This window comes from Marmota monax, unplaced genomic scaffold (assembly GCF_021218885.2).
Source record: "Marmota monax isolate L192 unplaced genomic scaffold, Marmota_monax_Labrador192_F-V1.1 WCK01_AAM20220418_F8-fsc00022, whole genome shotgun sequence".
In the NCBI taxonomy this organism is placed as follows: Eukaryota; Metazoa; Chordata; class Mammalia; order Rodentia; family Sciuridae; genus Marmota; species Marmota monax.
In genome coordinates, this window is record NW_026695215.1 from 4561848 (window position 1) to 4633936 (window position 72089).

General features: G+C 44.6%; 1 protein-coding gene across 1 annotated transcript; it reads left to right on the forward strand.

The window, feature by feature from the left end:
• Positions 1 to 18907: 18907 nt before the first annotated feature.
• On the forward strand, positions 18908 to 46818 carry LOC124084462 (vomeronasal type-2 receptor 1-like). The gene is given in 6 exon segments (XM_046431772.1): positions 18908 to 19149; positions 23971 to 24262; positions 26441 to 27313; positions 31242 to 31469; positions 44600 to 44723; positions 45836 to 46818. Coding segments are annotated over 6 exon segments (2742 nt in total).
• The last annotated feature ends 25271 nt before the right edge of the window (positions 46819 to 72089 follow it).

The following is a 72089-nucleotide window of genomic DNA, read 5'->3' on the forward strand; positions in this document are numbered from 1 at the left end:
GGACAGTGTCCTCCTTTGTTCCCTGTGTAGGGACAGCGTTCATGTCTCCATTGTGGGGGGAGGTTCTACGACTGGGGTTTAATGGAGGAGGCCCCCCTAACATTCCTCCTTTGCTTTGAAAGAGTTACTCCCCAAATTTCAAAGAGCTTTATTAGAAATAAATAAATAAATAAAGCTTTATTAGAGCTTTATTTATTATTGATTTATTAGGTGGGATCATGTCCACACTCCTCCCACGTAGACTCTGCAAAGCCTAAGAAATGGGCAGCGGTGACTCGGAGACAGGGACCCTGCAGGGGAACAGCTCCACTCTGGCTGGAAACGCTAGAAAATCTCATCAATTTAACTCCACAGAGACTAGTCTGATGTTTGCTCTGCGCCCCTTTCCTCACAGATGTTGGAAATTAGTACAATAAATAAAACTTGGTAAAGTCTGGAGAGCTGGTGGTAAATATTTATAAAGGCAACTATCTTCGGGGCATCTTAGAATATGTATCATTTATACATTTAGCTAAATTAAACACATATTTATTATTTATACCGCCAAGTTCTGAGAGGAAAAAGGAGCTGACGCCTTCTAGTGTGGGTCACCAAGAACAAATCTGGACTATTCTGAATGAATGAACTGAAAGAAAGGAATATTAGTACAGTTTGCCCTACTGAATACATCTCACTTAGTTAAGTAAATTTCTCCATCATGGTGGCATCTAAAGAGCTGCATTAGGTTCAAGCGAGTTGTGTGGTAACATTTTGTCATTCATCTTGTTGTTGAGAGAGAACATGACTGAGCCAGGCAAATTTCTTAGCTTGTTTCATTGAATTGTGTTTTAACAACCTCGAATAAATTAACCTAGCCAGATTCCCAAGTGAAGTTACCTTTCTTTGGTAGAACCTGGTGTTCCTCCCCAACACAGGTACTCAAAGGCCATCTCAGGACTGGAGCCAGAGCAGGCTGCCCGAGCGGGGAAGGCTGTGGAAGGCAAAGAGCTTTAGTGGAGAATTCTGGTTATGCTGTGTCACGCTGATACACCACACTACTGTGATGGTTTTCCCATGAGGTGTCCCCAGATCTCTAGTATTGGTGCAGGAGTGTTCAGGGGTGACATGGCTGGACTGTGAGAGCTGTCACCTCACCATTTCATCCTGGTTTGAATGGCCTGGCAGGTGGTAACTGTAGGTAGCCCGGGTGTGGCTGCAGGACGGGGGTCACTGGGGGTGTGCCTTGGGGTTTGTATTTGTCCCTAGCACCTTCCTCCCTTCTGTCTCTGCTTCCTGGATACAGGGAGCTGGGCGGCTGTCCTCTGCCACGCCCTTCCTCCATGACACTCTGCCTCGCCTCAGGCCCTGAGCTCAGGGTCACCAACCATGCACTGGACCTCTGAAATCATGGGCTCAAAATGAACATTTCTCCTCTAAGTTGTTCTGGTCAGGTGTTTTGGTCACAGAGAAGGAAAGGGGACTAACACAATGGCACAATATTAGAAGGCACTTCTGGCAAGTTGAGCAGTCTCCTGTTTCTCCTAAGAAAACAACTGGCGGATATCAAAACATCATGGGGTATTCCATAAGTGCGCGCGCCCGCTCATTAAAACAAAACAGGAAAACAAACTGACCAGCATGAACCCTAGGCACTGGCAATCCATATGACTCTTTTTTTTTTTTTTAACTAGGGAATTGAACTCAGGGGCATGTGACCATTGAGTCACATCCCCAGCCCTTTTTAGTTTTTGAGACGGGGTTTTGCCAAGTTGCTGAGGTTAGCTTCAAATTTGCGATCCTCCTGTCTCAGCTTCCCGAGCCACTGGGATTACAGGTATGCGCCTTGGTGCCCGGCTTTCCTTTGAGTCTTGAGTAAATGTCAGTCAACAACTTCTTTTTTAAAAAAAAATGTTTTAAAAAATTGCAGATGGACGCAATGCCTTTATTTTTTATTGGTACTGAGGATGGAACCCAGTGCCTCACAAGTGCTAGGCAAGCACTCTACCTCTGAGCCCCAGCCCCAGCCCTGGTCACACATTCTTTATTGGAAATCCCCAATGGAGTAGGGGAGGTACTGCGAATGCCCCTTATCTTTTGTTCTTAAAGACAGGTGGGCTTCTGGGATGTCTGCACCTCCCATGGGCAGGTCACTGAATAGAACGGTCATCTAATCCCCTAAGGAACTTTGAGAGCCAAGGACATGGCTTAACTTCTCTGGGTCCAGGTTCTTCCTGAATGAAGTGTAAGCCACAGTGTTGTGTCCTATATGTAGGTTTGGCGAGGGTTGATGGACGTTGAGACAGAATGGAATATGTGACTATTATTCTTATAGTGAATGCTGTTATCATTGCTGCTACTTATTATTATCAGTTGGTATGCTTTGAACTCGCTGCTGGGGACTGATATAGATACATAGGCACGTGTGACGTCTGTGTGGTTTATGACAGGCCACATCATTCTCTTCCAACATAAACACACACAGCATTCTCCTGCATATTGCCTCATTTTCTAATTATTTTACTTAGTTCCATTGATCCTCAACATCTAAATGAACATTTTTGGCAAGTACGGAGTCTTCTGGCACATACATACATCTGTTCCTGTAGCTGAGGCTCAATACAATAAGTACAGTATGTGGGAAGTTTGTACAAATGGGAACTAGAGATTAGCAGCGCTCATTTCCAACCAATGTATGAGATGGAAAAGTTATTGGAAACATTGCTGAACAAATTGTACAGAGAAAGCTGCAAGCATATAAATTAGAAATTAAGAAATCCAACAATCCATGCAAGCTTTTCAAATTTTCAAATCTTTCTCCTGTATTTTCTTATTGTTTCCTTTATTGCTTAAGCTTCTTTTATTGCCTTTTCTCCCTTATTACAGTACAGCACAGCCTCAGGCTCACTGCAAATAAAGAATCAAAACAAAAAGAATACGGAAAAGAATACTCATTATCTTATCTACTTTGATAACTCGGTTGGTAGCTTTCTAGATCATTTTTATGCATCAAAAGATCAAATCACACTATACCTTTAAACTTACCAGAAATTTCTTCCTGTGGACACCCAGGTTCTTTCCCACTTGTTGTTTTTGGATATCCAGGTTGTTTCCAACAAGCCCCTTTAGTTGGATATTAGGTTATTTCCAACTTATTACTATTTTTTTAAAACTTTTGCTGCTGTAACAGAGGACCATAGATCTAGTGCCTTAAAACATCACAAATTTATTCTCAGACCGTTCTGTAGATGAGAATTCTGAAATCAGCTTCCTTGGGCTGTCAAGAGTGCATTCCCGTGGAGACTCTGAGAGGAGACGCCATCTCCCTGCCTTGTGGCTCTGAGAGGCTGTCTGCAGGCCAGCTGGTACTCGGTTTGCCTGGTCTCCCTTAAGCAGGACACCCTCTGTTTGCCTCTCATAGGGATCTGTTGTGATCGTGTCACTGGGCCCACCTGGATAACCCTGGAGAATCTCCTCTTTTGAAATCCTGATGCTAGTTACACGCTATATGATGCAGCATAGTCCAGGTTCCAGGAATAAAGTCGTGGACATTTTGTGGAGCCTCTTGGGCTACAGCAACTGTTACAAACAGAATAAGCAGGTGCAATGGTTCAGGAAAAATACTAGGAAAGAGAGAAGGAAAATATTCTCTCCAAATCCTGAAAAATTTATAGAGTAAACACTATGGAAAGCAGTATAGAGATTCCTCAGAAAACTTGGAATGGAACCACCATTTAACCCAGCTATCCCACTCCTTGTGGGACATAAAATCAGCATTCTACGGGGACACAGCCACATCAATGTTCATAGCAGCTCAACTTACAATAGCTAAACTATGGAACCAACCTAGATGTCCCTCAATAGATGAATGGATAAAGAAAACATGGTACATACACATAATGGAATGTTACTCAGCCTTAAAGAAGAATGAAATAATGACCTTTGCAGGTAAATGGATGGAGATGGAGAATATCATGCTAAGTGAAATAAGCCAATCCCAAAGAATCAAAGGCTGAGTGTTTTCTCTGCTATGTGGATAGTAATTCACAATAAGTGAATAAGTGGAGGGCGGGTAGGGAAGAGTTCAAGAGAGTGAAGGGAGGGGAGGGGCATGAGGGTAGGAATGATATTAGAATGAATCGGACATTATTACTCTATGTGCATATATGATTACACGACCAGTGTAAGACTACATCATGTACAACCAGGAGAATGAGAAGTTATACTCCATTTATATAGGATGCATCAAAAAGCATTCTTCTGGGGCTGGAGCTGTGGCTCAGAGGTAGAGTGCTTGCTTTGCACTGGGTTCCATCTTCAGCACTACATAAAATAAATAAAGGCATTATGTTCCTGTATAACTAAAAAATATATTTAAAAAAAGCATTCTACTGTCATGCATAACTAATTAGAACAAATTTCAAAATTATAAAAAAGTCTATAGAGGGATTAAAAATATTTAAATAAAACAGTTTTAAAATTGCTCAAATAAATAGTGCCTGAAGTAGGGTCCAGCGGTACTCATTTCCGCCACAGAGTTTTAGCTAGCTTCACCACTTGATTAACATGTTTTCCTTCCAGTAGCCACTGAGGGAGTAAGAGAGTAGAAGGTCAGGTGGGCTGTGGGTCTCGGGCAGGGAGGTGCCCGCTGAGATCTGAAGGACACGGGGCCTGTGGCGTGAGTCAGGGTGAGAGGAGGCCCAGAGGCAAGGGGAGCTTCGTGGGCCTGGGAAGCCAGGGTGGGTTTGTGTGGCTCTGTCAAGCTCTAAGGTGGCTGTGGCGGGGGGGGGGGGTGCTGCAGGGAGGAAGCTGGCTCTTTACTCGGGATGGGCCAAGATGGGCCTTGCAGGACCTACTGTGTCGGACTGGACCTTCAGCAGGAGGCAGAGCTCTTGAGCACCATCTGGGTCTTCAATACATGAACTCAGTTAAGATGGCGTGCTCCTTCTTCACAGATCCAACACAGCTCCAGGATCTCCACTGAGATTGCTCAGCCTGCCCCAATGTTCACACGAAAATGCAAAGGGCTCAGAATTGTTAAGGCAGTTTTCAAAAAAAGGGACAAAATTGGAGGACTTACATTTCCAGATTTCAATGAAGGAGCATAAGGAGAGATGAGCAGTGGATAGAACCTGGCCAACCCTGTACTGAGGCCAGCTGATCTTTCCCAAGGTGCCAAGGTAATTCAATGGGCGGGCGGGGAGTAGTCTTTTTACAGATGGTGCTGGGACAGTTGGTTATTTATAAGCAAACAAATCTACACCCCAAATGAAGCCAGAAAACAAGGGCTAAGACCTTATATCATATACAAACAGATCATAAACCTAAATGTGAGTGGTAAAATTTTAAAGCATTCACAAAATGTATTGCTTTCTTTGAGACATTTCATTTAGCCATTAGGGAAATGCAAATCAAAACCACAATGAGACACCTCTTTACGGTCTTAGAATGGCTGCCGTAAAGAAAGGCAATAATAACCAGACTTGGCGAGGGCGTGGGGAAGTTGGAACACTCACACATGGCTCTTGGGAACATAAAATGGTGCAGATATCAGGAAGCAGTCTGGCAGCTTCTCAAAATGTGAAACATACAAGTGAAACAAGTCATCTCCGAAAGACAAATGCCACATGTTCCCACTCATTTGTGGAAACCAGTAAGTCAACGCTGCAGAAGTATGGAATGGAAGGGTGGTGCAAGAGATGTGGGGGGAGTAGAATTCAATACGTGACCTAGGAACAGAGCAGAGGAATCACTCCTGGCTCTTCAGCACACTGGAGTAAGTTTGGCAAAACAACCTATGGGATATTTCAAAATGACTAGCAAAGAAGAGAATGAAATTTCCCATACATAAAAATGAGTGATGGCTGAAGATTTGGAAACACTTATTACCCTAATTTGGTCCACCCATTTTGTATATGTGTATGGAATTACCATAAGTACCCTATAAAGTTGGACACATCAAAAAAAAATTTTAAATGTTAAGCATAGAGTTATCATGTGACCTAGCTGTTCAGCTCCTGGATATCTACTCAAGAGAACTGAAAACAAGTCCACACTATGACTTGACTAAGAATGTTCATAGCTGCATGGCTCATAATAGCCAAAGAGTGGAAACAAGCCAAACACCCATGAGCTGATGAATGGATACACAGAATGTGGTGTGTCTATACAGTGGAATATTATTTGGCAAGACAAAGGAATCAGTAAAAAGGAAGAATGTATTAATATAGGCTTAAACATGGATGAACCTTGAAAACATTATGCTAAATGAGAGAAGCCAGTAAAGATGATGACATAGTGTATGATTTCATTTATATAACTGTGCAGAGTAGTGAGATCTTTAGTGACAGGAAAGTAGACTAGCGGTTATTCAGGGCTGGGGATAGTGGTGGGGGGAAATGGGGAGTGATTGCTCCCCTTAAATGGGTTAGGTTTCTCTTAGGGTGATGGGAAAGTTCTAAAATTAGTCCATAGTGTTGGTTGCTCTCAAGTGTACCACAACCATTAAATTCTGCATTTTACATGGGTAAATTTTATGGGGCATAAATTTTAATAAAGTTATTAAAAAATAAGTACTAATATATACTACAGCACGAATAAACTTCAAATCATTATGCTTGTTAAAAAAAAGCCAGACCCCAATACCACATGTTGAGTCTATTTTAAAATTTATTTTTAAAGATATCAACAAAAAATTATGTATGCTTTGAGGCATTCAGAACATCAACAGCTGCAGCTTCCCCCTATCTTCCCATTACCAAATGGCATTCAGTTAATAGAACAGTGATTTCACAGAAGTTGCAAGGGACAACTGGAGGGGAGGGAACTGCGGCACGGGACCACTTGTGCTGAGCATCCAGAGCCTGCCCTTACCCTCCAGGCCCGTTTGCAGCCCGAGCTGGACCTGCAAGGCTAGTGGCCCCTGGAAGACCCAGGACGGGCTGTCTGGAGACAAGTTCATGTGGGTTAGCCACACGGAAAGGACACCGTGCAGCCTGTGGCAGATGGCACCCGGCCTGCATTTCCATTCTTCAGTGTCCAGGGCTCAGCGTTCCACAGACAGGAAAACCCTGCGGGAACCGCTGAGTCCTCTCCCCTCCTCTATCACCGTCTCCCCGCCCCCTCCGGCCTTCCTGCTCCCCCCTCTCCTTCTGGCCTTCATGCCCAGCGGGCTGGCCTCCAGCAGCCCCTGTCCTCACTTCCCTCTGTGCTATCCTTCCACAGTGCTGCCAGGTTCCCTGGGAGCAGCTCCAGGCACAGGCCGGGCTCCGCTTTGATCTGGGGTGACACTGGGGACCGGGAGGATGCAGGAGGCCTCCTGGGGGGACTTCTGAGAATATTTCCACAAATGTACTAAAATAATACTGAATTTACACCTAAAGGAATCTTTGTATGATATGTAAATTATACCTCGGTAAAGTATACATTTTGTTTTAATGACCTGGGCCGGACACCACCAGCATTCCATTGAGGACAGGCTGGAGTTGGAGGCAGCCGGGTTGGAGCTGGAGGCAGCCGGGTTGGAGCTGAGGCAGGCAGGTTGCTCCATTTTGGGGGTAAGATTTAAGTCTGGCCATCTCCCCGTCTGCCAAACCCTATTAACACCCCAGGCTGGGCTCTTTGGGGCCCAGAAGGCAGACGCTCACCTGCTGTAATGAGTCTCTTACTGCAGGGCAGGCCCCTATGTCACCACCTGCCGTGTCAGGTGGGGAGTGCAGGAGTCCCTTTGAGTCAGCTGATTTGGGGGCAGGGACTTAATCAGGGTGCAGAATTGCTTCCCCTGGGAGTAGATGGTCAGAAGAGGTGGGAAGTGTGGTTTCTCCATTGGAGGCCGCTGTTTAGAGCCCTGCGGAGTTGGTGTCTGAGCAGCTCCCACCTTGGCTCCCACCTTGGCTCTAGGGGGTGCTTTTTCCGTTTGACACCTGGCGCTCTTCTGTAACTAGCGGTTAGTATTGATGTGTTAGAGAATCTAAAGCCCCCTTCTTAAGGACCTCACGGTCCCTTATTCTAACTTGAATCTCAGAAGAAAATATACTTAGCAAAACTGGTTTATTTTTATTTTAGCAAGCAAGCCATAGGCCGTTATGTCCCTAAAATCATGCTACAGGAAGCGATTTTTCATCCGTTGGAGACATACATGGAAGCAGCCAGTATCTGTCCCCTAAGTAGACAGCAGTTAAGCACACGTGACTAGGTGTGCCCCTTTCTGTGTGGAGGGACAGCTCTGCGTAGGAAATGAGAAGATGGCATAGACGGGGGCACAGGTTCACCTGCTTGAATGGCGTGTTACTTGGGTTTCAGATGATTAGGAAGCTAAGGGGTTTGAGCTGGAAGCTCTAGCAGCCTTTTAGTTAATCAGATGGTTCTAGAACCTTCTTGGGCTCAGGTGTTTTCTTTTCCTGGCAGGCAAAGACAAGTCTGGACAGAGTGTGTTATTGTTCTTGGAAGGAGCCTGGCCCTCGCCAGGGCCCTCAGAGAGTTGCAAGGATCACACACAGCGGGGGCAGGGCTTCTCCTTGTCAGAGCTCTGTGGGAAGGGTGGTGAGGCTCCGAGTGTTTCCACAGAAACAGTCCCACCCCCACAGGGAGCGGAGCGACTGACCGCTGCTGGCCGTGGCAGCCTCTCAGGAAGTTGTCCCCCATTGCACCTTGGAGAGGCTCGCTCAGCTGTCGCTGACCCTGGGACACAGGCTCTGAGGGAAGCTGCTTAGTTTTAAGCCCCATATGTGATAAGGGGCCTGAAGCTGCAAGAGACCAGAGAGGGCCAGGCAGTGGAGAGGCCAGAGTGGGGACCCAGCCTCTGGGCTTGTCGGGTGCTTTCTCTCTGTAGGGTCTGAGGCAGGACGTGGACTTGGGGTCTACACATAGCACATCCCAGCCATGTGATCTCATGCTTCTTTGTTAGGGAAGTGACCCAAACAGGATCAGTGCATGGAGTGTCACGAGGGCAGGATGAGGGGTTGTGCATTAGTATAAGAGCTTGAGCGCTGTTTTCCCTGCTTAGCCTTACCTTCTGTGAGTCCTACCACACCTGGAGGATGCCATCCGAGTGGCCCTGGTCAGCTGCACTGTTGTTCTGAGGATCGTGGAAGTGGTGGGTACCGGGTGCTGGTGCTGGGCTTTAGATTCTCTAACACATCCAGGAGCCTGGCCAATAGTGAATCCAATTCCTGGCCTACAGGAAAAATAAGGTTTGTGAGAACCAAGCGTCCAGTGTGCAGGGCGAGTTCTCAGTTGTCATTCACGACCTGGTCTATGCTAGCCACCGTCGAGGGTCCCAGGCACTGCACTTCTCCAGATGATTCAGACCAGTTAGCTTGGGTGGTGACCGCACCTTGGCAGATGGCTTGGAAAAGGCTGCCTTCTGGAGAAAGGTAGGAAAGAGTGAGGAACCCCTCTGAATGTCTGGATTTATGGCTCAGGGCAGGGCTCTCAGACTGCAGTGAGTTGCGTCGGGCACGCAGACACCACCATTTTGCTTGGGTGAAGCCACACTCTGAAGCTTATCGAAGAGAGATGAGAAGTTTCTGAGACTCTCATGGTTTGAAAGCGTGAGGCCAGAGCCTGTGAGCCACCCACATGCCAGAATATTCAACAGATGTCACTTGGTTGGGGCCAAGACTGTGTCATCTATGAGCTAACCTAGGAAGGAAGAGCAGGCCGTGGATTGTGTGTGTGAGCCAGGAGTAGGAGCCCATCTTTGGGATCAGATGGAGATTATACTTGACCTGCTATTTGGGCATCCCTAGTGGGGATGTGGTGAAGGAAAGCTTTAGGTGTGGTCCTGCTGGCTGGTGATGCTAATGGTGTGGGAGTGGCACATGAACATGTATGTGTGTGTGTGTGTCGGGGGAAGTTGGCAGTTGAATGAGCAGGTTCGGAAGAATTGTAAAAATAGGAGGGATATTTCTTTTCTTTTTTTTAAAATTTACTTTTTAGTTTTCGGTGGACACAACATCTTTATTCCATTTGTATGTGGTGCTAAGGCTTAAACCCAGCGCCCTGCGCATGCCAGGCGAGCGTGCAACCGCTTGAACCACATCCCCAGCCCAGGAGGGATATTTCTTTTTTTTTTTTTAAATTTTTATTGTTGGTTGTTCAAAACATTACATAGTTCTTGATATATCATATTTCACACTTTGATTCAAGTGGGTTATGAACTCCCATTTTTACCCCGTATACAGATTGCAGAATCACATCAGTTACACATCCATTGATTTACATATTGCCATACTAGTGTCTGTTGTATTCTGCTGCCTTTCCTATCCTCTACTATCCCCCCTCCCCTCCCTTCCCCTCTTCTCTCTCTACCCCCTCTACTGTCATTCATTTCTCCCCCTTGTATTATTTTTCCCTTTCCCCTCACTTCCTCTTGTATGTAATTTTGTATAACCCTGAGGGTCTCCTACCATTTCCATGCAATTTCCCTTCTCTCTCCCTTTCCCTCCCACCTCTCATCCCTGTTTAATGTTAATCTTCTTATCATGCTCTTCGTCCCTACTCTGTTCTTAGTTACTCTCCTTATATCAAAGAAGACATTTGGCATTTGTTTTTTAGGGATTGGCTAGCGTCACTTAGCATAATCTGCTCTAATGCCATCCATTTCCCTGCAAATTCTATGATTTTGTCATTTTTTTAATGCAGAGTAATACTCCATTGTGTATAAATGCCACATTTTTTTTTTATCCATTTGTCTATTGAAGGGCATCTAGGTTGGTTCCACAGTCTTGCTATTGTGAATTGTGCTGCTATGAACATCGATGTAGCAGTGTCCCTGTAGCATGCTCTTTTCAGGTCTTTAGGGAATAGACCAAGCAGGGGAATAGCTGGGTCAAATGGTGGTTCCATTCCCAGCTTTCCAAGAAATCTCCATACTGCTTTCCAAATTGGCTGCACCAATTTGCAGTCCCACCAGCAATGTACAAGTGTACCCTTTTCCCCACATCCTCGCCAGCACTTGTTGTTGTTTGACTTCATAATGGCTGCCAATCTTACTGGAGTGAGATGGTATCTTAGGGTGGTTTTGATTTGCATTTCTCTGACTGCTAGAGATGGTGAGCATTTTTTCATGTACTTGTTGATTGATTGTATGTCCTCCTCTGAGAAGTGTCTGTTCAGGTCCTTGGCCCATTTGTTGATTGGGTTATTTGTTATCTTATTGTCTAATTTTTTGAGTTCTTTGTATACTCTGGATATTAGGGCTCTATCTGAAGTATGAGGAGTAAAGATTTGTTCCCAGGATGTAGGCTCCCTATTTACCTCTCTTATTGTTTCTTTTGCTGAGAAAAAACTTTTTAGTTTGAGTAAGTCCCATTTGTTGATTCTAGTTATTAACTCTTGTGCTATGGGTGTCCTATTGAGGAATTTGGAGCCCGACCCCACAGTATGTAGATCGTACCCAACTTTTTCTTGTATCAGACGCCGTGTCTCTGATTTGATATCAAGCTCCTTGATCCATTTTGAATTAACTTTTGTGCATGGCGAGAGAAAGGGATTCAGTTTCATTTTGTTGCATATGGATGTCCAGTTTTCCCAGCACCATTTGTTGAAGATGCTGTCCTTCCTCCATTTCATGCTTTTAGCCCCTTTATCAAATATAAGATAGTTGTAGTTTTGTGGATTGGTTTCTGTGGCCTCTATTCTGTACCATTGGTCCACCCGCCTGTTTTGGTACCAGTACCATGCTGTTTTTGTTACTATTGCTCTGTAGTATAGTTTGAGGTCTGGTATCGCTATACCGCCTGATTCACACTTCCTGCTTAGCATTGTTTTTGCTATTCTGGGTCTTTTATTTTTCCATATGAATTTTATGATTGCTTTCTCTATTTCTACAAGAAATGCCATTGGGATTTTGATTGGCATTGTATTAAACCTATAGAGAACTTTTGGTAATATTGCCATTTTGATGATGTTAGTTCTGCCTATCCATGAACAGGGTATATTTTTCCATCTTCTAAGATCTTCCTCTATTTCTCTCTTTAGGGTTCTGTAGTTTTCATTGTATAAGTCTTTCACCTCTTTTGTTAGGTTGATTCCCAAGTATTTTATTTTTTTTGAGGATATTGTGAATGGAGTGGTTGTCCTCATTTCCATTTCAGAGGATTTGTCGCTGATATACAGGAATGCCTTTGATTTATGCGTGTTGATTTTATATCCTGCCACTTTGCTGAATTCATTTATTAGCTCTAATAGTTTCTTTGTAGACCCTTTTGGGTCTGCTAGGTATAGAATCATGTCACCTGCAAATAGTGATAATTTAAGTTCTTCTTTTCCTATTTTGATGCCTTTAATTTCTTTCGTCTGTCTAATTGCTCTGGCCAGTGTTTCGAGAACTATGTTGAACAGAAGTGGTGAGAGAGGGCATCCCTGTCTTGTTCCAGATTTTAGAGGGAATGCCTTCAATTTTTCTCCATTCAGAATGATGCTAGCCTGAGGCTTAGCATAGATTGCTTTTACAATATTGAGGTGTGTTCCTGTTATCCCTAGTTTTTCTAGAGTTTTGAACATAAAGGGATGCTGTACTTTGTCGAATGCTTTTTCCGCATCTATCGAGATGATCATATGGTTCTTATTTTTAAGTCTATTGATGTGGTGAATAACATTTATTGATTTCCGTATATTGAACCAGCCTTGCATCCCAGGGATGAATCCTACTTGATCATGGTGCACAATTTTTTTGATATGTTTTTGTATCCGATTCGCCAGAATTTTATTGAGGATTTTTGCATCTAGGTTCATTAGAGATATTGGTCTGTAGTTTTCTTTCTTTGAAGTGTCTTTGTCTGGTTTAGGAATCAGGGTGATGTTGGCCTCATAGAATGAATTTGGAAGTTCTCCCTCTTTTTCTATTTCCTGAAATAGCTTGAAAAGTATTGGTATTAGTTCCTCTTTAAAGGTTTTGTAAAACTCTGCTGTATACCCATCCGGTCCTGGGTTTTTCTTAGTTGGCAGTCTTTTGATGGTTTCTTCTATTTCCTCAATTGATATTGGTCTGTTTAGGTTGTCTATATCCTCCTGACTCAATCTGGGCAGATCATATGACTTAAGAAATTTATCGATGCCTTCACTATCTTCTATTTTATTGGAGTATAAGGATTGAAAATAATTTCTGATTATCTTCTGTATTTCTGAAGTGTCTGTTGTGATATTGCCTTTTTCATCCCGTATGCTAGTAATTTGAGTTCTCTCTCTTCTCTTCGTTAGCACGGCTAAGGGTCTGTCGATTTTATTTATTTTTTCAAAGAACCAACTTTTAGTTTTGTCAATTTTTTCAATTGTTTCTTTTGTTTCAATTTCATTAATTTCAGCTCTGATTTTAATTATTTCTTGCCTTCTACTTCTTTTGCTGTTGTTTTGCTCTTCTTTTTCTAGGATTTTGAGATGAAGTATGAGATCATTTATTTGTTGGTTTTTTCTTTTTTTAAGGAATGAACTCCAAGCAATGAATTTTCCTCTTAGAACTGCTTTCAATGTGTCCCATAGATTCCGATATGTTGTGTCTGTGTCTTCATTTTTTTAATTTCCTCCTTGATGTCTCCTATAACCCATTGATCATTCAGTAACCTATTGTTCATTCTCCAAGTGATGCATGATTTTTCCTTCCTTCTTTAATCATTGATTTTCAGTTCGTTCCATTATGATCAGATAAGGTGCATGGTATTATCTCTACTCCTTTATATTGTCTAAGAGTTGCCCTGTGACATAATATATGATCTATTTTTGAGAAGGATCCATGTGCTGCTGAGAAAAAAGTGTAACTGCTTGATGTTGGGTGGTATATTCTATATATGTCAATTAAGTCTAGGTTATTAATTGTGTTATTGAGTTCTATAGTTTCCTTATTCAACTTTTGTTTGGAAGATCTGTCCAGTGGTGAGAGAGGTGTGTTGAAGTCTCCCATGATTATTGTATGGTGGTCTATTAGACTCTTGAACTTGAGAAGAGTTTGTTTGATGAACATAGCTGCACCATTGTTTGGGGCATATATATTTATGATTGTTATGTCTTGTTGGTGTATGGTTCCCTTGAGCAGTATGTAGTGTCCCTCTTTATCCCTTTTGATTAAGTTTGGCTTGAAATCTATTTTATTTGATATGAGTATGGACACTCCTTCTTGTTTCCGAAGTCCATATGAGTGATATGATTTTTCCCAACCTTTCGCCTTCAGTCTATGTATGTCTTTTCCTATCAAATGCGTCTCCTGTAGGCAGCATATTGTTGGGTCTTGTTTTGTGATCCATTCTACTAGCCTGTGTCTCTTAATTGGTGAGTTTAAGCCATTAACATTTAGGGTTATTATTGAGATATGGGTTGTTCTTCCAGCCATATTTGTTTATTTCTGTTACTAAACATGGTTTGTTTTCCTCTTTGATTATTTTTCCCCCCTTTACTGTCCTACCTCCCACTGTTGGTTTTCATTGTTATTTTCCATTTCCTCTTCCTGTAATGTTTTGCCAAGGATGTTTTGAAGAGATGGTTTTCTAGCTGCAAATTCTTTTAACTTTTGTTTATCGTGGAAGGTTTTAATTTCATCTTCCATCCTGAAGCTTAATTTCGCTGGATACACAATTCTTGGTTGGAACCCATTTTCTTTCAGTGTTTGAAATATGTTATTCCAGGATCTTCTGGCTTTCAGAGTCTGTGTTGAAAGATCAGCTGTTATCCTGATTGGTTTACCCCTAAATGTAATCTGCTTCCTTTCTCTTGTAGCTTTTAAAATTCTCTCCTTATTCTGTATGTTGGGCATCTTCATTATAATGTGTCTAGGTGTGGATCTCTTATGATTTTCCACATTCGGCGTCCTGTAGGCTTCTAGGATTTGGGATTCTGTCTCATTCTTCAAGTCTGGGAAGTTTTCTCGTATTATTTCATTGAATAGATTGCTCATTCCTTTGGTTTGGACCTCTATACCTTCCTGTATCCCAATGACTCTTAAATTTGGTCTCTTAATGTTATCCCATATTTCTTGGATGTTCTGCTCATGGTTTCTTAACAGTCTTGCTGAGCTGTCTATGTTCTTTTCCAGTTGAAATACTTTGTCTTCATTGTCTGATGTTCTATCTTCTAAGTGTTCTACTCTGCTGGTAGTATTCTCCATTGAGTTTTTAAGTTGGTTTATTGCTTCCTGCATTTCTAGGATTTCTGTTTGTTTGTTTTTATAACCTCTATCTCCCTGTATAGTTGATCTTTTGCTTCCTGGATTTGTTTATGTAATTCATTGTCAAAGTGATCTTTCATTGTCTGATTTTGCTGTCTAATGTCTTCCTTGAGACTCCAGATCATCTGAAGCATGTATATCCTGAATTCTTTATCTGACATTCTATCTGCTGCAGCTATTACCTCTTCTAAAGTTGAGTTGACCTACATTGCTTGTGGTCCTTTCTTTCCTTGTCTTTTCATACTGCTTGTGTTTCTTTCTGCTTGGTGAAACTCTTGTGTTTTTGAAATTTTCCCCCTATGTATTTATATTGCTCTTGTATAGTTGAAAAGTCTCCCTTGCAGGGTCGGGCAGCGGCTGTGCTCCTCCTCCAATTGGGGTGATCTGTCTACCATGCTGACGGGCTGCTGGGCGTGTCTGCCGGTCGGTTGGAGGTCTGCCTACCTTGCAGGTGCGGGCGGCGGCTCTGCTCTGCCCCTCCTCCAATTGGTGTGACATGTCTACCACGCCCGTGGCCCCCTGGGCCTGTTCTGCCGGTCGGTTGCAGGTCTGCCTACGTTGCAGGCGTGGGCGGCGGCTCTGCTCTGCCCTTACTCCAATTGGGGTGACGTGTCTACCACGCCGGCGGGTCGCTGGGCTTCTTCCGGGTGCGGGAGGCGGCTCTGCTCTGCCCCTACTCCAATTGGGTGACGTGACTACCACGCCGGCGGGTCGCTGGGCCTGTTCTGGGCGTGGGTGGCGGCTCTGCTCTGCCCCTACTCCAATTGGGGTGACATGTGTACCACGCCGGCAGGTGATCCGCCGGTCTGTCGCAGGTCTGCCTACCTTGCAGGCGCGGGCCTCGGCTCTGCTCTGCCCCTCCTACCACGCCTGCGGTCCTCTGGGCCTGTTCTGCCGGTCGATCGCAGGTCTGCCTACCTTGTGGGCGCGGGTGGCGGCTCTGCTCTGCCCCTACTCCAATTGGGGTGACGTGACTACCACGCCGGCGGGCCGCTGGGCCTGTTCCAGGTGCGGGCGGCGGCTCTGCTCTGCCCCTCTGGCTTGATGACAAAGTGAGAGAGACTCGGGTGTTTGTGACTCACTTTCTTTACCAGGAGACCAACTGTTTCTGTCGCTGCTGATATCGATGAAGTTCTCTCCTCCGCCGCTTTCTGATGACATCAGATCTCTGCCATGTTGGTATCCCATGCGAATGGCAGCATTTCGTTCCCTTTGCCGGGTGACCAAGGCAACGGGTGAGTCCTGACCGGCCCTCACAAGCCCTGTCTCAATCCTGTTGCCACTGCCTATGAAGGCTCAGTTGGTATTTACCTCCACAGTACTCAGCAGGACCCGGACCGAGAAGCAGTTTCCGCGGGTTCTTTAGCCCTGGGCCAGAGCAGTTCCGGGAGCCGGAATTCGGCTGCTCCGGGCTCGGTGTATGTTCTGATAGGAGCAGGCTCCAAGAAGCAGTTTCCGCGGGTTCTTTAGTACTGAGCCTGAGTAATTTGTCTGCGAGATGCAGGCGAATGGCAACCTGAAATTACCTGTTCTATGGCTGAATGAGCTGTGATCAGTCGAAAACGGATGGTGATGTCAGCTCTCCACGATGGTGGCCGCTGGCTTTCTCTGTGGTCTGGCCAGTGTGGAGAACCGAATTGGACCACTTCCTTCCCCCGTCTCAAACCCAGAATTCAGCACTGAGCACGGTGATTGCACAGCTGGCAGAAGCCCGCAGAATCCGCAGCGCTGTATCTTTGCGTTGCTATCTCGTCGTTTCCCAGTGTGCGCCGCAGACTCTAGCCGCGGGGCGATTTGCTGAATAAGCAGCGTGACCCTCCGTGCGGACAAATCTCTCGCGTTTGAGCCCCCGTAGCTGATCCTCGTGCGATGGAAGTCCTTCCTCTAGATTGTGGAGCACCCCAATTTTGCTGGAAATTCCTAACAAGATAGCTTTTAGCCGTTCTAACTCGTCATTCTCCCGCACAGTGACGCGGTACACGGGGGTGATGCACTCCCTTCGCCGCCATCTTCCCTCCCTAGTCCGAGGGATATTTCTTTTCATCAATATTTTCATTCATAAAAGAAGTGTAAGAAATTGTGTTGTAGAATGCATGGGAAAACATAGAAAAGTATAAAGAAGAAAATTAAAACCACACATAATTAAACACCAAGAAGTACTGCATAAGAGTGAAACCAGCATGAGGACTGAAAAGATGGGTTTGCTGAAAGGGTAGGAAAGGGGATGTTTTCCCTTCTTTTTTTTTTTATTTTAAAAAATTAGGTGTTGATAGACCTTTATTTTATTTTGTTGTTTATATGTGGTGCTGAGAATCAAGCCCAGTGCCTTGCGAGGCAAGCACTCTACCGCTGAGCTACAACTCCAGCCCTGCTTTCCCTTTTTTTGATTTCTGGTTTGCAGAGACTTTCCCCAAACCTTTGAATGGAAATACAAAGGTGAAAGAGAGCTATAGAATGCTGGTAAACTTCAGAAACGTAGAATGCAGTCTTTTTTTTTAATATTTATTTTTTTTTTAGTTACAGGTGGACACAGTATTTTATTTTTTATGTGGTGCTGAGGATGGAACCCAGTGCCTCACGCGTGCTAGGTGAGCACTCTCCTCTGAGCCCCAGCCCCAGCCCCTAGAATGCAGTCTTTCTATGTTATCTTCACTCTGCACATATGTTGATCTTTCCCTGATGTTTTTCTAGAACATAGTTTAAACGGCTCCTTTGTATCCCACCTTGTGAATAGAGAGATCATCACTGATTAAAATACCCCCGCCCCGTGTACTTCTAGTTGGTTGTTTTTTGCTATTATAAATAGACTGTAGTCAGTATCCTTACACATCAAGTTTGTGTGGATCTCTATTATCTCCTTGAGATACTTTGGAGTAAAGACCACTTGATCAAAGGGTCTATGTACTTTTTCATGCTCCTGATACTTTTGCTGGATTGTGTTCTGAAAATATTCCATGAGCTTATTCCCCAAGGAGAGATGCTTGAGAAGGAGCAGACCCGGGGACCAGGGGGTGGACTCACAGGAAGTCGACCTGGGGAAAGGGACTGGGCCAAGCCTCAGGGACGGGCTAACAAGACAGGGAAGGGGAGGACTCTTGGGAAAGAACCCCAAGGATACGAGCCAGAACTAGCAGATGAGCTGAGGGCAACACTGGCTCTGGAGGAGCAGGTTAAAGACAGCAGCAGAGAAGTGCCACTGGGCTCTGTGGGCCCTACGACATTTTTTCTAAGGCTTCTGGGTATTCTATCACACATGGGGAAACCGAGGCACAGCACTGATGAGAAATGGCAGGACACAGATCCAGAGTGACATCTTCCATTCCAAATCCCGTGATGCTGCACTCAAGGTTTTCTGTACCCTTCAGGAAAGAGCTGGACTGATGTCACCCCTTTGGGCACTTTGTGATGACGCAGGGCGCCCTTTCTAACCCAAGTGAATGAAGGAGCCATGACCATGAAGGGGACAATCTCTCCAAAATAAATGGATCATTCAAGCCCCAAGGCCACTATCCTGTGATATGTACTGTTCCTAAGCATAATAGGGAGTTTTAGGAGGCTCTTCTTAAAAGGATCCCTTGGCTCCCGGTCCAGATCCATAAATTGCAAGTGATTGTGAGGAGTTGCACCTGAGTGAGGCCTGACAATTATGCAGCAGGTCACAGCAAGCCGAGCCCACTGGGACCTGACACGGCACCGTGCTGCTCCACCAGGGTGCCTGCCCAAAGCCTGCATGATTTCAACACTAGCCGCTTTCCCCAGACTCGCCTTGGTAACATGGCCAGCAGAAAGTGGTGCTTGGTCCTAGGACTCCTTGCATTTTTATGGGCTGGATTGGCCTCTGAAGGCTCAGAAAAGCAAGAGGAAGAGACCTGCAGGTTGCTGGGCAGGTTTGATTTGAACGGATACGTAGATGCCCAGAATCATTCACTTGTTATTGGAGGACTGTTTCCCATCCACGCTAGGACCATCCCACCAAACGAATCTATTTTGGAGCCAGTATCTGCCAAATGTGAAGGGTAAGATGTTCTTTCAGGCCTCTTTTTACATCTGCTACAGGTGGTGGTGGGAGGGCAGGCTTGGGGTGAGTCTGGATCTGCAGCCAGGACTCTCGTTCTGACGTTCTCTGACTCAAGAGAGATACTTCACCCTTCTCAGCCTGTTTCTCCAACGTGGGCATTCTGGGATTGTTTAGAACCTGGAAAAGCTCAGTGTTGAGGGTCTTTTCCCACTTGGTTAGAACCAAGGTAGATTTTGTATGATATGGAACACTGCACCCAGAGGGTGGTCTGTGGGCCTGCAGTGTCAGCTTCCCCGAGAGCCTGTCAGAAATGTAACCAGGTGGTGCATCTAAGGCCTGCTGGATCCGAGTCGGGTTTGGGCAAGACCTCCTGTTGATTGACATGCACATTAAGATTTGAGAAGCACCGATGTGAAGTCTCGCAATGTCAGGCTTCATTTTTAATTGCTATAGTCTAAAACTCTCCTTATGTGAAATGTGCAGTGCAGAATACTGAATTATTTCTGAGCTAATGCTCATGGAGAGCTGGAAGGCTCCTCCCCTACTCACCTTTGTCCTGTCAGGAACCGGGATCCATGTCTAATCATCTTAACTGGCTAGTGGTCCACGCGAGGGAAGCTAAGAGGGGCCTCACACACGCCTGCAACCACATACGTGCACACACACTTCACAGATGCACAGAGGAATGAGTACCCACTATTCCACTGCCATAGCAAGGCAGCTCCTTTTGTCTTTCTATATTCTTTCTTGGTGCATTTTCAAATGCATCTATAGTTCTTAAATGGTTGTGACATAGCACAGACACAGTTCTATTTTGGACACTTGGTGTTGTAGAAGGAGTGTTTCCATGATGCTGTAGGGTAGCTGGGATCGTGAGTGCATGTTGTAAGAATGTTAGCCACCTCTTACACCATGAAACCTTTACGGACCGTGACTCCTTCCCTTTGGTCATCTGTCATGCTGCGTATCTGAGATGTCATCAGAGGGCGGGAAGGGCTGGTCCTGTTGTGGGCAAGAGGAAAGAATTGCAATCAGTCCTGCTTATCTCTTTCTAGACTGAACTGTTTTCCATTCCTGCAGTGACGCAGTGGAAGGCAGAGGAGGGAGGCTTTTTCTTACTGCTACGTTAATAGAGTCAGTTCATTATTTATCACACTCGTTTTCACTTCTTCTATCCTTACTGACAAAAAGTAAGAGTTTGTCATATGTAGGGCACTAATACTTCATGGATGGAGTCACTCTATTCTGCACTCTTCAGTGGAACTTTGGAAGGTGATTTTCCAAGCAAGCCTAGATGGAAAAGCCAGTGCACCTATTTTTAAATACAAATTCATCTCCCCCTTAAAAATATTTTGGCATATCCACTGTGGTTGGAATAGTGGTGAGAAGTAAGTACATTCCATTTTAAAATAATTCCTTCATCAGGGTTATTCTAGGATTTGCTTCATCAGTGCGATCAGGACTTGAGTGGTTATTGCTGGGCCTTACAAGTATTAGAAACATTTCAGAATCAGAGCTTCATGATCCACTTTCACCATAACAGCCACAGTGCTTGCTGTCAGTAGGGGGCTCAGCATTCTCCAGGCTTCTTGGGATTCCTCTGTGCAGGGCAACCTTTCCTGTGCTGGGGGAGGCCTCGTGGGAGGCCTAGTCTGTGTGGCACTCGAAAGCCAGGCTGGGCCAGGCTGGGGATAATCTCATTAGGGCAATGTTAACCTTTACCCATAACTGATTCAAAAATTCACTTTGGGGTTTGGAGAAATCTCATTATAGAATTGAGCTTTGGTTGGCCGTCAGCTAGGTATGTGGGAGAGGAAGACTTTAAAAACGTTGCTCAGAGCAGAGGAAGACAAGGGCATGGAAGAAGGAGGGAAGTGTTGGAATTCCTTGTGGTTGACCTCCATGAGGGCAGGATTCAGAGGGCTTTTCTGTGGTGGGGGGCAATAAAGGTATAGATTATATACTAATACTGTGAATATCATAATAGAAATCAATGAGAAAATATCTCAAATACAACCCTTCCCGCAATTATTCTGGTCTCATTTAAAAAAAAAAATCTCTGTGAATCCTTATCCAAATGTTCATATACTTCATGTGTAGCTTTAATTATAGAAGCAATTTTGCATATGCCTGTTTAACTTAACACTATATTCACCCTGCAATGTGAGTTCCTTAACTAGAGGGTTTTTTTTTTTTTTTTTGTATGTTTGTTTTGTGGTGCTGAGATTGAACCTGGGCCTTCATGTGCTAGGCCAGGGCTCTATTACTGAGCTACATCCCCAGCCTAATTATAGTTTTGTTACTGGAAAATGTTCACACAGTTGGTGTCCTACTGCTCCAGTTCTCCAGTGTTATCAACAGTGCCATGGCGGTCATTCAGGGGAGACAGCATTTTCCCTTGGGAAGGGCTGTGTCTTCAAACATCTTCTCAGGGATGGAATTGCTAGTTCAAAGCAGGTGAATGTTGTTCTAGCTCTTGAAGTGTATCGTATTATTTTAAGGAAGACATGGCTATATTTATTTATTTTTCTTTTTATTTCTATATGACAGTGGAATGCATTACAATTCTTATTACACATATAGAGCACAATTTTTCATATCTCTGATTGTTCACAAAGTATATTCACACTAATTTGTGTCTTCATACCTGTACTTTGGATAATAATGATCATCACATTCCACCATCATTAATAACCCCATGCCCCCTCCCTTCCCCTCTCACCCCTCTTTTCTATCTAGAATTCATCTATTCCTCCCATGCTCCCGCTCCCTATCCCACTATGAATCAACCTCCTTATATCAAAGAAAATATTCAGCATTTGGTTTTTTGAATTGGCTAACTTCACTTAGCATTATCTTCTCTAACTCCCTCTATTTACCTTCAAATGCCATGATTTTATTCTCTTTTATTGCTGAGTAATATTCCATTGTGTATATATACCACATTTTTTTTTTATCCATTCATCTACTGAAGGGCATCTAGGTTGGCTCCACAGTTTGGCTATTGTGAATTGTGCTGCTATAAACACTGATGTGGCTGTGTCCGTGTAGTATGCTGTTTTTAAGTCCTTTGGGTATAGACCGAGGAGAGGGATAGCTGGGTCAAGTGGTGGTTCCATTCCCAATTTTCCAAGAAACCTCCATACTGCTTTCCATATTGGCTGCACCAACTTGCAGTCCCACCAGCAGTGTAGGAGTGTACCTTTCCCCCCATATCCTCACCGACACTTATTGTTGTTTGTCTTCATAATAGCTGTAGAAATTTATTTAGTGGCCCAGGTAAATTTGGAAAGTAGCCTCCTGGATGATGAAACCTCAGTGCTCTGGTTGCTCCCTCTAGCTTCCTCCCCTGTTCCTGCCCTGACCACTCCTGGCTCCCTCCTTCACCCACACCCACCACTCTTCCCATCCCTCCAGTGTTGCATATCCTCTGGTCCCGGCGCCTCAGGTCCCTTCTGCCTGCAGGGTGCATCCCCTATCCACAGGTTACCCTTGAAGTCCAGCATGGCTGGGGACCCCTCCAGGCGGGGCATTGCGCCCACCCCCATCTCCTGGCTTACCATTTTGAGCTACGATTGCTTGGCTCTTTTTTTTTTTTTTTTTTGCGATTACTGTTTCTTTACCTAAATTGCACTTTGTCCATTCTGTTCACTGTCATGTCTAGAGGGTCTAGAGCCAATAACTGGATGGTCAGTGAAAAAGGAAACAAGGCTAAAAACCCAAATAAAGAGAAACATTCCAATCTGCCAACAAGGCAATTTGCTATCAGGTATTTAATTCAAAACTATTTTTTTTTTTTGAGCAGGGGACAGAGGGTTAAATACTATAGCTATCAAAGATATTACGAGAAAGAGTCATCTTGGGGACTTGCTTTCTAACAGGTTAGATCTCAGAATTTGGTTAGAACTCAGAAAAAAGAAAGGGGAATAGAATATATATTTAGTGGAGAAGCAATGAAGAAAAATGGGGTAATAAACTGCAAAAGAAATATTCCCCTTTTAATGTGTGGAAATGGAAGGAGTGTGTCTTGTCTGTGGTGGTGAGCATAGCAAGAAGATGTATTTAATTAAACATCACTCAACATTAGTAATCAAGGCATGGCAGGAAAACTATATGATAGAAGTACATAAAAGCAGGACAAAATATTTTATATTAGTATATCATATATAACATAATTTTAGTAAATTTTATAATTTAAAATTATATCTATAATATATGCTTTATTATATATTATGTAATTATATAATGTATTATATAACTTATAATAAATCAATTTATAAATTTTATAATCTTAGAAATTGCACAGCATATGTTATACACTAATATATTCTTTTATGTATTCCTATCACAAGTACCTTCATATATTTATGTACTTTTTATAATGTTGATAAATGTCAGAAGAAAATAAGATGAGATAAGGAGGAGGACAGGAGAATCATATAGCACCAGGGCTGCCAGTAAGAGGGACACACGTGTCAGGGGTCATGGGTACTTGGTTTGGTGAAGAGAATTATGAACTTAATCATATTTTTATGAACAGAGACAACTGGCAGTTTGAAAAATTTCCAGCATATAAAAGATATATAGGGCAAGAAAATAGCCCAAAGTCACTTCCCAGCCTAAACAGTCAACCATGAATGCAATTTGTATGTGAATCTTTCAAGTTTATAACCATCTGAGAAACACTGACTTTGCTCAGGCAATGGAGATCCTGCTGACTTTGGGCAAAATACCATTATCACCCACTCAACTAAAAGCACCTTTTTCCTCCAAAGATCCCCCACAGACCCATGCCTTACAAAGCCTCTTTCCTTTCCAGGTTCAACTTTCGGGGATTCCGCTGGATGAAAACCATGATCCACACGATCAAGGAGATTAACCAGAGGAAGGATATTTTGCCCAACATCACTCTGGGCTATCAGATCTTTGACTCCTGTTCCACCATCTCTAAGACAATGGAGTCGGCCATGGTGTTCCTCACAGGGCAGGAAGAGAACAAGCCCAACATCAGGACCAGCACTGGGGCGTATCTGGCAGGAATTGTTGGATCAGGGGGGTCATCCTTATCGATCGCTGCTTCAAGAATACTAGGGTTGTATTTCTTACCTCAGGTATTCAGAATATGGTGCTGAGTATTTCAAATAAGTAGAAATGGAGTGTGTGGAAACTGCAGCCCATGACAAGGGGCCTGGGGGCGGCTGGGCCAAGCTGCAGAGCCACTACTGGCCCTCTGTTAGCCAGCGAGTGAGGATAGCTACTTAGAGGTGACCTGACATCTCACCAGGCACAATGCTCTGTGGAATTTCATAGTTGAGCAATTAATGCTGGCCGGTTGATTGTTGGATGCCATAAGATACTTATAATATAGGCATAATATAATATATATAATATACTTATAATAATAATAGCTTATTATTCATGACCCTGTTCATACACCGACATACTGAAATGGGCCTGGGAATTACACAAGATGAGTAGAGTTTTGGCATGCTGGCTTTACAGATTATTTTAAATTCAGAGAGAGTGACACCTTTCAACATAAGAATAGATGACATTAGGAAGGAAGAATGGATTACTAAGAAAATACAAATAGAGCTCTATAATTATTTCTAAGGATGGCTCATTAAAGTATTAATAGTGGGACTTATTAATGTGAATGTTGAGTAAGCATATTTGTGTCCCTGAACTAATGAGAGAATTGGAGATAATTGTAAAAAGAATCATTTATACAGTGTCTCTTATACAGCTGAAAATATAAGTTTAGGGGAAAAGAAAAAATACTAAAGAGCAGAATGACTAGGACTGGTCAGGTGGCTCAGCCAGTAAAATCTCAGCTGCCAGGAGCTGCCTGTCCATCCAACACCAGCTGCAGGCCAAACACAGACCAGAAATTTTTCCCTTAATGTCTTGGAGTAAATCTGGAAAGAACTGAAAAGAAACCTGTTACACTTTCACATTTGTTCTCATTCACTATTTTTTTTTGTATTGGAGATTGAACCCAGGGGTGCTTAATCATGGAGCCACATCCCCAGCCCTTTTAATATTTTGTCTTGAGATGGAGTCTCACTGAGTTGCTTAGGGCAACACAAATTGCTGAGGCTGGCTTTGAACTCTCGATCCTCCTGCCTCAGCCCCCTGCCCAAGCACTGGGATTACAGTCATGCACCACTGCATGGGGCCTTATGCACTAAATTGAACAACACAAAATCTAGATTATCATCATCTGAATTTCACTCATGGAGAAACGAAGACACAGAAGATTTAGGTTACTCAAATCTAAGTCTACCATCTCACACTTATAAATTCCAAGGTCAGAACTGGGAATCAGGTGTCTTCGCTTCTTAAATGAGGTTCTTTCCTACGTTTGGCTTCCATGCTGCTGCCTGTGTGATTCTACAGGAAAATGTGGACTTCAGCCCGTGGAGCAGGGACACGGCAGAGGTGGAGCAGATGAACGTAGCAGCGGTCTGGCCCTTGTGGGGAATCCATAGGGTGGAGGTCTGAGATGAGAAGCAGACGACCCTACTGGTGTGATGGGTTTGTCACATGAAGCAGGATAAGGGAGAATGTGACCTCAGCTCTTAATGGCAGAGTCAGGGAGGTCAAGGGTCAGCTCCTGCAGAAATGCACAGCTCAGGCCTGGCCACCTGGCCTCCATTCCTGAGGGCAACTGATAGGAAACACATGTGAGGATCTCAGGCCAGAGGAGGAAGGAAGTCTGTGTGCATATAGAACGAGGATGGAGGGGTAGCCTCGAGCTGAGACTAAAGTGGCACTTTTTACCACCTTTCTCAAGATGAGTCTTAGGACCACATACTCACAAGTCTCAGCAGAAGGGACAAGGAAAGAGAAGAAGACATAAAGAAGGAAAATATAGAGGGGTTTGGTGGTGAAGTAGGTCTGCCAAATGGATTGAGCCTGCTCCCTCCTCGTGTGAGTGAGAAGTGCAGTCTGACAAGGAGCCCAGCTGTCCTGACTCAGGGGAGCATAGAAGGGCAGGTGACCTCCCTTTTAGTGTCATGACCCCACCTGTGGAGAGCAGTTGCTGAACGTCATCATCTTAAAAATTGGCCCCTCTAGCATCATGGGGTGGGCTAGGAGAAGGGTTGGTAGGGAGGACCAAGTGTTCCCTTCAGCAGTCCCCGTACTGAGCAGGGAGAGGAGGGATGTGAGGATAAAGGGAGGAGAGATGCTGAGACCCTTCCCTTTCCATAAATATGTGCTGAAAACTTGTGACTGGAGATTTAGCTACTCTTTTCTAATCACTGCATGGATCTTTTCAATTGCAGGTGGGCTACGCCTCTTCCTGCTCCATCCTCAGTGACAAATTCCAGTTCCCAACTTACGTTCGCACAGTAGCCAGTGATAAGTTCCAGTCTATGGCCATGGTAAAGCTTATCCAGCACTTTGGTTGGGTCTGGGTGGGCACCATAGCAGGCGATGATGATTATGGAAAATACGGAGTAAAAATTTTTAAGGAACACATGGAGAATGCAAACCTCTGTGTGGCATTCTCTGAAACCATCCCCAAAGTCTATTCCAATGAAAAAATGTGAAGAGCCGTGCAGGCTGTAAAGAACTCCACGGCCAGAGTGGTCGTGCTTTACGCTTCTGACCTTGACCTCCATCCCTTCATGCTGGAGATGGTTCACCACAACATCACCCACCGCACGTGGATAGCAACCGAAGCGTGGATCACCTCAGCCCTCCTTGCCAAGCCCGAATACTTCCCATACTTCGGTGGAAGCATTGGATTTGCAATTCCAAGATCTGATATACCAGGATTAAAAGAGTTTCTTTACGACATACACCCCAGCAGGGATCCAGATGATGTCCTGACCATTGAGTTCTGGCAGACCGCTTTTAACTGTACTTGGCCTAATAGCAGCGTTCCATACAATGTCGACCACAGGGTGAACATGACCGGTAAAGAGGACAGACTGCACAGCATGTCTGATAAGCTCTGTACTGGACAGGAGAAGCTGGAAGACCTTAAAAACACCTACCTGGATGTGTCTCAGCTGAGGATCACCAACAATGTCAAACAGGCTGTCTACACCCTGGCACACGCCCTGGATCACCTGAGCAGGTGCGAGGAGGGTCAGGGGCCGTTCATTCCAGGAAACACTTGTGCGTACATACCTGACTTTGATCCTTGGCAGGTAAGCTGTGCCTTCACTTCATGAGATAACTGGACAATTATAAGAATTCATGCTCTCAGCACTCTCAATAGATGTGATTTTACATCCTCAACTAAAACAATGGCTTGCTGGTGTCCTGAATGTACCTTTTTAAGTTCCCATCTGTTAACATAGTTACTAGTTTTGTGAAAGATTGAAACACCTCCTCCCCAAACAGTGCCTTAAACAAGATAGGGTTTCTTCTTCACATGGATGAAATTTCTAGGACTGAGAGAGGGGCTGGGGGACCTGCTTTCCTCTGGTGTGTTGCTCCAGTCACTGCCCAGGGCTTTGCCCCGTGGTCCACCATGGCTGCTTGGACTTCCAAATCACGCCCATGTTTCAGGCAGCAGGAAGGAGAAACGGCAGACGCGCATGCTCCTCCATCGAGGATTCTCCCTGGAAACCCCACACAACCCTCTTGACATCCCAGGAGCCAGATGGCCACATCCAGCCTCAGGGGAACTGGAGATGTGGTCCTCAAAGGGTGTGGGAGGACATGGCCTGCCTGCTAGGATCTGCCCTTCCTGCCCCTGGCCGATGTTGCACAACTCCTGTTGGGACTGAGCTATTGAGTGGTGTCACCAGGACATACGTGCCCCGGGGGCTTCCCTGCCTTTCTTCTTCAGTGTCTCCCCTCTTTCCCTGAAATGATCGGGCAAGATATCCCTGGGCTGGCAGGGTCAGCCTGGGATGCAGGCCCTGTGGGCACCTGTGGCTCTCTTGTCACCCCTTCCTTCCTTGACCCTCACCTCCTGTAGCCCTAAATTGTCATCTAATAGAATCTACAGTGGCTAGGACAACTGCACCCTCCTTTTTGCTTTTATTTGCAAATTATTTGTTTCTGTGTCCAGGAACCGGCCCATATTTTTAAGAATGTTTTTCATTTGTCTCGTTTTCCCTCACCATTAGGTCAAGGCCGTGCCTCCCACAGGAGGTTTCCGATGTGATTGTCTCTTGCTATCTGGGACGTTAACTTTGGCCACTTGGTTACAGCAACATCACTGTGTTTTTCTACTGTGAAGTCACCATGTTTCCCTTTAACAATTCTTTTTGTGGGGCAATATTCTGAGGCTCTGAAAGTGGCCTGTTTCCCTCACACCTTTGCCTACACATCTTAACTTCCATTGATGATTCCTCTTAATCACGCAGTGTTGTTTGGAAAATGATGATTTTTCTATTTCCCTCATTCCATCTGTATTTTTTAGCTGGGATTCTGCTCCTCCCTCACAGACCTGTTTTATCAATATGGACTCAGGGATATATATTTTTTTTAAAGTCTATGAGTAAAAATCCATAATTATCATTATTTATTTTGTTGCTCCACATTTCCCAGCTTTGACCTTGGGTGCCACTCTGAGTTGGCTCTTATTTCCTTTGGACATGTCCCGGTCATTTCCTTACTTTCTGGACCCCCAAGATGTCCCATGCTCATCTAGTGTCCACCCAGCTTTGTGGTCAGCCACTTCTGAGTCCTGTTTCCATTAACTGAAGAATGTACCTGAGTGCACTCAGGACCTGAGTGCGAGGTGTGCTCATCGTTACTAAAGAAGTCGTGATCAGTGCAAAGAGAGAAATGAAGTCATGCCAAAGGGGACTCTCTTCATATTAACAGAGGTCCTCTGGGTACACCTTTTATCATAAAGAGAACCATTTTGTATGGCGAGTAAACTTCTAATTTTTTATTTGAACATTTTAATATTAAATTTAACTTTGCTCAAAGCGCAAAGTTTTTGGAAGCATTGCAAAGAAAAGAGTCTCTGGCGAGGCTCCAGGGAACACAGGGTGTCAGGGTGAAAGTTGGTGGGTGAGTCTGTTAGGTGTCCATGTTCCTGGATCTAATCCCATGTCAGCTGTAGAGTGTTAATACAGACATTTACTCAACTTCCTAGAGGTATCAGGATACAACTTTATATTTGTTTAAAACCCAGATAACTATGCACTCTGTGCTCCTTCTCCTTAGTTCACCCCATTAGACGACTTGGTCTGAAGTATATATTTGGAAGGCTTTTTTAGTCTTGTGTTTGGACATTTCTAAATTCTCTCCCTGGGGTGGTGTTAGGGAGCTGTGTCCTACCATTTAAGGACAACAGACAGAGGGACATGTGGACGGGTCTCCCTATGGAGAGTGCCTTGGAGCATCTCCTTGTTGGACTCTGGTGAAGATGAGGAACGAAGGAACAGAGTCCCTCCCCACTGACCTGACAGAGTCGCCTGCTGGGAACTCCCGTGTGGATTGCATGTGGATTTCGAAGGGTTGCAAGAAACAAGGGAGACACGAGGCCACGTGACCTGGTGTGGTCTTCGTGGTGGGTGGTGACTGCAAGACTGGCCTTGGGGTACTTGCTGAGGAAGGGCTGTCAGGTGTGTGACCCTGACCCCCAGACAGAGGCAGTGGGGACCTTTGTCCTCTTCCCACAGACAGGAACCTGGTGCTTGCTTAGTGCATGCCTTACCTGAGGTCATGGGACATGACAAAGCCAAGGGACTCTAGATGGCCAGACACTGACCGCCAGGCCTAGTTTGTGCCGTTCCTGGTGTGTGGGCTGGTGGCTGGACTTGGTGGACTTTACCAAGACCCGATGTCTCCCTGTGCAGACTGGTCACCTCGGCATAGAGAATGCACACTCCTCCCTCCCTAGGGCTGGCTGGGAGAGGCAGGCTTGAAACAGGAGCGATTTTCTCAGAGGGTCCCTGTAGATCCTTCTGTGGGGGCAGAAAATGTCCCACCCTCTGTCCTGCCCTTGGCCTGGCTCTTCTGTGCATCCTCGTCCCTGGAGCCCTGCAGGACTTCAGGATGTGCAGACATGTTATTGCTTTGGCTTAGACTCTCCTTGTTCCAAGTAATTACCAGGCTCATTCCTATTCATCTTTTGAAATCCAGCTCAGGTGGCCACTTTGGGGAGGTGAAAAATTCCTGTTTCTGCTAAGACAATTGTTGGCCAATCTCTAGTCCCTGCCGTTCCCAGCAGCAATGTAGACCACCTGAGTGCCACCGTTGAGGTGGTCTAGTCTTACCACTAGGCCGTCAGCTCTGCAAGGGTAGGGAAGAGGTCTTTGGGACCTTGTGTCTCCAGCACCAATACCTCGGGCAAGGATGGGTGGAGGTGGGAGTGTAGCCTGCTGGTATCTGTAAGTTAAAATAGTCTCCCTTCCCTTGATGTGGAGGCATTAGGAGCTATTTGACTCTACTATGCCTTAGTAGAAACCAATGTCATCCCCCCAAAAAAAATGCAATTAGAATTTTCTAGTGACCAAATTTAAAAACAACAAAGAAAAACAATTGAATTTAATAATCCATGTAGCCCTGGGAGGGAGGCAGGGGAGTGGCATGAGGATAGGAAAGATGGTGGAATGATATGGACATCATTTTCCTAGGTACATGGATGATTGCACCATGGTGTGACTCTACATCATGTACAACCAGAGAAATGAAAAGTTGTGCTCCATTTGTGTACAATGAATCGAAATGCATTCTGCTGTCATGTATAACTAATTAGAACAAACAAAAAAAATTCAGTATCTCCAAACTAATGTTACCATTCTATCATAATTATAATTATAATTTTGATATTATATTATCATACTTTGATAATATAATATCAAAATTATAATGTGAAGTTAAGAACAATATAGTTCACATTCTTCTTTAAAAACTTAGTATTTGTCATCTAGTGTACATTTTATACTTATAACATATCTTAATTTGGCCAACTACCTTTTGAGTTGGATTTGTTAGACGTGGCTAGAAGTGATTGATGGATCGTACAGTGAAAATATAGAAGAGGAAAAAATATCATTCCATGAGTTAGGTGGGAGATTGAAATTGTTTTCCTTCTGAAGCTCTGCTTTCCAGACAATTAAATTTTTACAAATTGCTTTTTCCCCTATTGTCCCCACTCCCCCGCAGCTAATGTTCTATGTGAAGACGGTTCAGTTTACAACCCATGATGGAAAGACAATACAGATTGATAAGAATGGGGACGTGATGGGACACTATGACATTCTAAATTGGCAATTAGATGATAATGGAGAAATTGCCTTCATGAAGGTTGGAGAATATATATTTACAGAAAATAAGTTTGAACTTGTTTTCACAAAGAATTCGACAATATTTTGGAACACTGAGTCATCACAGGTTAGTTGCTCTGACTTTCTATTTTGTTTGCATAGAAAATTGCATTTCTATATTAGTTTAGGCACTAATGCAGTAAAAAGAAGTCATTTTCTTCAAATTTAAATTTAATTTTACCAAGTACAGTATACCTTGACTCTATGTAGATTCAGATGTTTTATTTTTTGAATATTTTCTTGGAGTGCAGTTTTTTAAAAATATTTTATTAATTGTCAGTGGATCTTTGTTTACATGCGGTGCTGAGAATCAAACCCAGGGCCTCACATATGCTAGGCAAGTGCTCTGCCACGAGCCCCAGCCCCAGCCTGGATTGCAGTTTTGAATATCAGTTTTACCATTTTGTTTTCTTCTTCCAGGACTCCAGTTGTACTTATGTTTGGCCTCCTTTATCTTCCACTTCATATACTTTCTCACCCACTAGTTCCGCCCTTTTCTTTATCTCATTCTCTTTGTTATTTTCTTGCCTTTATTCAATGATTCTCCATTCAATTTCCATGGAACTATGTTCTTTCTTGAACCCCTTTGTTGTGGCATGGAACTGGAGCGTCCCTCATATGTTGAAGGCTTGGTCCTCAGGGTGTGATTGGATTATGAGAGCTCTGACTGCATCAGTGGATCAATACATTTGGGGGTGGAAATTGTCAGCAGGGGGAAGTAGGTCACAGAGGCCAGCCCTGGGGCCTTGGCCCCTTTCCTGCCTCTAGCTGCCGTGAGCTGAGCAATGGTGTTCCCCTCACCTCCGGCCTAAAGCAATGGTGTCAAATGACCATGAACTGGAACCTCGGAAACCATGGGCCAAAATAAGTCTTTCCTTCTTTAAGTTGTTTTCTTGGGTATTTTTCATGGCAACAAAAAGCTGAACAACACACCCTCGTTATTTCTATATTAGTTTCTCAAGTGTTTTGGACTTTTTCCTTAAGTTTCTTTTCTTTTTTTTTTCTTTTTTTTTATTGTTGATTGTTCTAAACATTACATAGTTCTTGATATATCATCTTTCACACTTTGCTTCAAGTGGGTTATGAACTCCCATTTTTAGCCCATATACAGATTGCAGAATCACATCAATAACACATCCATTGATTTACATATTGCCATACTAGTGACTGTCATGTTCTGCTACCTTTCCTATCCTCTACTATCCCCCCTCCCCTCCCCTCCCCACCCCTCTTCTCTCTCTACCCCCTCTATTGACCTTCATTTCTCCCCCTTGTATTATTTTTCCCTTTCCCCTCATTTCCTCTTGTATGTTCTTTTGTATAACCCTGAGGGTCTCCTTCCATTTCCATGCAATTTCCCTTTTCTCTCCCTTTCCCTCCCACCTCTCATCTCTGTTTAATGTTAATCTTCTTCTCATGCTCTTCGTCCCTACTCTGTTCTTAGTTACTCTCCTTATATCAAAGGAGACATTTGGCATTTGCTTTTTAGGGATTGGCTAGCTTCACTTAGCATAATCTGCTCTAGTGCCATCCATTTCCCTGCAAATTCTATGATTTTGTCATTTTTTAATGCAGAGTAATACTCCATTGTGTATAAATGCCACATTTTTTTAATCCATTCGTCTATTGAAGGGCATCTGGGTTGGTTCCAAAGTCTTGCTATTGTGAATTGAGCTGCTATGAACATCGATGTAGCAGTGTCCCTGTAGCATGCTCTTTTTAGGTCTTTAGGGAATAGACCAAGAAGGGGAATAGCTGGGTCAAATGGTGGCTCCATTCCCAGCTTTCCAAGAAATCTCCATACTGCTTTCCAAATTGGCTGCACCAATTTGCAGTCCCACCAGCAATGTACAAGTGTACCCTTTCCCCCACATCCTCGCCAGCACTTGTTGTTGTTTGACTTCATAATGGCTGCCAATTTTACTGGAGTGAGATGGTATCTTAGGGTGGTTTTGATTTGCATTTCTCTGACTGCTAGAGATGGTGAGCATTTTTTCATGTACTTGTTGATTGATTGTATGTCCTCCTCTGAGAAGTATCTGTTGAGGTCCTTGGCCCATTTGTTGATTGGGTTGTTAGTTATCTTATTGTCTAATTTTTGGAGTTCTTTGTATACTCTGGATATTAGGGCTCTGTCTGAAGTGTGAGGAGTAAAGATTTGTTCCCAGGATGTAGGCTCTCTATTTACCTCTCTTATTGTTTCTTTAGCTGAGAAAAAACTTTTTAGTTTGAGTAAGTCCCATTTGTTGATTCTAGTTATTAACATTTGTGCTATGGGTGTCCTATTGAGGAATTTGGAGCCCGACCCCACAGTATGTAGATCGTAGCCAACTTTTTCTTCTATCAGACGCCATGTCTCTGATTTGATATCAAGCTCCTTGATCCATTTTGAATTAACTTTTGTGCATGGCGAGAGAAAGGGATTCAGTTTCATTTTGTTGCATATGGATTTCCAGTTTTCCCAGCACCATTTGTTGAAGATGCTATCCTTCCTCCATTGCATGCTTTTAGCCCCTTTATCAAATATAAGATAGTTGTAGTTTTGTGGATTGGTTTCTGTGTCCTCTATTCTGTACCATTGGTCCACCCGCCTGTTTTGGTACCAGTACCATGCTGTTTTTGTTACTATTGCTCTGTAGTATAGTTTGAAGTCTGGTATCGCTATACCGCCTGATTCACACTTCCTGCTTAGCATTGTTTTTGCTATTCTAGGTCTTTTATTTTTCCATATGAATTTTATGATTGCTTTCTCTATTTCTACAAGAAATGCCTTTGGGATTTTGATTGGCATTGCATTAAACCTATAGAGAACTTTTGGTAATATCGCCATTTTGATGATGTTAGTTCTGCCTATCCATGAACAGGGTATATTTTTCCATGTTCTAAGATCTTCTTCTATTTCTCTCTTTAGGGTTCTGTAGTTTTCATTGTATAAGTCTTTCACCTCTTTTGTTAGGTTGATTCCCAAGTATTTTATTTTTTTTGAAGATATTGTGAATGGAGTGGTTGTCCTCATTTCCATTTCAGAGGATTTGTCGCTGATATACAGGAATGCCTTTGATTTATGCGTGTTGATTTTATATCCTGCCACTTTGCTGAATTCATTTATTAGCTCTAATAGTTTCTTTGTAGAGCCTTTTGGGTCTGCTAGGTATAGAATCATATCATCTGCAAATAGTGATAATTTAAGTTCTTCTTTTCCTATTTTTATGCCTTTAATTTCTTTTGTCTGTCTAATTGCTGTGGCCAGTGTTTCGAGAACTATGTTGAACAGAAGTGGTGAGAGAGGGCATCCCTGTCTTGTTCCAGATTTTAGAGGGAATGCCTTCAATTTTTCTCCATTCAGAATGATGCTAGCCTGAGGCTTAGCATAGATTGCTTTTACAATATTGAGGTATGTTCCTGTTATCCCTAGTTTTTCTAGAGTTTTGAACATAAAGGGATGCTGTACTTTGTCGAATGCTTTTTCCGCATCTATCGAGATGATCATATGGTTCTTATTTTTAAGTCTATTGATGTGGTGAATAACATTTATTGATTTCCGTATATTGAACCAGCCTTGCATCCCAGGGATGAATCCTACTTGATCATGGTGCACAATTTTTTTGATATGTTTTTGTATCCGATTCGCCAGAATTTTATTGAGGATTTTTGCATCTAGGTTCATTAGAGATATTGGTCTGAAGTTTTCTTTCTTTGAAGTGTCTTTGTCTGGTTTAGGTATCAGGGTGATGTTGGCCTCGTAGAATGAATTTGGAAGTTCTCCCTCTTTTTCTATTTCCTGAAGTAGCTTGAAAAGTATTGGTATTAGTTCCTCTTTAAAGGTTTTGTAAAATTCTGCTGTATACCCATCCGGTCCTGGGCTTTTCTTAGTTGGTAGTCTTTTGATGGTTTCTTCTATTTCCTCAATTGATATTGGTCTGTTTAGGTTGTCTATATCCTCCTGACTCAATCTGGGCAGATCATATGACTTCAGAAATTTATCGATGCCTTCACTATCTTCTAATTTATTGGAGTATAAGGATTCAAAATAATTTTTGATTATCTTCTGTATTTCTGAAGTGTCTGTTGTGATATTGCCTTTTTCATCCCATATGCTAGTAATTTGAGTTCTCTCTCTTCTTCTCTTCGCTAGCATGGCTAAGGGTCTGTCGATTTTGTTTATTTTTTCAAAGAACCAACTTTTAGTTTTGTCAATTTTTTCAATTGTTTCTTTTGTTTCGATTTCATTAATTTCAGCTCTGATTTTAATTATTTCTTGCCTTCTACTTCTTTTGCTGTTGTTTTGCTCTTCTTTTTCTAGGATTTTGAGATGAAGCATGAGATCATTTATTTGTTGGTTTTTTCTTTTTTTAAGGAATGAACTCCAAGCAATGAATTTTCCTCTTAGAACTGCTTTCAATGTGTCCCACAGATTCCGATATGTTGTGTCTGTGTTTTCATTAATCTCTAAGAATTTTTTAATTTCCTCCTTGATGTCTTCTATAACCCATTGATCATTCAGTAACCTATTGTTCATTCTCCAAGTGATGTATGCTTTTTCCTTCCTTCTTTTATCGTTGATTTTCAGTTTCATTCCATTATGATCAGATAGGATGCATGGTATTATCTCTACTCCTTTATATTGTCTAAGCGTTGCCCTGTGACATAATATATGATCTATTTTTGAGAAGGATCCATGTGCTGCTGAGAAAAAAGTGTAACTGCTTGATGTTGGGTGGTATATTCTATATATGTCAATTAAGTCTAGGTTATTAATTGTGTTATTGAGTTCTATAGTTTCCTTATTCAACTTTTGTTTGGAAGATCTGTCCAGTGGCGAGAGAGGTGTGTTGAAGTCTCCCATGATTATTGTATGGTGGTCTATTAGACTCTTGAACTTGAGAAGAGTTTGTTTGATGAACATAGCTGCACCATTGTTTGGGGCATATATATTTATGATTGTTATGTCTTGTTGGTGTATGGTTCCCTTAAGCAGTATGTAGTGTCCCTCTTTATCCCTTTTGATTAACTTTGGCTTGAAATCTATTTTATTTGATATGAGTATGGACACTCCTGCTTTTTTCCGAAGTCCATATGAGTGATATGATTTTTCCCAACCTTTCACCTTCAGCCTATGTATGTCTTTTCCTATCAAATGCGTCTCCTGTAGGCAGCATATTGTTGGGTCTTGTTTTGAGATCCATTCTACTAGCCTGTGTCTCTTAATTGGTGAGTTTAAGCCATTAACATTTAGGGTTATTATTGAGATATGGGTTGTTGTTCCAGCCATATTTGTTTATTTATGTTACTAAACATGGTTTGTTTTCCTCTTTGATTATTCCCCCCCCTTTACTGTCCTACCTCCCACTGTTGGTTTTCATTGTTATTTTCCATTTCCTCTTCCTGTAATGTTTTGCTGAGGATGTTTTGAAGAGATGGTTTTCTAGCTGCATATTCTTTTAACTTTTGTTTGTCGTGGAAGGTTTTAATTTCATCTTCCATCCTGAAGCTTAATTTCGCTGGATACACAATTCTTGGTTGGAACCCATTTTCTTTCAGTGTTTGAAATATGTTATTCCAGGATCTTCTGGCTTTCAGAGTCTGTGTTGAAAGATCAGCTGTTATCCTGATTGGCTTGCCCCTAAATGTAATCTGCTTCCTTTCTCTTGTAGCTTTTAAAATTCTCTCCTTATTCTGTATGTTGGGCATCTTCATTATAATGTGTCTAGGTGTGGATCTCTTATAATTTTGCACATTCGGCGTCCTGTAGGCTTCTAGAATTTGGGATTCTGTCTCATTCTTCAAGTCTGGGAAGTTTTCTCGTATTATTTCATTGAATAAATTGCTCATTCCTTTGGTATGGAGTTCTATACCTTCCTGTATCCCAATGACTCTTAAGTTTGGTCTCTTAATGTTATCCCATATTTCTTGGATGTTCTGCTCATGGTTTCTTAACAGTCTTGCTGAGCTGTCTATGTTCTTTTCAAGTTGAAATACTTTGTCTTCATTGTCTGATGTTCTATCTTCTAAGTGTTCTACTCTGCTGGTAGTACTCTCAATTGAGTTTTTAAGTTGGTTTATTGCTTCCTGCATTTCTAGGATTTCTGTTTGTTTGTTTTTTATAACCTCTATCTCCCTGTATAGTTGATCCTTTGCTTCCTGGATTTGTTTGTGTAATTCCTTGTCGAAGTGATCTTTCATTGTCTGATTTTGCTGTCTAATTTCTTCCTTGATACTCCAGATCATCTGAAGCATATATATCCTGAATTCTTTATCTGACATTCCATCTGCTGCAGCTGTTACCTCTTCTAAAGTTGAGCTGACCTGCATTGCTTGTAGTCCTTTCTTTCCTTGTCTTTTCATACTGCTTGCGTTTCTTTCTTCTTGGTGAAACTGTTGTGTTTTTGAAATTTTTTCCCCCCCTATATATTTATATTGCTCTTGTATAGTTGAAAATTCTCCCTTGCAGGTGCGGGCAGGGGCTCTGCTCTGCCCCTCCTCCAATTGGTGTGAGGTGTCTACCACACCCGCGGACCCCTGGGCCTGATCCGCTGTTCTGTCGCAGGTCTGCCTACCTTGCAGGTGGGGGCGAAGGCTCTGCCCTGCCCCTCCTACCACGCCCGGGACCGCTAGGCCTGATCTGCAGGTTGGTCGCAGGTCTGCCCACCTTGTGGGCAAGGGTGTCAGTTCCGCTCCGCCCCCACTCCAATTGGGGTCACTTGACCACCACACAGGCGAGCCGCTGGGCCTGATCTGGGAGCGGGCTAAGGCTCTGCTCTGCCCCTACTCCAGTTGGGGTGAAGTGTGTACCACGCTGGCAGGCCGCTGGGCCTGATCCACAGGTCTGTCGCAGGTCTGCTTACCTTGCCGGCGCGGGCGGTGGCTCTGCCCTGCCCCTCTTACCACGCCTGCAGACCACTGGGCCTGATCTGCAGGTTGGTCGCTGGTCTTCCTACCTTGCGGGCGCGGGCGGCGGCCCCTCTCCTCGCCTCTGGCTCGATGACAAAGCGAGAGAGACTCGGGTATCTGTGACTCACCCTCCCTACCAGGGGACCAACTGTTTCTGTCGCCGCTGGCACCGATGAAGTTTTCTCCTCGGCCGCTCTCCGATGACATCAGATCTCTGCCATGCTGGCATCCCCTGTTCTATGGCTGAATCCCATTTTCTTCTCTTCCAGTAGGCGGAGCTGTGCCCTCTGAGCTGAGCTTCTGCCCTCTATGTGCTGACAGAAATCCCTGTACGGTGGCTCCTGGGAGTCTCTCAATCCTGTTAGTCCAGAGCCCTTTCACTTATCCGGCCCCTCCCCCTGTTCCTCCTCCCAGCCAGCCAGCCAGGTCCTGTTCACCAGAGGCGGTTCCCCAAGGATCTGATTACACTTGCAGCCCCACCGCGTGTCCTATATCCCGAACGATGAACACCCTCTCTGTCATTCAATTAAGCCCCAGTGCTGTGGTGGGGTGATCTGGGAACCAACAGTTAAATTTTTCAGGACCCCTTTGGTGGGCACGCCCCCAGAAACTGGCGGCTAAGATCTTGGGTGTTGCCGCTGGTGTTAAGGGGAGGTGGGGATCTGGAATCCCCTCTGCTTCCCTACAGACACGCCCCCGGTGGTTTCCTGGCTGCTTGTATCTGGAGGGGGTGGGAGTCACACACCTGCTAATGTGGATTCCGCTGGGAAGGAATTCTGTCGGCGGAACTCTGGTGATGTCACCACTCTGCTATGGCAGGCCCCAGGCTCCTTGCCAGAGTGTCCGAAGGGAGGGGTGGGACTGGTCTGTCTCTGGTTGGTTTCAGCTCCCCGTTTGCTATTTCATGAAGGCTTGGGAGGCGACCTCTTCCTAGAGTCCCTGCACCGCTCCTGCTGCGCTGCGCCTCGGAGGCTATCTGCCCTGACGCGGGGGCCGCGTGCAGGCAGCCGACAGTCGCCGAGTCGCGCGGGCAGCGGCTGGCGGGTCTGGACCTCTGCGCTGCGTGGCGGAGATTCACTCGTCTAGCGCAGACTGTCACCTCCAAAAATCCTTCCAATTCCCGGCCGGTCTCTCTTTAGTGGAATTTTGCTAGGAGTTTCTCAGCAGGTCATATCTAAGCGTATCCATGCGTCTCTCTGACCCCTTTGTTGAGGAGGTACTGAAAGCGCTGCCTCCCCTCTCGCCGCCATGTTGGATCCCCCCTTAAGTTTATTTTCTGAGTAAAGTGATTTTTTTTTCATTTCTTCCAAATTTGTATTTTTTAAGTTCTTATTATTCTTAAATTTATTAATTTATTTTTTGAATTTTAAAATTTCTTGTTTTGAAATTTAAAATTTACTTTTAACTGACACAAAATATAAAACCTTTGAGATTTATGGAATAATATGTAATATTTCAATACCTGTATTTATTGTGTAATATTTATGTCAGGTTAAACATATCTCTCTGTCTCCTCATTTTTTTATTTCCTAATGGTGAAAACATTAAAAATCCCTCCTTTTTTTGGTACTGGGAATTGAACCCATGGCCTTGTGCATGCAAGGCAAGCAGTCTACCAATCAAACTATATCCCCAGCCCCCCAAATCCCTTCTTTTATCTCTTTGAAATATCAGCACATGATTGTTATCTGTAGTCAACAACAGTGAACCAGAACTTCTTCATCCTAACTGTAACTTAATGCCCATTGACCAACCTTTCACCATCTCTCCCTGGTCTCTGGTAATCACCAAAGTTTCTATGGATCATCTTTTTAACTCCTACATATGGAAACAGTGGCACTTGCCTCTCTGTGCCTGGCTTTGTTTTGCTTACCATCATGACCTCAAGTTCCATCTATGTTGTCACAAATTCCAGTTTTTATGGCTGAATAGTATTCCATTGTGCATATATGCACCACATTTGCATCATTCGTTCAGATGATGGACACTTAGATTGTTTCTGTTTCTTGACTATTGTGGATAGTGCTGCAAGAAACATAGGTGTGAAGATACCTCTTCAACATACTGACTTCATTTCCTTTGGATACTTGCCACCAGGAGTAAAATTGATGGATCATATGATAGTTCTATTTGTTAATTTTTGAGGGACCTCAGTATTTTCCATAATGACTGCTATAATGTCCCTTCCCATCACCAGCAGGCAAAGGTGCCTTTTTCTTCACATGCTCACTAGCACTGCCTTTTGTCCTTTTATAATAGCCATTCTTATTGGAGTGAGGTGATAACTTATTGTGGTTTTGATTGGCATTTTCTTGATGACTAGTGATTTTGAACATTTTTTCACATACCTTTTGTCTATTTGTATGCCTTCTTTTGAGAAATATTTTATTTAGGCCTATAGCCCATTTTTAAATTGGGTTATTTGGTTTTTGCTATGCAGTTTTTGGAGCACCTTCTATATCCTGTTTATAGACCTTTAGCGTATGTATAGTTTGCAAGTATTTTCTCCCATTCTGTAGGTTGTCTCTTCACTCTGTTGATTGTTTCCCTTACTCTACAAAGTTAGTTTTTTTTTTTTTAAGTAAAAAAACCTTAAATATGATGTAGGTCCATTTGTATATTTTGGCTTTTGTTTCTTGTGCTTTTCAGCTCTTGTCCAAAAAAATTGCCCCTTCCAATGTCTTCAAACATTTCTTTGTTTTCTTCTAGTAGTTTTTTTAAATGCTTTACATTTAAGTCTTTAATCCATTTGAGTTGGTTTTTGTAACTGATGAAGATAAGGATATGCTTTCATTTTTCTGCATGTGGATATTTATGTTCCCAGTACCATTTATTGAAAAGACTTCCCTCTCTCCAATGTGTGTTCTTAGCATCTTTGTTGAAAATCAGGTGGCTATAGATGGCCTGGATTTGCTGTCAGGCTCTCCATTCTGTTCCCTTGGTCTATAGTCTGTTTTAATGACAATATACCATGTTGGTTTGATTCCTATATTTTTTATAAGATTTTGAAGTTTGGTAGTATAAAGCATCTGCTTTGTTCTTTTTTTTGGTTCGAGATTGCTTTGGATACACACACTCACACACACACACACACACACACACTTGGTTCCACATGAATTTTAGGACTGTTTTTTCTAGACCTGTGAAGAACATCATTTTATTTTAGGTCACTTTAGATAGTATGGGCATTTTAACAATATTGATTCTTCCAATTCACAATCACAGGGTATCTTTCCATTTTTCATTTCTCTTCGATTTCTTTCATAGATGTTTTATTGCTTTCTTTATAAAGATCCATCACCTTTTTGGTTAAATGTATCTTCAGGCACTTTACTTTTTTAGCAGTTATTGTAAATGGATTGCCTTCTTGATGTCTATTTCAGATCATTGACTCTCAGCATACAGCAGTACTACTGATTGTTGAACGTTGACTTTATATCCTTCTACTTTGCTCAATTTATTTACAACTATTAATTCTAATAGTTTTTGGTGGAATCTTTGGGGTTTTCTATATATAAGATTTGTCATCTGCAAGCAGTGACAATCTGACTTCCTCTTTTCTAATTCCGATGCCTGTATTTTCTTACCTGATTGCTCTGGCTAGAACTTCAACAGAAGTGGTAAAAGTGGGCATCCTTGTAAGGTTCCAGATCTAGATAGCTTTCAGATCTTCTCTGCTCGGTAGGACAGTAGCTGTTGACTTATTATTATGTGTGGCCTTTGCTCTGTTAAGGAGCATTCCTTCTATACCTTATGTGCTCAGAATTTTTATCATGAAAGGGTTCTAGATTTTATCCAAGGTCCTTCCTGCATCTTGGAGATGATTATAAGGGTTTTGTCCTCCTTCAATAGATGTGCCTGTCATGTTTGTTCATTTGCATATGTCAAACCATCCTTGCATCCCTGGGATGAATCTCATTTGACAATGTGCTGTGGAATCCAGTTGATTTGTATTTTTTGAGGTTTTCTGCAGGTATGTTCATCAAGGATATTGGCCTGTAACTTTCCTTCTTTGTTGTGTCCTCGCCAGGTTTTTATCGAGGTAATGTTGGTGTTGTAGAATGAGTTTGGGAATATTCCCTGCTCTTCTTTCCAAAAAAATTTTTGGAAATTTTTTTTAAATTGATATTAGTTCTTCTTCGAATTCCCATTCCATTGCAACAGTGGGGCGGTTGGTATGCAGAACTGCAGCTCTGATATCTCACAAGAGAAGAGGTTGGTAAGCTGGAGACTGGTCTCTGGCCTACAACATCAAGATGAAGCCTAGGAAGTATTGGTGACAGTTAAGCAGAAACCCTGTCACTTACCAGAAGTTAAGAAGAAACTGTTACTTACAGACAGTGGACTTTTTTGATCTTTAAGGAAGTATTATTCCAGGGAAAGTAGAACTATTGAGCTTCTGTTAATCTATTTTAGTGTCTGCTCCTGGGTGACCTGGCCGTTCCTCAGTTTGGCTCTTGTGAGTCGTGGGTAAGCATGGATCACTGTAGTAAGATGACTTTAACTCTCCAGGGTAAATATCAGTTTCTAAACACGGCGGGAGGAGTCTCTGTGAGGTGAGTGGGCTGGAAGCTGCCAGATCACCATGGTTGAGAATGGGTGTGATGGTGAGAGACAGCGCAAATAGGCACCGCCTCATTGTTCATGATGGTTCTTTAAATAAAGGCACACGGAGAGCTCTTTCCATAGACTGGAGTGAGTGAGAAGTCCATCACAATCTGTGGGGATTTCATTGTTTATCTTTCAGAATTTGAGAGTGCCTTGGTGTCACTCCCTTTTGGACTAGCTACTCCTCAAAGTGCTTTGAAAATATCATCTTATATCTGTCATCTGCCTGTCTATCTACCCACCATCTATCATTCTTTGAAAACTTACAGGAAGCTTATCTATTATGGGTGCATACTTCTGTAATGTTTTACCATAACCTAGCCCAGAGATTTCTAATATTTTCTGTTATCTAGGATTGACTTTGAAAGACTCAACATACAATAATTCTGGTTTACAAAATAAATATGAATGTGATTATTCACTTTTCAAAATGAATCTTTGCTTAGTGGAGAATAAATTTTATCTCCCTTCTTTACAGGAAACTTTCCCAATAGACTAAGATATAAACTGATTCATACATTGTATTGATTCTGGATTTCAAAGTGTACATCCTCATAGAATAGAAAGGGGGCCTGATTTCACTATTGAAATTTTTAAACCTATTGTTTTAGCCAGCTTTTTTTGCTGCTGTGATCAAAAGACCTGATAAGAACAATTAGAGGAAAAGTTTATTTGGGTCTCAGTCCATACACAGCAGGTCTTCAGAGGTCTCAGTCCATAGACAGCAGGCTCCATTCCTCAAGACTTAAGATGAGGCAGAACATCATGGCAGAAGTGTCCTGGAGGGAAGAGCCTCAAGACATGGTGATCAGGAAGCAGAGACAGACTCTAGTCACCAGATACAGAATACATACCCTAAGGGCATGTCCCCAGGGCCCACCTCCTCCAGCCACTCCCCACCTGCCTTCAGTTACCACTCAGTCCCATCAAGGATTGATTCACTAATTGGGTTAAGGTGCTCATAACCCATTCATTTCAGCTCTACACCTTTTTGCATTGTCTCACACATGAGCTTTGGGGGATGCCCCCCATCCAAACCACAGCACCCATTTAGCAAGAAAACATCCCAGCATGTGCCTTTTCTGCCTTTCTTTCTGCCTTCCCAGTTTTTTTTATATCAAAATAAGTGTATTTTTCAATAAAGCATTTATAAAGTCATCTTTGTTTAGTTATATTGAGAAAGGGTGTTTAGTTTCCTGTATAAATGACAAAGAACAATCATTTATTGGTTTATTTTCATATCTACTAAACACATTAGTCCATCATCATTCTTTTCTTTTCTTTATTGACCTTTCATGACTCATCTTTGACTTTAAGGTGATGTTGGGATGACCTTGCTGAAAACAAACATTTTTCAGGTTTGCAAGATGGTTCTTGGGGTCACAGGTCTCCCCCAAATAGGAGCACACTTGTCAAATGGTTCCCTCCTAGAGCTCCAGGGACAGGGAGCTTTGCCTGATCCCCAAGAATAGAAGGAACTAGCTTTAGGATTAGCTTTGCCTTTCTAGAGGCAACGACCAGACTGTCCTTCAGCAAAAGTTCTCTCTAGACCCTCTATGTGGTTGTTCTCTCTGTTATTGTCATCCAGCACCCTGGGTTTCCAAGGATACCACGAAGCTTCCATGGGAATCCAATGGGAGCTTTCTTGGTCTCACAAGTGGCAGAGCTGTCTGTGTCATGTCTGTTTGTCTTTGCTAGCTTCCCCATTCCGTCTGTACTGACGTGTGTCCTCCCGGAACGCGGAAAGGGATTCGACAGGGGGAGCCCATATGCTGCTTTGAGTGCATCCCATGTGCTGATGGATATGTGTCAGAGAAAGCAGGTACCACGGTCACTTTCTCATGGATGTCAAAAAGTGTTACATTAACTGTGCTGGCAAAGAGTTTCCTTGGAAACTTTTATAAGTAGATGTGAACAATTTATAATGAAAATCATTAAAACCCATCAGATCATTGGCTGTTCTGTGTAGAATGAAACAGAACAGAACAATAACACTGGGTTTTGGTTCCGAAGCTGCTACAGTGGGGAAAAGACACATAACTGAGAAGTTAATAAGGAAAATTCAAAACAAAAGATGTGAAATGTGCAATATGAATAATTAAATTCATAAGAAGTCTTTAAACTTGTTTATGAGATAGGTTAAATCAGAAAAAAGATTACTTACAGTTCTACATTCTACTTAGTTTTCTGTAATTTGGAACCATGAGATCTAGAAGTCCATAGGTTTGCTGGGTGTGATGGTGCACACCTGTAATCCCAGAGGCTGAGGCTGAGGCTGGGGCAGGAGGAGCCAGCCTCAGCAAAAGCGAGGTGCTAAGCAATTCAGAAGTGAGGTGCTAAGTGACTCAGTGATATCTTGTTTCTGAATATAATACAAAAAAAGGCTGGGGATGTGGCTCAGTGATTGAGTGCCTGAGTTCAATCCTGGGTATCAAAAAAAAAAAAAAGACAATAGGCTTAAGGTCGTAGTACTTCAAGTGTGGACTCTGTAATCATCACTGCACGAACTCCTCATTTCAGCACTAAAAATGCTAGCTTTTAAACTAACCGAGTCCTCATCACACTCCTCTTGATTGTTTCACCTCAGTAATCAATTTTCCTCTCATGGATTGTTCTTAGCTCATAAGGATACATATCTCCTTTCTCAATAGACCATTGGAGAAAAAAGAAAGGGACCTGATACCTGGCGAGACCAATGGGACAGGTTGACATTGAGAAGGGGGACTAAATTTTTAAAATTAAAACTCACTCCCCGTCTGTGATAACAGCACGCTCTGAAGCCGTGTTATCACGACTTCTTTTGAGAGGTCATGAACATTCCACAGAAGGGATTTTCAGTGCATCCTTGCTGCAGGCCCATGGCTGCTCTGGGCTCCTCCCAGAGATAGGGACACTGGCCTTCCCTGCAGTCCACCTCTGTCCTTTGCTCCGTAGGTCAACGGGAGTGTGAACCGTGCAGTGAAGACTACTGGTCCAACGTGCAGAAGAGCCAGTGTGTGCTCAAGGAGGTGGAGTTCCTCGCCTACAATGACGCCCTGGGCCTCACCCTTGCCGTCCTCGCCGTCTTTGGGGCCCTGGTGGCCTTGGCGGTCATGGTGGTGTATGTGGTGCACAGGCGCACGCCCCTGGTCCAGGCCAATGGCCGGGAGCTGAGCCTCCTCACACAGGCTTCCCTGGCCACCACGGCGATGTCGTCCATGCTCTTCATTGGCAAGCCGTGTACCTGGTCCTGCATGGCCCGCCAGGTCACGCTGGCCCTGGGCTTTTCCCTTTGCCTGTCTTGCACTCTTGGAAAGACTCTTTCTCTCTTTTTTGCCTACAGAATCTCCAGATCCAAAACCCAACTCATATCCATGCACCCCATTTGTCCAAAGATCATTGTGTTGCTCTCTGTTCTGGTGGAGATCAGCATATGCACAACCTACTTGGTATTTGAACCCCCAAAGGTGTACAAGAACATGGAATCCCAAAACATAAAGATCATTCTGGAATGTGATGAAGGCTCTCTGGAATTTCTGTGCTTCACATTTGGGGTCGATGTCTTCCTGGCCTTGCTGTGCTTTCTTACAGCCTTTGTGGCTCGTCGGTTGCCAGATAATTATTATGAGGGGAAGTGCATCACCTTCGGGATGCTGGTCTTTTTTATTGTCTGGATTTCTTTTGTCCCTGCTTACTTGAGCACCAAAGGCAAGTTCAAGGTGGCTGTGGAGATATTTGCGATTTTGGCATCTAGCTATGGCTTGTTGGGTTGCATGTTTGCTCCCAAGTGCTTCATTATTCTGCTGAGGCCAGAGAGGAACACGGATGAGGTCGTAGGAGGGAGAGTCCCCACTGTAGATAGGAGCATCCAGCTGACCTCAGCTTCAGTGAGCAGTGAGCTGAACAACACCACAGTGTCCACTGTTCTGGACCACTAGGGCTAAAGCTCCGTGTACCCCTCAGGACGACCATGGTGACGTTGCCTTTCGGGTGGCCCCTGCAGCAGCTGCCTGACAGCTCTGGATAGTGCTGTGGATTTGGGCTCTGGTGGTGTATCTTAGCAAGGTGTGTGGAGTCTCATTCTGTAAGACACTAGCGAGGATTAGGATGCCCTTTGTTATTGAAATTGTAACTATTTCATTCAGATCTTTCATAATACTTAGGTTTAGGAGTGCATAGGAGAGGAGCTGAGAGGCACAAATGATAGAGAAAAACATTGGTTCTGGAATACATCTTTGTTCTTAAACCATGAGTATCCGATCTAGACTTCTACATTAAACAAAGTCATCGGGTGAGGATCCAGAGAGACTTCTCCATATCCTTCTACTGTCTTTCCAGAACAGACAGCTTTTCTCTGACTGAGCTTAAGAATGGCAGCTTATAGGTGCTCCTTTGGAGCAGGGGGTTTGGATTATTCATGTTTCAAAGGACTCTGGCATAGAGAGAATATTGAAGGATTTGATGTCGACAAAACTTGTCCTTCTTGAAACGATAATGGGAATAGACAAGTTTCTCCCAGAGGGCAGGCGAGGCACCTGCTCAGACGCTCCTGGAGGAGAGCAAGTGGTGGAGTATGAGTTTCAAAGTAGCCCTCTGCTCGAAACACGAAAGCCAAGGGGATTAGGGTTCAGCACAGCACTTAAGGAGATGAGAGAGTGAGGACCTGGACAGCATAAAGGAGAAGAGAAAGAAGCAAATCTTTACCTAGAGCAGGTATTAGAAATTGAAGTTTTTTTTTTTTTTTTTGATAAATTGAATGACAGATATTTGCCCTCTGATTATGCAAGTTAACTGGAATTTAATCCCAATGTTAAAATGTTATAAAATGTTTTCAATCTTTGAGATATGGATTCTGAAAATGACCCATATGCCTTTGGAAGTATATAAAATTGAACGTGAGGGAATTCAGAATCTGTAGAAATGCTGAGAAGCCAAAAGTGCATATGTGTATGTGACTCTAGGAATCTAACAGGATCAGAAAGAGCTCTCTCTTCAGGAGGACCTAGGGCTTGTGGATCTGAACGAAACTGGGCAGACTCGTGCAGGCTTGGGGGGCCAAAGTAGAACCCCAATGACGGGCTTAGCAGGACAAGTCTGTCAGGGACCTATTACTGATTTTTAAAGAAAGATCATTGCAGACCAAACCAAGGGGATGCACTTCCTAGGATTTTAGTAGAAAACATATTGAGGTTCAGCAAACTCAAAGTGATCACATTTGTTGGTGGTCCAGTAGCACCCCAGGGTTTCCTGGGCCAGCGTCCACTCACCCACCTGCCTCCCAGCTGTTGGACAGTGCTTTACCCCAAAGCCCTCAGAGTCATGAGAAGAATCCACAACAGAATCAAGAGCAGGGGTGTGGCTTTCTTTGCTGTCCATCCATCCATCCATCCATCCACCCATTCATTTCAGAAAAGAGAGATTTTTAAAAGTATAGAGCAATAGAAAGATGAATGTCTGTGAGCCCATGTCTTTCTCAGTAATGTACTCAGTGTCAGCAATCTCAACGACCCATCTTGACAGTTAAAAAACAGGCCGAAGATGGCTTATGTTTAGTCACTCTGTCTATTTTATGTTCAAAATGCTTCAGTCTTGATGTAATCCATTTCTTCTCTGAGAAGTCGATTATTGAGCATATGGTCTCTAATAAGACAACTCCAGAGGTCCATCTGGGTGACAATGAATACTCCATCATCTCCTTTCATACCATAGTGCTCAGTTACACTGTCTTGTCAGGCTGTGTTCTGTGCAAATGTTTTTTTTTTTTTTTTTTTTCTGATCAGCAGGAGGTTTGGGAAATAAGAGAAGATAAATATTATAAGAAACAAAGCATCAATTGAACTTGCATGTTTAATGGTAACGTGTACTCATTCAACTTTGCAACTTTAAGGTATGACTGTTTATCTAAAATAGTGTGAAGCAATCACTAGTTGATTTGGTACACAATAAATTGTTAGAGAAACTGGTCTATGGCACTTGAAATAAATAAAATATGATTGTCAAAAATGATAGTCTGATTGTTGTATTTATTCCTTCTAATTACTTATCAAGTATTAAATATTTCTCTTAACACTGGAAGATATTTTCTCTTAGGATGAATGTGTCATTTCAAAATTATTTCTGTGTGTGTGTGGGGAAATGCCTGAAATCTCTGTTCACACGCTGCTTTGTCAAAGAATCCCATCTAGAATGGTGACATTCCCTGCTGTGGTGAGCACTTGCTGGTAACTCCTGCTGGGCCTTGGGGAGCAGCTTAGAATTAATTTCAGCATGCTGTATCAAAATTATGTGGGTACTGTCTTGAGCAGTAGCGTAAAGATTATTTGTTTGAAACAAACAAAAAAAATAGCAAAACAACACTTTACCCAGGGCTGACCTACACATCTGTAGGACTGAGCTCTTTGGATAAAATAGATGTTTATGCTATGGACTGCTCAAACCACACCGTAAGATTAATTCCTTGCATTAAGGCAAAGAAAATTCCTCATAGGAAGCGAATATATTATTAAAAAGGAGCGAAGTATCCCAACGGCCAGATTAATCTTCTTAAAACAGAGCTCTGACCTCATCTCTTCCTGCTCGTAAGCTCCCAGTGGCTCTCTGCTGCCTTAGCCTGTCAGGAAGACCCTCCAAACTGTTTTCACCTTCTATTTTCAAGAGTTGCCACTGGTTACTTCCCTGCCCATGTCCTTAACCCAACTCAGTTGCACTTCTGCAGTTTCTGGAACCCATTTCTTATTTTCTGAATCCCAGTTGTTCATCTATTCCCTTTTCTCTTTAATAGTACTCCATCTCTCCATCCATCCATCTATCTGTCCATCCATCCTCGAGGGCTTGATATGCACTGGACTCAGTGTTAGATGAAGAAGGTATATAGAGACGAAGCATTGTCCCCAGCTCCAGGTGTGTACTGTCTTTTGGGGGGACAGGTAATAAAACAAAAATAATTCTAGGACACCATAAAGCTGTGGTTGTGCTAGCACTGATGAGAGGCAGGGTGAGTCAGGTCAAGGAAGGCTTCCCGGGCAAGGGGACATGGGAGCAAGTTCCTGAAGGACAAGAATGAACTAGTCACATGAAAGAAAGTCACACTCTAAGAGAGTGGGGGCGCAGCTAGAGCATGAGGGGCTTCAGCTGGGGAAGGGGACAGGGTGGGACTGAGGAGAAGGTGAGTTGCAATGGCAGCAGTAAGTCCTGAGGAGGATTTGCCCTGCATTCATCTGACTATTTACCTGCGGTGTTTTCTTTTCCATTTGTTTGCTCTGTGGGTGTGCATTTGTGTGGTGTTGGGGATCCGGTGGAGGGCTTCGTGCATGCTGAACACATGCTCTATCGTGAGCCACACCCTCACCCTAGTTTTGCATTTTTGAAGAAGAATGAAGTACTTTTGTCCCTACCCCACGTTTCTTTTGAGCTGCCATTGAAGTCGATAGCGGTTGTTTGGAACATTTATAGAGGGAGTAAGTACTTATCATCTCAAGGTGGAATTATTAACAGTGTATGTAAAAATCTTTGTGAGACCCACCTATTTACATTTTTAGAGGTGTTTTTGTTTTGTTTTGTTTTTACTTTCCCTGATGTTTTTGGAAAACCAATTTGAATAAAAAAGACATAAGGTGAAAATCTGATCAGACTGGACATGTCCACATAGGTTGACTGCGGGAACCACCACCCCCAAGTCCTAGAGCTTCACAGATCAGCTGTCCACATACCCTGGACTCAGGTGGCTGCTCCTGGCCAGCTGAGCCCCTGCAGGATGCTGAAGCATCCTCCACTTGCCTGTTCTCTGCCTTCCCCATAGGCCCTGGCCTCTAAGTGTTGCGCCCTGTGGACTCCTCACCTATGGCTTCTGCTGGGTTTTGCCAGTGGGAGGCTCCAATGGGAGGCCAGAGGCGAGAAGAGGAGCCAGGGCCTTTGCTGTTCCACAGCTCACTTATCTCTCCTTGTTCGTCTATTCATCAACTACTCTGTGCTACTGAAAGAGAGCTTTTGTCTTTGGTGTTCACCTAGCCAGCTGAGCACATGAGAGAATCAAGTCAAATGAGCTAGCTGGGCACAGTGGTGCATGCCTGTGATCCCAGCAGCTCAGAGGATGGTGAGTTCAAAGCCAGCCTCGGCAATAGCAAGGTGCTAAGCAGCTCAGTGAGACGCTGTCTCTAAATAAAATACAAACTAAGGCTGGGGATGTGGCTCAGTGGCTGAGTGCCCCTGAGTTTATTCCCCTGTGTTGCCATCTATCCTTGCTGGCAAATTAATGCTGGATTCACAAAATCTGACTATTCCATAACTCAATAAAATGACAAAGAAAGCACACAATCACACAGAATTACCTTTTCAATAATCCGGAGATGGCTCTGCAACCTTAAGGGTCCTTGGAAAGAGAGCGAGCCACTAGAATTCTTTATTCTTATGTAGGGAACACATAAGGGGAGGTTCCATGGAACATTTCTATCCCAAAAAGGGCAAAGGAGTAGGATTACAAAGGAATAGGTGAGTGTAGCTCAACCCCTCTGGGTTCTGCCTACTCCTAGGCCCCGCCATGTCATCCGAGCAAGGGAAAAGCCTGAGTCATAGCACTACTGTGCCAGATTACGGTGATCTTTCAGATCCCAGTGGTGCATCCGGACTTAAAGGTGCAGATTTTGGAGTGGCTCCCTCCACCCCTGTACCCCTTCACCAAAAAAATAAAATTGACCTAAAATAGAGGTGTCCAAAGAAAGTTTCAAATGACATCCCCAAAAAATAAGCACAAGGAAGGGCTGGGGTTGTGGCTCAATGGCAGAGCGCTTGCCTCACACATATGAGGTACTGGGTTCAATCCTCAGCACCACATACAAATAAATAAATAACGGTATTGTGTCCATCTACAACTAAAAAATTATTTAAAAAAGAATAAGCACAAGGAGCCTTGTAAGAAGACTTTTGCAAGATTACAGCTGCTGCTCCCTTTGGAGTTGTCAAACCTCCCTGGACACCCCTGCCCCAATAGAGTAACCAGGAGAGCAAAGGAAAAACCCTGAGGAGAGTGTCTCCAACAAAACCCGGTGACAGGGGGTCCACATGTCCACGAAAACACTTCCCCCAGTAAGGACGACCAAGACACAGTGATTTACTTCGGTGTCTTAGTCTCAGACATTTAGGATTAAAACAGAAACAACAGATGCAAATTGACTGAAAGCAAAGGTTTGGGATCAATGCTGCTCTTTCTTGCTGTGTAATTCCGAGTAGGTTACCTACCTTACTTCTCTGAGCAGGAAGCTTGGCACATACTCAACATTTAGTAATTGGCAGCTGGTTAGGCTACTTATTGTAACAGAGGGAATTTAAGAGAGGCTCCCTAACATGATCTCTAGTTAGTTGCCTCCTGTGTCCACGATTCCTCTGGGAATCTTAAACTCCAGTGGGGGCAGCGAGCTCCCCTCTAGTTCTTCAGTCCCTTAAGTTAGAAATCTGGGAAGCAGCATCATTTCCTTTTCATTCCCAGCAACCTGCCCCGTGAATACTGCAGCCAGCGGATGATCCTCTAGTTCCCGTCAGTTCCCAGCCCTGTGTGGCTCTCAGTCCAGGGGGTCCTCCTTATTCAGGGTGCAGCAGCCCAGCCTGCCCCACTCCCTTTGCCTGCTCCTCTCTGTGACCCTGCACGGGGTACTGTGTGCATGCTCTTGGCCATCACTGCTGAGCCCCATGCCCAGAGCAGTGCTGAGAGATGACCGCACTCGGGTGGCATCTGTTGAACAAGGGAATGGATGCAGAGGAGTCAAGAAGTCGAAGAGCAGAGCCAGCTACAGCCATCCTCAGGCCAGTGCCACATGCCCCAGGCTGCCTGAGGCTCTCCTGGCGTCTTGCTTTCTATTTTCTGACACAGCAGCCAGTTGTCTAAGATGCACATCTTTTTTTTTTTTTGCCACTGCTGGGCCAGGTTGTTCAGTGGGCTGCTCACTTGGATGTTGCTCCTTATTTATCTTTTTCTCCTGACACTGTCTCTGACCCTTTGTGGCCTTCCATCCTTCCAGCCAGATGACTTCCCTCAATTTATCTCAGACAAGGAGGCCCCTTCTTCCTGGAACTTTCCTCCCTCCTCTGTCCCCCCCTTTGTCAGCCATCTCTGGCCAGGTCTCAGAGACTCAGGTGACGTATGCTCCTGGTGGAAGCCTTGCAGTCGGCTTCTCTGGGCTTAACTGGCGCTAGGGATCTTCCTGGGAGCTTCGAAGCCTCCCTCGGCTTCTCTGAAGATAGCAGTTACCATCTTGTGTTGCAGTGGCCTCTGGGCTCAGGGTGCCGTTCATCTCTGTATTTCATATTCTTCGTAGAAGATCTGACACATGATAGGTGTTCAAGAAATGCTTCTGAATATCACTATACAGTATCAGGTGGCTGCTGAACTCTGAAATGTTTTGGGTCAGTGTAATCAAGATACAGAGGTGACTAAACATAATTAGTTTTTTTTTTTTTTTAAAGTACTTGGGATTGAACCTGGAGCCTTGCTCATAGTAGGCAAGTGCTATATCACCAGCCTTTGCCCAGGGTGACCTTGAACTTGTGATTCTCCTGCCTCAGCCTCTCAAGTAGTTTGGATCAGAGAACTGTGCCACCATGTCTAGCATAATTAGATTTTGTTTATCATTTTTTTTAATTTTTTTTAAGTTGTAGATGGACACATATCTTTATTTATTTATTTTATTTATTTTTACTTGGCGCTGAGGATGGAACCCAGTGCCTCACACATTTGAGGCAAGTGCTCTACCACTGAGCTATAGCCCCAGCCCTGATTTTGTTCATCTCAGAAGCTCCCAGCTGGGGGTATGATCAGGGGCAGAGTATTTGCCTGGCATGTGCAAGGCCCAACAATAAAACCCAGTTCCTAAGAAGTGCTGGCATTGGGTGTACTTCAGTCCCTGGCTGTGGCTCTGTTGGACCCTCCTCAAACACAGCCCTAACTTCTAAAAAGTGCCACATCACAGGGTCCTTAAAACACCAGCCCAGAATCCAAGATTCTATGACTAGCTGGGGAAAACATCTCACATCTACAGGCCAAAGCCATGGTAACCATGGTCATGTGTCAAAGCCAACACAGCATGTAGTCTGCTGAGAGCCTTCCATTGCTAGCCCAGGCCAGGTCAGTGAAGCTGACTCAGGACCTCCCCAAGCCCCCAGGGTCCAATACCCTGCCTAGCCATCACTGCTGAAGGCACACAACCACACTTCCTGCCCTACAGAAGCTTCTCCATGTGAATACCTTGCTCTCTCTCATTTCCATAATTTTTCTTAACATGAGAATATAAAATTTCCTGCCTGTGAGATGTTGCAGCCATTGAGAATGCGCCAAACATATGATGCCCTCTTTGCTTTCTGGGTTTCTAGTAACAGCGAGAAGCCCAACATTGTCATTTTGCTGAATACCCTATGCATACTTGTAATTTGCCTGGAGAGTCACATGGGCTTCCTAAATCTGATCCTGAGCTGTAAGTACACTTACTGTCCAGTTATAAGCAGGACAGGACTGGGGCAGGACTCCCCATAATGGGAGCTATCCAGAAAAGACTTGGGTTGTAGAAAAGCAAGGGAGAGCTCCCATGCCCTGTGCGCGGCTCCCTCTTAAAGAGAACGGTGTCCAGACAGGTGTCAAGTTCAGCTCCCTCCACTCTCCTTCAGGAATGAGAACAGCCATGCAGAGGGACAAGCTCCCCAGGAGAAAGGAAGCTTCCCACTCAGCAGCAGGGCAGGCATGTGATAGGGCGCAGATGACTCTGTGACGTCACCAACAACACATGGACGTTAGGGGGCGCTACGGTTGCCCGTTGGTGGTGTTCTCTGAGTTTCCCTCCTTGCCTGCTGTACTGGAATCTGTGGATTAACGTGGTGATTTTACAGGACTGGAGAAGAGCAGATGAGTCATTTAAGGGTGGATGAGATCTAAAGATGGTCAATAAAACACCTGCTGCCTTTCCTCCTGTGCTGGAGTGCTACCCATCACAAGGCAGTCTGCAAAGACCCCAAGCCTTGAAGCATGGGGAAAGATCATGGTGACCCTCCTTTTCATAAATCGACTCAACTTGTTTTCACAGTGTAATCTCTTTTCAGACTTCTCATTTAAAGGCCAGTAATAGATACATAGCTTTGACCTTAACACATTAATGTTGCATTTTAAAAGCCGGGTAATATGGACCCCATGTGATGTTGTCAGATTTAGAAGCCTGATCACTTAATAATGTCACGGTCCCTATCACTGTACAGTATCAGGTGACTGGGGAGCTGGAGTCTGGTGTTTTGGGTCAATGTAACCAAGATACAGAGGGGACTGGTGAGGTTACCTGACCTTTCAGGAAGTCTTAGGATCTGTGATGAAAAGGCTCCAGCTGCAAAGGTTATCTCCCCTGGCTCCCAGGAAGCCTGGGGGTGGGGGAAACCAGGGCACGTTGCACCATCTACTCAACTATTTTTGCAAGTAGCCACTCCCTTGGCAGAGTGGGATATAAAATCTGAGGCTGGCCGTGTGACTCAGGAAGTCCTTTTGGCTGTGAAAGACCAGAGGTAGAATTCCATGGGGCAGTTTGGAAAATCACTGGATACTCGCTTCTTCCTTGCTGGGACCTGGCAGTGAAGTCTGCTCCCCAAAAGGACAAAGGAACATGGATGGACATAGAGGGCTGACCCCCCCCCCCCAGCAAAAGAGGCAGTTTAGGGACATGTAAAATGCCTTGGTCACATCCTTCCTGTCTCTGAGTCTTCTACCCTTTTTGGTCTCAATTGCTCATTTGTTATGAACCTCTTGCAGAGCTGTAACTGGGAGGCATGAGGGGGACAATGCTTGCGCAGGGCTCAGTACAGGGCTGACACAGGGCAGCACGTCTGTGAAGACTGCCCCCAAAGTCCTGCGACTGTCCGTCCAGCGTCGCTGAATGCCCCTGAGGCTGCGGGGGAGGAAAGCAATCCCGAATCTGCAAGGGGAATATCGTTCCCTGAGTCACTTAGAGAAGCTGTGTGGGATGCGCCTCAGAAGGACTGACAATGGAGGAGAGAAGTGCGGGTCTCAGTGGCCCTCTGCCGCGCTCAGCCTCCCCACGATCCGCTTTGCAGCCCTGCAATTCCTGACGTGGCGCACGGACCCCTGAAATTACGACCTTCGTGTCTGGGCAGCACTCTCCTGTGCCTGTCTTCCCCCGCCCAGAGGGTGGGCCAAAGCGGGTACTGGCCATCGGGCTCACTGTCCGGTTCCCAGAATCCCCGCATCCAGGACAATGTCTGACATAGGGAAGGTGCTTAATAAATTTGACTGTCCAAAAAGTGGAAGATTTCAAAAGTCAAAACACATTGCTCCCGCCCTCCCCCCTCAACAACAACAACAACAACAACAACAACAACAAAAGACCCTCCTACCAGGCGTGATGGTGGTTCATGCCTGTAATCTCAGCGGGTTGGGAGGCTGGGGCAGGAGGATGGCTAGTTCAAAGCCAGCCTCAGAGATATATCCAGGTCCTAAGCAATTTAGTAAGACCCTGACTTAAAACAAAATGGACATATCTGACTCCTTAGCCTGGCTCTATTCTCTCTAAAAGTGTGATATTTTCAGAGAAGGAGGAAAGCTATGTACAAAGTATACATATATTCTGATGTTACACATGTATAAATTCAGGATGTCTAATTATAAAGATAAACGTTTGGCACACGCCTGTAATCTTAGCTACTCAGAAGGTCAAGGCCAAAGGATAGCAAGTTCTAGGCCAGCCTCAACAAGTCAGCAAAACTCTCAAAATAAAAATAGAAAAGCAGGGCTAGGAAGGTAGCTCAGTAGTAGAGTGCCTCACATATGTGAGGCCCTGGGTTCAATCCCCAGTACCCTTCAAAATAAATAAATATTTAAAAACATGTTTTAAGAAAGTTCTGGAACTCAAAATGGGGTAGGGAGGAAGAGCATGAGAAGAAGATTACCACTAAATAGGGAAGAGAGGTGGGAAGGAAAGGGAGGGAGAAGGGGAATTGCACGGGAGATGGAAGGAGACCTTCATTGTTATACAGAATACATGAATGACGATGTGAGGGAAAAAAAAAGAAGTGTGTCACATTAGATTGGGTAGAGAGAAGTGATGGGAGGGGAGGGGTCGGGAAGGGGGGGAAAGGAAGGACAGCAGAATAAAATAGACATTATTATTACTGTGGGTATATACGTGACTGCATGACCAATGTGATTCTGCAACCTGTACACTCAGAAAAATGAGAAATTATACCCCATCTGATTCAAATGTATGATATGTCAAGATCATTATACCGTCATGTGTAGCTAATTAAAACAAATAAAAAAATTTAAAAAAAAGAAAGTTCTGGAGATGTAGCTCAGTGATAGAACACCCTGGACTCAATCCCTGGAACTGCAAAAAGAAAAAAAAAATAGAAAAGAAAAAAGGTTTTAGGTCTTACCATAAGTGTCATGCATACAATACAAGCTTTGTGTGCTCTGTGGGAATGATTACCTCTTGCATTCTGGGGAGGGGAGTTCTCTTCTGGCTCCAAGGCTGATCTCCTGATCTCCAGGACCCAGGGCCTCATTGTGTTTCACCAAAAGAGAGGGTCCAGTTTCTGGGACTTTGCATGCACACTCAGTCTGGCCTTGTCATTTGGCAAATTCATTATATGATATGGAAGTGATCTTGTTCATTTCATCCAAGTGACGGGAACCAACCAGCTGTGGGGTGGGGGCTAATGAGGAAAGAAAGCCCAGACCAGAGCTCTTCCTTGGAAGGTTTGCCCCAGCACCCACACAGCTGTTCTTGCAACTGAGCAGGAGTGTGGGAAGGAGCTGTTTGCAAGAATGTTAAGTAATGTAACACATTTCCCCTCTCTTTTAAAGCTTGCACTGGTTACCTTGAAGCTGCAATAATTTATTATGGTCAATGTTGTTTAGAAAATGTTCTTCACCTTGAACATTAGATGGAGAATTCTCTTTTCTGTCACTGCATCATGGATGGGCCTGGGAGACTTGTCCTGTTAGATAAAGGAAGGAAGACCTATCTCTTTGCCCTTGAATTACATGTGAAGGCTGTCACAAGAATATCTTGATTACATTTTCTCTTCTTTGTGGCTTTGTAATTCAGCTATTGCGGGGGAGGGGGGAGTACATTAGAAAGTTAAAAAAAAAAAAGAGAGAGAAAGAAACAACTCCATTGATTAATGAAAAAGAGTTGCACCAAAATTAAATTTTATGAACTTTCTGTCCATTAGTTGAGCATCTGAGGAACCTTGACATTCTTACGGATGTAGAGCTCCCCCAAACCGGTGCCTACAGCAGCTTACAGGCAATGACAAGGCTGCCTCTCCTCTACAAGGACAAGGACGCCAATTCTCCCACCTCACGGTGGGGGGAGAATGGAAGGAAGAGTCCTGGGCTCTGGCTGGGCAGTCCTGAGCTCTAGTTCTGCCTCCACCAGGATGTGCCACCACTGTGAGCAAGTGACCACCTTTCCCTGGGCCTTACCTATAAACAGGAGATTGCAGTAAAATATCCCCAACACCCTTTCTCTGGTTGTGCCAGTCTATGATTTTAGAGTTGAATTCTGGGGACATTGTGGTCCAGAGGGGACTGGGTGAAGTGGGAGGGATGGGCTGAAGGAGCTGCCTCAGCTGAGGCTGCTGTGACTGGGAAGAGCCAAAGCTGCTGAGAGGCCCACCTCCAGGGCTGCCCACCACCATGGCCACCCTGGGCCTGGATGGCCTCCAGGGGGCCGCTTTTGGTTGGCGCTGTGTGCTGGGTTGGTAGGACTGTCTGGAGGGACTCCAACTGGGTCTGACCTCTGGAGTACTCGCTGAGGGTTAACCTGATGCAGGCTTTTCAACTAATTGCTTTGTGGAGCTGGTCCTGGGAGTAGCAGAGCAAGCCCCAATTCTCCTGGGAGGACAGGTGCTATTTGTTCAGGCAGGTACATGTAACCACACGGACCTCCTGGGACAGACTGAGAAAAGCCACTGCTTTTCTCCCTGCACAATTCAAAGTGTCACATTCTTCTAGGTCAAGGCTGAGTCTTTCCTTTCCATCTGGTTTTAATGCAGATACTATCAATTTTAGTAATTCCCTCCAATGCTACCTATCAAGAGAGGGAGAGGGGGGGAAGGCTGTTCTCAGAACTCCTCAGGTCACATACTGTCAAATTATACTTTGCATGGTGTTGCTGCAGTAAAGTAAGTGTCCAGACAATGGCCCCATTAAATTTAGACCCTGAATCTATTTGCTACAGGGTAGTTCATCCTATTGAAGATGCCCAGGCCTCAGGGCCCTTCAGAGGCAGCTTAATCTCTGAAGGCAGAAATCCTGCTGTGCAGCCTGGGCTGGTGCTGGGCTGAGACTCCGTCCCCAGGGCTGGGTTCAAGGGGACGTCACGGGAGCCAGGCATCAGGAGGAGATGCACAGAACTGGCTCCTGTGGCCCAGCAAGAGCTGGGTTCAGCCACTTCTGAACCTTCTCAATTAGTAGTTGAGGAGTTGTTGAGGAGTCAGGGGAGGTGACATGTACTTCTTAATGGTCTGATGGGATTTGGGCAGTGGGTGGCCTCTAAGGAGAGGATGGCAGGAAAATATAGGACCTGAATACAGTCGAAATGAAGTCTGCAGGACTGATCAAGTGTGATTTTCTGGGCCTCTTAACTTCCGTCTTAGGCTAGTAGACGGATGGCATTGAACCAGAGAGATACCTGAGGTAGGATGATGGTGTGTCCCAGTCAGTGGGTGTTAATTATTCATCACACACATTTAACAGCATTTTTTATACATTTATCTGCATATTTATATATTTTATATAGCTATGTAATATTTATTATAGTAATACGGCTCATGAGTCCCTAAACTTAATTTGGGAAATTCTAGGTGATTCAATTGCTTTTCATACAAACTGAGTGCCTTAGGGGTTTCTTTTCTCTCCTTTCCTCCATGCTGGGCCCATCTGGTTCTTCTAGAGGGTTGGGCATGGCCACAGCCTGGGGACAGGGCCCGGGATCCGAGTGCATCCTCTGTCTGTCACTCCACCAAGGTGTGGCTTGCACAACTGGTCCTGGCTTGACTCTGTCCTCAGCACCTGTCCTAACATCACAGGCTGAGGGAGCTCTCTGTCCTCTCAGCCACGGTGACCCCCACAAGTGGGGATCTTGCTCTCTTGGCTTGGCACAGCCTGGCCCCTGGCTTGGGCAGCCCATCCCAGAGCCCCTGCTACAGACAACCTTGTCCCCCACAGCAGCGGGCCCTCAGTGACTGAGCCAGCCCTTGATCTTCCACCTCTTTCAGCGCGTCTCTCAGAAGCCAATGGAAGGCACCCGACCTCCTCACTCCATCAGGACTCGCTGTGGAGGGCACCTTTCTCAAACAGAAGTGCTCCTGCCTCTGCTCTTCCAGGGCTGCCCCAGGTGGCCTCATCCCTGCAGGGCTGAGTCCTCAGAGCCTGCCCTTCAGAGGCTCCTGTGAGCTTCTCTCCCAGCACCCAGGAGTGACTGGCGGCTTCTCCCAGGCCAGGAGGCTCCTATTTCCACCCTCACAAACCTCACAAGCTTCTCTGCTTTGTGGTTTCACCTCTCACAATGTGCAGTTCTTAAAAAGTCTGGAGGAGTTGGTCTTCAAGCTTGCGGTTTCTGCTCTGAATCTATAATGCCTATCATAACTCAGTGCCAAGAATTAAAATATGCATAAATGTCTATTTGTCAGATTCAGGACGAGGAATATGAATGTGGATTTTAGGTGTTTATAAACAAAACATGAAACTGAAAGGTCAGATAGGTGAATTTATTTGTCTGATTGCAGGATGGGAGAGTATTTTTTTCTGAAACTTAAAAATAATAGAAGAAATCACAAAAACTCCAATAGTTTTGATTGTGCAAAAATTAAATCTCTCATTGTATTGTCATATGTAACTAATTAAAACAAATAAAAAAAAGAAAAAAAATTAAAACTCTTTAATATTAAAAAACATACAATACTGAAGGAAAAAATAATAGGTTTGGACGTTCTTCATCCAAATAAGACAGACGAATGATCAATATCCTTTGTATAGTAAGGAATTCATAAGTTAGAGGTCAAATATATGCATATTAAGAATAAATATGCTAAAATGAGAGTATTCAATGCTGGCTAGGTGCATTCTGATATTACTAAAATATGCAAATTGACATCAACCTTTCTGTAAAGCAAAGTTGAAGTGGAGATCTTCGGGAAAATTCAGAATCTTCAATTTTATAATTCCAATTCTAGGAAATAAAGCAGATGGATACAAATAAAAAACAAGAATAGTTGGTGGGATAATAGTTCATAAATTATGGAACATCCATTTGAAGGAATATTATATAGCTTAAAACATTTCTGGGCCTTTAAATGACTTTGCTTTAGTAGAGGAAAGACAGTGTCGAGGGTATCTCAATACCTCAACAGTACACTATATAGCAAAGAAAAGGATGGGCCAACCATGGGAGAGTGGTATTATAATGGTTATTATTTTCTTCCTAAAAGCGAATGTACAATTATCACATATTTGCTTTTAGAATCAGAAAAAAAAAAGCATTTTTAGGCTAATGGCAGGCAATGCTGTATTTTGGTGTATACTGAGATAAAGCTCCTAAAAGATGCCAAGTTCTTCAGTATCCTGGCCATAAGGCTTTGTTGAGCCTTCTGTCACTAAGAGAAGCTGTATGATCTCTAAGCACAGAATAATATGAAGTGTGAACAATTGGACTTGGAAACACAGAGGTGAAAGAATTTCCTAAAACCTTAAACCTTTTAGAAGGCAGGTGTCTTTGACATCTCAAAAGACAGTCTCAGCTCCTTAGCAAGTGTCAAATGACATCAGCTGTCTGTCAAGTTGTGTGGGCTTTGTATGGTGATTTGCTCTGCAACGCACATGATTGCTCGGTACCTCGGTTCCTCGTGAATCCTCACATCTCAGTGGGTTGAGAATAATTAGGATCATCTCCAATTTATCCTGGAGAGCCCAAACAGAGATTAAGTAATTTGTGCAAGGCAGGAACATCCTGTAGGCGATGGAAACATGGTTCAATCTGGACCTTCTTGTGGGAAATCCAAGCTTAATTCTCTCTTGCTGCATAAATCCTCCAGCTTGTCAGCAACCCAACTGCGTCTTGGCAACAACACGGATTTGTGAAAAATAACTTTTTTTTTTTTAACAAGATTTTTCAGATTCGAAGCTCTGTTTTAACTTTTGAGACTGTGATAACATATGGAAGCCATGTCCCGTTTTAAAGCTGAGGCAGTGATTCATGATTTCCTGACCCATATATGTATATATTGTTTACTAGTTTTTAATTCCTTCTACCAGACAGGAGGCAGATGGTTGAACCACTGCAGCAGCCAGAGCTGCTTCCTGCGCAGTTCCAGAGGCTCCATTCCTACTATAGTTAGGGTGCACAGCACCTCCTAGAATAATTGTACAGTGCCTACCCTGTGCAGCTGTACATGGACCTGCCAGTATTGACACTTACTACGGCCATAGCACCCTCTGAGTTGTATGTGATATAGGAACCCAAAGGATTCTCCAAGAAAACAAATGTTTGGTTAGCTGGACTATAACCCCCTTTGTCTAACTCAGTGGCTCTCATACTGGAAATGTCCGTAGACATTTTGGTTTGTCACAGCTGAGGATCTAGCGCTGTTGGCATGTGGTAGTAGAGCCCAGGACTGCTGTTGCCCACCCCAAAGGGCACAAAAGAGTCCCACACAGCACAGAATTGGCCAGCTCCAGCTGCCATTAGTGCAGATCTCTGAACAGACTCCCTTCCCGCTGAGTCAGACTGGGCCACTTGTGAGCCTGGTCATGAAGAGCCAAAGCTACAGAGGAGGCTTCTTTCTTGAGCCCATACCCTGTAGTTTTCTTTTGAGAATTTTCCATCCCTCAGTGAGAAAAAAGAAGCAAGGTCCTTTCTTTGGAGAGCTTCCCGCGTTCACTGCATGCCTGCTCTCCCGCTAAGTTCTGGTGCAGAAAGTATGAACTATTTCCTGGGGAGGAATGCATGGCTGGCGATGCCCGGGGACTCCAGCAGAGGGACAGCAGCACCCAGGCTGCTGAGTCACTGCAGGGCTTTGCGGAAGTGCTTTGTAAGTGGCGATCTAGTGTTGACACTGACGCGCAGCCTGCCCATGAGCAGCACAGAAAGTCTCCAGCTAAAAGACCCAGGAGAATACTACATGCTCTACAGGGTGGGGGAGATGTCCAACCCAGGCATCCAGAGCCCCTCTGCTTCTGCTCCTTCTGCCCAGAGAACCACGCCTTCTCCAGCACCTGGGGCGCAGTTCCTTGTTCTGCAGAGCTGAGTCAGTGTTGGTGAAGAGGTAGCTTGAGAACAGTTCTTGAGCTGCAGGGACAGCCAGCCCCGGGCTCCCCTGGGCACTGCCTTCTCCTAGGGTGTGTTTCAGGATGTCTCTGAGCCATTCCCAAGGCTGGGCTGGCGCTTCTTGGATCTCCCTGATGTCTTAGCGGAGATGGGTGCTTTGAGGACACAGGTTGGCTGGGCCACTTCTGTCATTCAAGGAAACTCCTCTATGAGAATCCAGTTGACTAGCTCCTTTCCCAAACACCTGCCTGGCTTGTGGAAAGCCCGTTGGGTGGAACTAACAGTCAAAGCTGCAGAGTCCCTTGGGTGTGCTGGCCGCCCTCTTCCTAGAGGAGTTAGGGAGGAAATGCATCCAGTGTCCTGTAGAATCATTCTTTTTTATTTGTTTTAGTTGTCGATGGACCTTATTTTATTTATTTTTATGTGGTGTTGAGAATCCAACTCAGTGCCTCACACACACGAGGCAAGTGCTCTGCCACTGAGCCACTACCCCAGTCCCTGTAGAGTCTTAAGTCAGTCTTTCAGATGCTCAGGGACAAGCTAGCTTTATCCGCCCTAGTCAGGGTTGTGGCCGTGGAGGCTGGTGATTCTGTAGAGTGAGGCTTCATGACACCAACAGCCAGCCCGAGCGCATCAGGAAGGCAGTGAAGACACGTCGCTGCTCAATTCCGCCTTCTCCCTGAAATCCAGATTGGAATGAACCCAAGAGCTTATCTGAAATTCTAAGTGAGCATGAATACATTAAAGAAATAAAACGAGCCTGGACTATGGAAAAGAGCAAAGGATAAATTAGTCAAGAATTATACTCAAATGTCAATAGAAAGATTAAAACATTATTATGCTTCTCATTTTTCTTTGCTCTTTGTGCAGATTTGGTGATTCTTTAATGCCTTCTCAGCTTCAGATGCTCAGGATTAAAGGAATTATTTTCTCTATAGTTTCTTTTGGATTTTGCACAAATATTTCTCTGGATCTCATGCCATGAATTCCTCACTGTCAGAAGGAAAAAAAAAATCTCACTATCAGCAACAGCAATCCTATTTACCCATCTCAAAGTGCTAAAAACCTATTCTGGGATGCTCTGTTAAATCTGGCCTCTGAAGTCTAACATCAGCCCGGAAAGTGGGAGCTTACACCACAGTGTAAACTTCACATGCACAAACACTCTTCTTTTGATGTGTGTCCTCTGAAAAGGGTTCCACATCAATTTCCAAGAGGCGACAGCAGCAGTTCTGGCTGTGACCATGACTCTGTGCTTCCGGACTCCACCTTCTCCCTTCTTTGGGCCTCCAAACTGCGCCCTCTGCTCGCCTTAGGCTTCCAACACTGTGGCTGTACACCGTGGTTTCTGTGGCCAATCCAAGTCGTCAGCAAGCTCCACTCCAGCCCTGAAGTATGTCTAAATGATGATGTGCTCACATCACTCTGGTGATCAAAAAGATTTCAGTCTTCCATAAGACTCCCAGAACACATGTTCCCTGGTTTGTAGAATCTCCCCGGCTGCCTTTGGCCTTCTATTTAATTCACCCACATATTTATTTTATGCTGTCAGGAAACCAGTTTCCTGATTAAACCCAATGCTGAATCATGCTGATTTCTACCATTATTTTACTCTAATTAAAAAACAAAACAAAACAAACAACCATGTAGCTACCTATGATGCTCTTAGACAACAGAAAATACAGCTGAAGAAAATGAAAAAATAAACCTCTATAACGCAAACTCTCAGAGATTGTTACTGCTAAACTGTCACCGTATTTTCTGTCAGATTTTATGTATATTTATACATATGTAGATTTACAAAAATTGAATTTTACTATGAATGCTATAATCAAATTGTTTCAATAATTGTATCATTAAACGTAATTCTGTATCTTGCTTATAAAACACGTTAATGTTTAGATACCTGTTCTCCTATTTTAATCACCTAGATTGTTTTAAATTTGTTTTTAGAATTTTAAACAATTTTCCTACAACTCTCTTGTAGCTAACATTTAGGACACATTCTTAATATCTTAGGATAATTCCCACAAGTAAAATTATTTCTCTAACATCTTTAATGTTCTTGTCACTCCCATTTTCGACTCTTAACACTTCTTGTCTTTCTCCCTTGAGCCGTTTAAACTCTGACCTGGTAATCTAAGGAAGGATCTGACCAGGGCAAGGTCGAGGTGCCTTCCTGGCCCTCAGTGTTCACGTGCTTGTGAACCCCAGCCAGAAGGGCAGACTCATGGCCCAGCTAGCTCTTCAGAGGGTTGGTTCAGCTGTTCCTCCACCCTCCCATCTCTGATCAAATTAGCTGTCACTTCCCGCAGAGCCCTTGGTCAAGTTTAAGCTTCCTTATTGTGATTTACACTTTACAGAGTTGGTTTTGCCTGGCCAGCTTCCAGAGGCAGCTTGTCTAAGGACCTCTGAAGCACCGTTCAGGTAGTTCACCACGGAATTGCTTGTTTTTCTGTCCACTTCATCAAAAAAGCACTTTGGAGCCCCTTTGGTGTAGACAGCTCAGGGCGAGGTGAGGAATAGGACCGTGACTACCGGGGGCTCCCGGTTCAGGAGGGACCCAGACTCGTGCTGCCCATGTTCACATGACAGGTGCAGCGGGAGAAGCACCTGCCAGGTCAAGAAGCCATCTGCCTTTCCTAGAGGGGTCAGGGAAGGCTTCCTAGAAGAGGTGATGGCTGGGCTGCATCTGTTAGGATGAAAACGGGTTTCCAGGTGACCATGCAGGGGAAGAGGGAGGAAGAGGAGCCTAGAACGAGTTGGTGTGTTTGGGAAGCCATATGTAGGGTGGGATGGGTGGAAAATGTGCTGAGGAGAGAAGAGGGTGGGTGACGAAGCTCACGAGGAGCACTTGGTTGGATCAGGAATTGCTTGTGCTGTGGTGCACTTGGACTTGACGGTGGAGATGTGGCAGAGCCCTGGCTTGAGATGGCTGTTGTAGAAAGATGGCTCAGAGGGCAGCATAGTGCCTGGGTTTCAGGTGGGAGATGTTGCAAAGAGGGTGACCAGTTAGGAGACCATTGCAATTACCCATGCAGGAAACGGAGAGGGCACTTCAAATAAAGGGTGCTCCACCAGTATGAGTAGGAAAACAGAAAATTTCAGTTGTTCCTACAGCAACTGCAAGTCCCACGATGTGCCTGGGCCTTTCCAGGACCCCTCCATGGGGTGCTGAAGTGCTGTGGGAAGCCTGCAGGTGGCTGGGCCCTGCCTGCTACTTCACCACTGGAGGGGTCAGGATGGCTGCCCCCAGGGTCCCTCTGCACTGTCCTAATGTGCCCAGTCTCCTCAGCAGCCTCAGCTCTTTGGGCACCTCAGGTATTCATAGAGGGACCTCCAGGTGTCCAGTCTTTCTTCCATTAACCAACCTGTGCAGATAGTGTCCTAAATTAGGTCACAGATTTTGTAGAACAAAGAGCTCCCTGGTTATATGACCTGAACTTCACTGGGAAAACAGAAAAAAAGCAGTTTTCATAAATTAAACTCTAAAAAAAAATCAAGGCCATGTTTCAATGTGCATCATTACAGTTAAATAAACAAAGCCTGTGTGGCTGCTTTGACACATCTAAAAAAACACCAGGTGTTAAGTTGGAAATCATATAACAATAAGTGACAAGACGTTTTATTAATCAATTACTATGTCTCAGGAGCTTTATATTTAATATCTGTAACCCTCACAGAAACACTGTGATCTGGATTTTCCTCTTGTGCGAATGATGACCCGGGGACTCAGAAAAATAACTTGCCCAAGTCACGTGCTCATGTGTGGCTGATCTGTGATCCTCCACGTCTTTCTGATGTCCAGTAAAGGCTGTCCGCCTGCCCAGGTTTAGGCGACCTCTCGGGCTCCCTGTTCACTGGACAGCCATTTCCTGAAGCTCACATGTTGTTTTGTTGCCATTTGCTTTCTCATTTAGAGTATTTGTGGTTTTTATTAACGAGGCTCCCCCCTCGAGACAATGAGATGACACTAGAAGATGTCAGTGAAAAGCATCTATAAATTATTTAGTTTAGTTCATCTCTCACACAAAATGGTAAGGAATGAGCAATGGAGCTGTTTCTCTTCCTAGCAGATGTCAGGGCTGCATCAGTGCACAGAGGGTGGAATAGCCCATCTGAATGTGCGCCAGGGTTTCTTTATTCAACCTGAGGCGAGGGGACCTTTGAGCTCGTCCCACATCACATGTGGCCACATGCATTACTTTTACTGTGACTGAACTGGGGTCAGCCCGGGATCAGAACCGGGGCGATTATAAACAGGCATCAGGCCCAAAAGATCGCAGCATCAGAACTCTGGCAAGGGGGCAGTGAGTGTGGATACTGGACCCAAGACAGCTATGGATGGGAAGTGCTCTGCAGGTCTACGAACGAGGGGTCTCCAAACTTTTAAGGAAAAGACTTTGAGCAAATTATAGCAATAAAGGTCACCAGCTGGGCCAGGCTTATCGTTGATCTGAAGTCCTGAATGTTCCTTATGGAGGGACCCCAAAATGTCATTGGTTTGGCCACCTGGCCGTCCTCAGGTCTCACCTAGCTTAACAAAAAAGAAAGAGGGTAGGGAGAGAGCAAGGAAAGAAGAGAGGGAGGGAAGGAGGGGGGAAAGAAAGGAAGGGAGGAAGGAGTGAAGAGTAGACAGATGTAAGTGGTGGGGACACAGGTTGAGGGAACAATTCGATGAACTGGGCCCACCGTGCTGACCTCCACATCTTTCTTTTCCAAGAAGGAATTTACCTGCAGCCCTGCCTGGCCTAATTGGACAGGAGATGTCACATTCCTCAGCAAACCTGCTGTCTGCAGGAGAAATGCTAACCTGAAATAATGTCAGTAAGAGGAACCAGTTTACTCTGAACAGGGAGGATTTTGTGACCCTTTTCACAGACCAGATCTGGGAACCAAGGGAGAGAGCCAAAGGTAATTCCTCCTAGCCATAAAATCGGTAAGACCCGAAAGTCTGAGGTCACCCGCTCAGTCAAAATCCAGAGGTGACCTGGGTGGGACTCTCTGGAAATTTCTCTGAGATCCCCAATAAAACTGGAGTGCAAGAGGGTCACACTGACCCTCTCCTCTCTGAGAAGACCCACTTTGTCCCTTGAGAGTGTCCCCTTCCCTTTCCCATCCCTTCAATAAGCTCATGCCTATTTCTCTGAGTGACATCCGAAATGGCTCTGACTTAATTGTAAGAATCAGGGTTTGAAGGAGGGGGGGGGGTCTTCACGCTGACTCAGTTTCCCCTAAGGCCACAGATCTGTAAACAAAAGGAAGGAAAGGAGGTGGAGGAGGGGGAGCTACCTCCCATTTTCCACATTCCTTTTTCTTTTGGGGTCACTGTCATCCTTCTCCTTCACAGAGGAGGGGGGCGCAGGAGATGCAGGTAGCGTCCTAGTCTCTGGGTCCTGTAAGGGGCTGCTGAAGGCTCCCATGGTTGCTGGTTTTTCCTTGAATTTCCTTAATGCAGCGACGGCAGGGCTGTTGTTGCCTTTGGCGCCCTTTCGCCGATGGCTCAGATGTGTTTTCTCTGTTTTCCAGACACATATTTTTAGAGAGGGTTGCTCTGTGCTCTATAAATATCAACGTTCCGAAACCTCTAGGACAACCCTTTTTCTTTCATTGATGATGTCCTGAAGGAAATGTGTAGCACACCAGTACAGCAGAAATGTAGGAGGTCAGTGATAGGAACTTTAAAGCTAGTGCGATGGTCAATAGTAATTCTTAGTTAGCAAATTACGGGACAGAAGAAACTGCCCGGTGGAAAAAATCCAAGGTGTTTGCAGAGGGAAGAGGCAGCAGGCTGTCTGTCTATCCAGTACCCCCTGTGACCCCCAGGCTGTGTCTTAGGCCCCGGGGATTTGCTGGGAAGCTTGAGTGGCAGCAAATGCTACACAAACTAGGCTTTTCTTCCTATTCATATATACCTGTGTCAAAGTTCAATTTGTTTATAAACTAGGCCCATAGAAGATCACTACCAATAATAAAAAAAGAAAAATTATAGCGATGTAGTCTAATAAAAGCTGTAATAAAGCTATGTGTGCGTAGTCTCCCTCCCTCAGGACGTCTTGTTCTACTGGGCTCACCCCTCTTCTGTGATGATTGGGAGCAGCCAGATCTGCTTGATGAGCTGGAGTGTGGCCTGGGGCTCTGACTGTCTATCAGGAGGGTCACTGTCCAGGGAGGTGCTGGGCACTGTGGGGAGCAGCTGCAGAGTCTGAGGCTGTGGGCCAGGGGCCTCCTGTGCTGCTAGGTGGGACTGGAGGGAAGGGGCCAGAGCCCAGGCCAGAGTGGCTACTGGCTGGAGGGTATGGGTGAGAAGCCCTTTTTGCCCCGCCCCCTGTGCCTCCCCCACCAGGGGCTGGGAAGCAGCCTGTGCACAGAAACACGGCCCCCCAGAGCTGCTGGAGTGCAGCTGCCACTCAGCCCCTCTGGGCCTCCACTTCCTCTTCCAAAAACGGAGAATGAAGTGAGAACACATGAAATGGACGGAGATCCCGAGATCGGTCATTACCTGGGTGTTAGTAAGAGTGGCAGCCACTTGGACCGGGAGCAGCAGTCCCATGGGGAGGCTCTGTAGAGCTGACTTGGAGGTCGTGTCCTCAGGACCTCCTGAGGCTCTGCCCTCTGCAGATTCCCCCCTTCAGCTACCTGGCAGTGGCCTGCAGGGTCCTGAGTCCTACTAGGATCCGCACATACAGGGGGACTTGGAAATGAATTGAGTGCAGGGTTGGCATAGTTGACAGTTTCACAGGCTTGGCAGTTAGGAGCACAGAAACATCCCTCATTCCTCCAGTTCAGCTTGCAAAGCTGACACTCCCACAGAGAGCAGAACAAAAATCTTGCCAAATCAAGAGACTCATTTTTGGGTGGGTGGGTGGGGCACCAGGGATTGAACTCAGGGGCACCCGACCACTGAGCCACCTCCCCAGCCCTATTTTGTATTTTATTTAGAGACAGGGTCTCACTGAGTGGCTTAGCACCTTGCTAAGTTGCTGAGGCTGGCTTGGAATTTGTGATCCTACTGCCTCAGCCTCCTGAGCCCCTGGGATTTCAGGGAAAGAGAGTCATTTTTGATGTAGACACAGTAACACTTGGACCAGATTCTCTCCTTCCTCCCTTCTCTATAGGGTGACCTGAGCTACTAGGGGTCTTACTATGATCTTGACCATGGGGGGAGCCCAAGCCACCCAGTTCTTCCTGGGCTCGCACTTCAGGACCAATTGTCCACCCCTGGCAGGAGCCCCCATTCCTCCCATCTGTGACCTCCACGCCCACATGGGTCTCAGCCCCAGCTTTACCGGCTGCCAGCTTCCCTGGTCACCCCTGTGTGGCCTTTGACAGAGGGGACCGCTGTTCTAGAAACGTTTTGGATACTGTCCCACATCACACTGGGGACTGCGTCGGATGGCTGTGTCTCCTGGTTTCAGGGGACACGGCCTGTGTTTGCCATTGTCTCTGTGTAACTATTAATAGCGTCCTCCCCACTCTCAGAAGTGTCCCAGTTTCACCATACTCTCCACGTCACCTTGGCCTGCAGGCTCAGGGAGGCCCTGCAGGCTTGTGTAGCCCTCAGCCACTGCTCCCCTCCCGCCACCTTCATCCCTGCAGCGGGGTTGGAAGGGCCACTGCCATCCCTCATCCAGCCTCAAGCTTCTCTGCAGCTTGAGGTGGTTGACAGTCCAAGGGGGTGAAAGGGTGGTGTGGACATCAAGGGAGTAAAGGGTCATGACAGCAGGGTGAAGGTGTCACAAAGCCAGGGGACTGAGGCGCCTACCTTAGTTCAGAGGAAGGGAGGAGAGAGCTCCCTGCGGGTCAGAGGGCCAGGTCACCCTGGAGTTTCCATGGGATGTGGGAATTGGCATATAGAAAGCATCCTTGAAGGGGGGAAGGAGGGGAGTGGCACACCTGGAGGATGGAAAATGGAGCAGTGAGCAAACCAGGGGACCATACAGCTGGAGGTGTTCTCCGTGCAGGTGGCAGTGGATGTGAAGCTGAGCTGGGCTGGAGACAGCTGGTCCTGAACTCCAGTGGCTGGGTCGGACATCAGCCTCCGGTGCACAGGAACCACTGGAGGGTTTTAGGCAAGGGAGAGCCATTGTTAGAGCAGATTCCTGGCTCCCCCTCTCCCCTGCTTTCTGTCAGGTTTGTGCACTGGGAGAAGCTTTGGAATGACTAGAAAGAGAAAGACCAGATCAGGAGTTGAAGTCAGCTACGGTATCTACACTCGGTGCAGTAAAGTAAACATACTTGCAGTGAATGAGATATAAGAGGTCAGAGTAATAGAAGCTCTGGAGAATACCCAGATGAGATTTCTAGGACCGATCATACTTACCTGAAATTTCACAAAATGTTACAAGATGCTCTTATCAGAGTGGAGATGATGGAGCCGCTTGAAGACAGATGTATAAAATTACCCAACCTGAAGAACAGTAATGGACTTGACAGAAGAACAGCGTGTCAAGTACATGAGCAGCAATGTCAAAAGATCTAATGTGCATGTTACAGGAGTCCCAGAGGAGAGGAAGGACTCTTCGAACCTAATGCCAAAGCTCCCTCAAACTTGGTGAGAAACAGAAATTTATAGTCAAGCTACTAGCAAATCCCATGCGGTATAAATACAAGGAAAACTGGGCACATCATAGTCAAACTAATCAGAACCAAAGACAAGGAAAAAATATTGAAAATAGCCAGCAAGAAGTTAACACGTTGCACACAAGGATTTGTGAAGGTTGTCAAAATCCAAATGGACTCATTTATGTCAAATCCTAAAAAAATGGAGTTGGGGGGCCATGTAGAGGGTGGTCCACACAGATATTTGCATGTTAACAAACAAGAACTATCATTAAAGACCTGGCCAAATCCACAACTTTGCACAAAGGCCAATGCAACCTTACACAAAACAATACTTT